At 43.5% G+C, this 72,089-nt stretch overlaps 2 protein-coding genes across 4 annotated transcripts in view; one reads left to right on the forward strand and one right to left on the reverse strand.

The window, feature by feature from the left end:
• Positions 1-15,519: 15,519 nt before the first annotated feature.
• atf6b (activating transcription factor 6 beta) lies at positions 15,520-47,976 on the reverse strand. Of its 2 annotated transcripts, none has more exons than XM_037542535.1 (17): positions 47,155-47,976; positions 40,473-40,552; positions 38,529-38,610; positions 35,670-35,729; positions 35,343-35,425; positions 33,899-34,037; positions 29,950-30,129; positions 29,090-29,256; positions 28,724-28,903; positions 27,655-27,737; positions 25,801-26,016; positions 24,747-24,854; positions 23,949-24,048; positions 21,512-21,579; positions 21,324-21,423; positions 19,994-20,078; positions 15,520-18,318 (listed from the first exon to the last, which is right to left on the reverse strand). In XM_037542535.1, exons 1-17 carry the CDS (start codon positions 47,225-47,227, stop codon positions 18,059-18,061), a joined length of 2,064 nt encoding a protein of 687 aa, XP_037398432.1. In that variant the 5' UTR covers positions 47,228-47,976; the 3' UTR covers positions 15,520-18,058. The 2 variants fall into 2 exon arrangements, with proteins under 2 accessions (XP_037398432.1, XP_037398431.1); XM_037542534.1 differs by having other exon boundaries at positions 21,512-21,582; positions 47,155-47,975.
• A 12,024-nt stretch (positions 47,977-60,000) lies between these two features.
• Positions 60,001-72,089, forward strand: part of LOC108410941 — a 13,645-nt gene continuing 1,556 nt past the window's right edge. The window contains exons 1-8 of one of the 2 annotated variants that reach the window (XM_017682274.2): positions 60,001-60,149; positions 68,055-68,333; positions 68,671-68,730; positions 70,173-70,265; positions 70,367-70,438; positions 70,563-70,634; positions 71,746-71,808; positions 71,918-71,980. In XM_017682274.2, the coding sequence (XP_017537763.1) occupies positions 60,077-60,149; positions 68,055-68,333; positions 68,671-68,730; positions 70,173-70,265; positions 70,367-70,438; positions 70,563-70,634; positions 71,746-71,808; positions 71,918-71,980 (775 nt within the window). In that variant the 5' untranslated portion in view covers positions 60,001-60,076. The remainder of the gene's footprint in view (positions 60,150-68,054; positions 68,334-68,670; positions 68,731-70,172; positions 70,266-70,366; positions 70,439-70,562; positions 70,635-71,745; positions 71,809-71,917; positions 71,981-72,089) is intronic. The other variant, XM_017682275.2, reaches the window with a different exon arrangement.

Here is a 72,089-nt window from a genome sequence, read left to right on the forward strand (position 1 = left end):
AAGGACTACCTACAAACTTATGGACAAGTAGCATACCTTATTCTCTGCTGCTATTGTTAGCTGTCCAGCGTGGACCAGAGGAGGATGGGTTCCTCGTTTCAGTCTTGGTTCCTCCTTTCTTCCTCCTGCTCTTAGGGAGTTTTTCTTGCCACTGTCGCCACTGGTGACGTTCAGCTGAGGGCTCGGATCCAGATTTTCTGTAAAGCTGCTTTGTGACAACGCCTGATGTAAAAAAAAAAAACTCTATAAAAGAATCATCTTTACTTGACTTTACATATGAGCTCAAGTTTGGCCCTGTTATACGCTCTAAAATGAGAGGAGTGATCAGTAAAGCAGAGCGGGAGCTGAGCCTCACAACAGAAAGACATTAAACCCCAAAAAAGTAAATCAGACACTAAATGTTGATGATCAAACTGAAGCAGGAAAAAAAGCAGACTAATTAATACACTGGAGAAGAAGTAAAGATCTCACTAGTAAATTGCCTTGAAACATTCAGAGTGGTACACAGCCGTACCTTTTACAATGGGGCAATATAAAACAGCCTAATAGCATAATGACAGTAATAGACAGTAACTGTGGGTTACAGGCTTCACACAAAACTTTCGCCATTATTGTTATTTTAACAAGAAGAAGTTTATAGGCTGTTAAACTGAGAAATGATGTGACCACAGATCCCATTTAAAAGATTCTGCTGTGTTAGGATAAATGAACACAGGTACTCGGGCAGGAAGCGTATAGTTCTCAGATTAGTAAATGTATCATGTTGTACCACACTGCCCACACTGGGGGGGGGGGGGGGGGGGACGGGTTATATTAAAATGGTCAGTGGGTATAAGTTATGTTAATACTTCTTAATCCCACCTCTGCATTTAACCCATCCATGAAGTGAAACACCACATACACCCTAGTGAACACACACACACACTAAGGGGCAGCAGTGAGCACACTTGGCTGGAGCGGTGGGCAGCCCTATCCACAGCACCCGGGGAGCAGTTGGGGGTTAGGTGTCTTGCTCAATGGACTGTCGGCCCTGGGGATTGAACCGGCAACCTTCCGGTCACAGGGCCAGGTCCCTAACCTCCAGCCCACGAATGCCCCCTAAAATATAACATCAACATGACAACATCTGTATACTACCAGTGGCAAACTACACAGGGACAGGGGCCGGGGTTCACACTGAGGCCCATGGCTGTAATCCTAATTGGGCTCCTCATATAGACACAGCGGAACACCCAGTTGTCTACACAACATACATCACCAGTTATCTTCCCTCAACACTACACGGACAGAACTGACGTCTGCTTATCTCCCTCTTATACATAATGCAGCTCATCCACGATAATGGATGGATAACAGCCTTCAACATCCTATCTTGATTCCATGCAACCTTTAAATCTTTGTTATGTAGTCGAACATTTAGGTTAATATTAGATGTGAGTTATAACAATAATCAAAAGTTTCATTTATATAGCACCAAATATAGAAGGGAAGAATTCCTCAGACCATGGCACAGAGGCCTGGGAAGCTTCACGGGCTGGAAAAGTCCTTAGTTCTCATAGCCTTATTGCCCGAGCAGCCAGTCTGAGAAGACGCCTCTGAGCTACGAGGGGAAGCCACTCTCAGTTTCCATCTCAGCAATACAGATAAGATACAACGTTAGCAAGTAAGAACACAAATTACTGTACATATCCATACATAAACATCACTGCTCTCAGAACAAAACCTCGTAACTCCATTTTTGACAACATATTTTTGACAGAATTTGAAAATGTGTGTTGGCCTTTATATTGTGTGTAAATTTTATTTATATATATATATATATATATATATATATATATATATATATATATATATATATATATACACACACACACACCTATTCATACTTTGTGCATGTGTATTGTGCATCCACAAGATGAAGGTTAATGTTATTAAAAGAAAAAGTGGATTTAGGTTGATATAGCTACTTTTATTCATGTTCAATATTGAATACTTGTATTATTACAACATAATAATATTTAACATACTTTTGGCTTTCATTTTTATTCTGAGCTGCAAATTATTTTTTTTAAAACTACATTTTTACAATGAAAATGAACTATTTCTTGGAATTTTGTGCCAAATTGTCAGATTGAAAAGCAGTTACTACAGTAAAAAAGTGCAATGCACACACAACATTACTGCTCCATAGTGACGCCGTAGTAAATGCGCGACAGTGAAAAACAAACCCTGCATCAGATCAGACTTGAGCCACTTCAGCCTGGCAATGTGAACACAGCCTTAATGGATTCGATGGGTCTTTTCAGCAGGGAATGAATGAGGATTTGCAGTTTAAAGCGAAACGCTGAACTCGTGTTATGATGTCAATCTAAAAAGTAATAAAGTCACGACTATCTTGCTTTTCACCGCGCAGTACGTAAAACAAATCAATGCAACGGCTGTCTTACTGTTCATTTGGGCAGGTTTTCAACTCTTTAAGCAGAGCGTCTCGTTTGGACTGTTTTGGTTGCAAAAACATGTCAAACGACGTGAGAACCTCGTAATAGATGTTTTTGATTTGCACATCTTTGCATTTCAATGTGGAAAAGCTGTTGAAAGTTCTACATGGTGGAAAGCAATATAGCCATTCTTTTATTATATTTTATATAATTATTATTATTAATTGTATTAGTCAGTATTATAATACTATAAAAAAAAACCCCAAAAAAAACCACACAGAACGTGTGTTTTATGATCTCCACATATCACTATATGCTCACAATTCACTGCTGAGAGCCAAAAATCTCCGACGCTCTTTGTGTTATTTTCTAAAAGTGATGTTTCCAGAGCAGATCACTGAAGAGACGCCGTCTGTTTATAGTTTAGAGCCCAGATTTGGGGAAAAACGGGTCGACTTTCAGTAGAAAAACAAAGTTCAGCTTCTTTTATTATAAGGGTTTAAAATGACATCACCGTCTATTAGACTGGAGAGAAGAGCTACAGCCTCACACGACGCCCAGCTTCTGAATGGAGCTTATGGAGTATGAACGTTATGAAGAACATGACCGAGTGCGCTTTGGAGCCACCGATGGTCTCGAGGAGTTGAAGAGGCTACAAAGTCAAATGTGATAACAACGTAATAAAGGGTTAGTTCTTAATTTTAATGGCTTTTATTTTGGCACATAACCTGCATGTCACTAATGAAAAGTAAAGTCGTGTGCATTGCATTTGACATTCTTCCACTGTAGTGACCACTGAGTGCTTTTCAATTGGGCACTCCATATAGAATTGTCCACTATTTAGTGTCAGATGTAAACAGAGTGATTCAGAGTGGTTTGGTGTGAAATGGCTCAGATGTGTTTACAGTGGTGGTGATGGGAACCAGGCGTCGCCATGACTACAACACAGACATAGACACTTTATTTACCATCCAGAACCACCAGAGAACCCACACGTGACTGAGTCTGCGGTGTCTGGTATCAGAGGAACGGTAGTTTGATTAACAGTGTGTGTGTGAGTTTGTGTGAGGTATGCAGCCAGTGATAAACGATTGTGATTACAGTCATTACGAGTGTAATTGTGAACCACTAACTCCAAATTAGAATCTGACTTTAACAGCAGGGCTGCCCAGCGGGGGCACTGCCTCTTACTTATTACTGTGTGTGTCTGTGTGTGTGTGTGGAAGAACTCCACTGTCTTAAGGGCGACATGCGCAATAACGAATAAGAGCTCATTATTTCTAATGTTGACACTGTAATGAGTAAGAGCGCATTATTCATAGTATTTATTCTATAAAATGAGTCACTGTTTCAAAACACTCAACATTTTGACAAAGAAAATAATTGTTTGAGATTGCTGAGTCAACATTTAGAGAGAATAATTCCTTATTTCCAGAGGTTAAGACAATATTTTGACATACACAGCTTGTTTGTATGTATTTATAAGTACAGAAGACCTTATGCATGTAAATGTGAAGTGCATGTATGCAGTTCCTCTCACTGTGCAAACTAACCTTATCCTTATGGGTTTTCTGATGCATATTAATGTGTTTCTCTTTTTTATGTTTCTATTTTCTATTATTTTCTGCATCCCCATTTCCCAAAATGTAAATAAAGACAAACTGCAATGAGGCGCAAATCATTTAAGCCCTAAATTTCATTGAAAAAGACAAACAAATCAAATGTTGAAGCTGAGAAATTCTATTGATTTTTGAAAAATATTTGCCAATTTTGAATTTGAGGCCACAACTTGTGCCAAAAAAGTTGGGGGCCTGTTTACCACCATCACCTCTTCTATAACAGCATTCTGTAAGTGTTTGGGAACTGAGGAGATGCTGCTGTAGCTCTGAAAGTGAAATGTTTTCTTGATCCAGACTTTCAGCAGATCAGGAGTTTCAGGGTCTCCTTTGTTGTGTTTTTCATTTCATAATGTGCCAAATGTTCTCAGTGGTGACTGGTCTGGACTGCAGGCAGGTCAGTTTAGCACCTGGACTCTTTTAATACGGAGCAGTGCTGCTGTAATACAGGCAGAATGTGGTTTGGCATCGTCTTGCTGAAATCATCGAGGCCTTCCCTGAAAAAGACGTCATCTGGATGGCAGCAGATGCTGACAAAATGTATATCATTCAGCTTTAATGGTGTCTTCACAGATGTGCATGTCACCTGCATTTCTGGATCCGGTTTATATTTGGGTTCTTCTTTGTGTTTTATAGTTTAACAGCATTTGTGGAAGCAGTGATGAACTGTGTTCACAGACAGTGGTTTTCAGAAGTGTTTCTGAGCCCAAGCAGTGATTTCCACTACAGAATCATGTCTGTTTTTAATGCAGGGCCCAAAGATCAGACTTCTTCTGAGCTGCTTCTCCTTCTGGGTCACCAGAGCCTATCCCAGCGGTCATCGGGCAGAAGGCAGGATACACCCGGGACAGGTCGCCATCGCAGGGCAGACAGACAGGCAGACACATTCACTCACTCCTAGGGGAATTTACCATGTCTGCAGACTGCGGGAGGAAACTCACGCAGATACGGGGAGAACATGCAAACTCCACACAGAGAGGACCCTGGTTACCCGGCCGGGGAATCGAACCCTGAATGCTGCGAGTCGAGAATGCTACCCACCACGCCACGGTGCCGCCCAGATTCTCTGAATTTAATGAATTTTAATGATATTCTTTACCGTAGACGATGCAGAAGTTCTTTGCTGTTTTATGTTGAGAAACTTTCTTCTTGAATTGTTTCACTATTTGCCGGTGCAGTCTTTCAGAGTGGTGACCCCCTCCTCATCTTCCCCTCTAAAAGAATCTTTTTCTGCCCAGTCATGCTACTGACCTGTTGCCAATTTACCACCAGGTGTTTGTTAGCATTGCAAAACTTTACCAGCCGTTTGTTGCCCCCGCCCAACTTTTTTGGAATGTGTTGTTGGCATCAAATCCAAAATGGGCCATTTTTTTCGATAAACACTAAAATTTCTCAGTTTCCACACTTGATATGTTGCCTTTGAAGCATTTTCAATGAAATATAGGCTTTAAATGATTTGCACATCATTGCATTTTATTTTTATTTACATTTTACACCGCGTTCCAACTTTTTTGGAAATGTTTTATAGCTCTCCGTCACGCTACAGTTCTGTATGGTTTGTTCACTTGCATATCAGTGAAATGTTCCCTTCCTCTCAAAGTAGGCGGTTCTTGGCTACGCTGAGAGATGAAACTCACTGGACTCTCTGATGATAAGCAGATAAGGGTCACATGTACACTCAGATACTTTTCATCCCATATATACTTTCCTTTTTGGCTGTTTTCGATCACATCCGTGCTCAGAAACGCACTCGCAGTCCTCCTCACACATGGGGTCGGTCTGCTTGTACAGGTCTCGCTCCATCTGCTGTCGTAAATCAGAGACAGTTTTATATAATGGAGAATTTCCACAGCAGCCAGACGGAGCAGTCAAATCACACACACACTGAACTGACCCAACAGCAGCAGGACGGCTCCAGCCTGAGGGACTATGGCACGAGGAGCTATGGAGGGTTTTAAAGAGGCAACGATACAGAGAGACAGGCAGCATTTAACACTATAAATTCTACTTCTAGAAGCAGAGCAGACAGAGCGTTACATGGTAAAGCAAAGCCGGCATCACCAGAGCCAGATCAGCCCACTCAGCACAATACATTCAGGAAAACTGGAGAGAACTTCAGAAATCTGTACCCTAAATCACAGTAATGTGGACAGTATGAATGGAATATGATGTCAGTTTATTGGAGACGTTTTCACAACACATGATACGCTCCCAATGTTTCATTTTACAGAGGACAAAATGCAAAACAGCGGAGTCACATCTGTGTAAAGGCTGGGAAACTATGAACAGAATGTTTTGACCAAGTATTTGTGGAAAGTAAACAATGTATGAAAGATCAGAAGGAAAATGTGGTAAAGATTTAGTAAAAATGAACTACTAAAATAAAATAAAGGCACAATGGGCTGCCACCCAATCAGTTACTTGTTACTATTATGTGGTTAGTATACACTGGGTTGTTGTTGTTTACAGACTCTCTATAATTGGTCTAAATGTGAAAGAATTTATGATGACAACATCTTAAGACATTTCCCATCTGAGTGAGATCTGAGTGATCGGTACTGGAGTGAGTCGTTTTAGAACCACAGTGCTGCTCAGATTATCGCAAAGTTACCAAATTTAGGTTTCAGACAAAAAAAAAAAATTAAAATAAAACATGACGGGATACTGGGTCTGTGTACATACGATGATTTACCCATTTTTATTTGGACCTACCATGTCGGTGTACTTTTTAGGTTTACAATTGAGTGTAGCCCACCTTTTCCTGAGCACAATTTAGTGCAACACACCCAACACCTTTCAATAAAGAACATTTATATCATGGGGTTTGACTGACAGTCATCAGTACAGAACCAAAACAACAACCTTCAAATAATGTGACCATAGAAGTAGCATAAGGAGAACTCGATCGGACTTAGGCTGGAGCCCTGAGGGACACCACTCCAACACAGTAACACCGATCCCTATGCCGGGTCTAAGATCTGTGTCTTTCAGTTAAGACACTGGTCAACATTTTCTAAAGTAGCCCATGTCCAATAACAAAGACTGTACTATAACTAGAATCTGCGTTCAATTAATCTAAAATGAGTTTGGAACTAATCTTTCCTAATAGCTCCTGAAAAAGTAGTAGACTGTGCTTAATGGGTGTTTTGACTGGAAACTAAACGAAGTGTAGTCTCTGCCTTTTGCACTGTACTGTATGAATAATGATGACAGCTTGAATTTTCTAAATGACAGGTTTATTGTAGATCAGCTCTGTTTGGCTGCTAGGTTTGATGACTGCAGGCTCAGGCGCTGTTAGCATGCACATGGAAGGAGTGAATGTGTGAATCAGTGAGGGTTTAAATTACCACAGCTGTTAAAAACGCTGAAGTCACTGACGTTTATGTGTTTTTACTCTCGATGTGCTGCAGGTTTCGCCTGCTGATGAATCAGGCTCGTTAACGTTAATGAAACCGTAGCCTCACTGCTTGTGACTGCAGGCGCCAACGGTTTTATTTTTCTATATGGAGAAATGTAGAACATCCAAACACGACTTCATCTCTGCCAAAAGCCCTTCGCTACGCAGGGTGTTAACAAGGTGGAGCTGCTTTGAGTGGATGCACTTCTACAGAATCCTGATGATAAGGCTTATTAATGGTATTTAGTGATAATTTATGGTAGTTAATGGTAAACACAAATAGGCACACTGATTATGCTTCAAATAATGCAAAAATAAGAAATATTTGGACATTTTTTTTACATTTACTAAACCATGTACATCAGAATTTTTTCAGGAAAATGCACGGACAGAGACGTGCTTTACTCCTCACAAATCACACTGGCCACACTGACTCATTTGACCGTCTTTATCAGGATAAACTCCATGCCACCTGCTGTGGATTTGTGGTCTTGGTAATGTAGTACAGGAGCAGAGATGCTAAGAGGTGCTGAGCGGCATCATGACTTTGTTGTTAACTACGTCTTACGAAGTCAAATGTCAAATTTGACTAAAATGCCCATTTGTAGTTAAAAAAAAACTAGTTAATTCAACATGTTCTTTTCTCAGGTGTCGAGGGACAAAAACAATGACATGGCAGATCTGGACAGATATAAAATCACCAAGTACCACCTGTAAAGAGAAATTACCCCAGGACCACAACAATCAAGAGGGAGACAGTAGAGAGAGATTAGAGAGTAGAGGGAGACAGTAGAGAGATTAGATAGACAGCAGAGGGAGACAAAGATAGATTAGAGAGACAGTAGAGAGATAAAATAGACAGTAGAGAGAGACAGTAGAGAGAGATTAGAGAGTAGAGGGAGACAGTAGAGAGATAAAATAGACAGTAGAGAGAGATTAGAGAGTAGAGGGAGACAGTAGAGAGATTAGATAGACAGCAGAGGGAGACAAAGATAGATTAGAGAGACAGTAGAGAGATAAAATAGACAGTAGAGAGAGATTAGAGAGTAGAGGGAGACAGTAGAGAGATAAAATAGACAGTAGAGAGAGACAGTAGAGAGATTAGAGAGTAGAGGGAGACAGTAGAGAGATAAAATAGACAGTAGAGGGAGACAGTAGAGAGAGATTAGAGAGTAGAGGGAGACAGTAGAGAGAGTTTAGGTAAACAGTAGAGGGAGACAGTAGTGAGAGATTAGAGAGTAGAGGGAGACAGTAGAGAGAGTTTAGGTAAACAGTAGAGGGAGACAGTAGTGAGAGATTAGAGAGTAGAGGGAGACAGTAGAGAGAGTCTAGGTAAACAGTAGAGGGAGACAGTAGTGAGAGATTAGAGAGTAGAGGGAGACAGTAGAGGGAGATTAGAGAGTAGAGGGAGACAGTAGAGAGATAAAATAGACAGTAGAGGGAGACAGTAGAGAGAGATTAGAGAGTAGAGGGAGACAGTAGAGAGAGTTTAGGTAAACAGTAGAGAGAGACAGTAGAGAGAGATTAGAGAGTCTAGGTAAACAGTAGAGGGAGATTAGACAAACAGTAGAGAGAGATTAGGTAGACAGTAGAGGGAGACAGCAGAGAGATTAGAGACAGACAGTAGAGAGATTAGAGAGTAGAGGGAGACAGTAGAGAGAGTTTAGGTAAACAGTAGAGGGAGACAGTAGAGGGAGATTAGAGAGTCTAGGTAAACAGTAGAGGGAGACAGTAGAGGGAGATTAGAGAGTCTAGGTAAACAGTAGAGGGAGATTAGACAAACAGTAGAGAGAGATTAGGTAGACAGTAGAGGGAGACAGCAGAGAGATTAGAGACAGACAGCAGAGAGATTAGAGAGACAGACAGTAGAGAGAGATTAGAGAGACAGACAGTAGAGACATTAGAGAGACAGACCGTAGAGAGAGAGATTAGAGAGACAGACAGTAGAGACATTAGAGAGACAGACAGTAGAGAGAGATTAGAGAGACAGACAGTAGAGACATTAGAGAGACAGACTGTAGAGAGAGAGATTAGAGAGACAGACAGTAGAGAGAGATTAGATAGACAGTAGAGGGAGACAGCGGAGAGATTAGAGAGACAGACAGTAGAGAGAGATTAGAGAGACAGACAGTAGAGACATTAGAGAGACAGACAGTAGAGAGAGACAGCAGAGAGATTAGAGAGACAGACAGTAGAGAGAGATTAGAGAGACAGACAGTAGAGACATTAGAGAGACAGACAGTAGAGAGAGATTAGAGTGACAGACAGTAGAGACATTAGAGAGACAGACAGTAGAGAGAGATTAGGTAGACAGTAGAGGGAGACAGCAGAGAGATTAGAGAGACAGACAGTAGAGACATTAGAGAGACAGACAGTAGAGAGAGATTAGGTAGACAGTAGAGGGAGACAGCAGAGAGATTAGAGAGACAGACAGTAGAGAGAGATTAGAGAGAGACAGACAGTAGAGAGAGATTAGAGTGACAGACAGTAGAGAGAGATTAGAGAGACAGACAGTAGAGAGAGATTAGGTAGACAGTAGAGGGAGACAGCAGAGAGATTAGAGAGACAGACAGTAGAGACATTAGAGAGACAGACAGTAGAGACATTCTTTGTCTCTTTTGTCCACACAAACAGAAATCGTGCTCTGTAATAAGAGTTTGATTTAAAAGCTCGTTTCTGTTTGAGTCAGAGAGAAACAGCTGCACATTACTGTAACACACACACACACACACACACACACACACACAGCATTGACATCACCTCTCACTCTCTCTCTCTCACACACATACAGCAGTGACATCATCTCTCTCTCTCTCACACACACACACACACAGACACACACCCACACAGAACAGGAAAAGAGCTGGTGGGTTCCTGAGTCTCGTTAAAGTTACTCCCATCGAGTTTCCATCTGTGAGTGCAGTTAAAGCTCATTACGATTAGAGTTTCTGTCTCTAACTGACTCCACTGTCTGGTCACTCAGTGCTCTGCGTCCTGCACTTCCACAGCGTCCCCTTCGCTGCTCAACAGGCCTGTTTCTGAGCTGTAGGTCCAGTCAGACCTGCGTTACCTGTGAAATTTATACGAGCAAAATCACATTAGTTTGAATGGAACGTACCGTGATGAGTGATTTCACACCGCGGGCGTCCAGTGCGTCACTGCGTGTGGTCAGGAATTCACCCGCTGCTTCATTCACCACTGCCTCTCTGCTCGAGGCACCTGCCAATCGTGAAGTTATGGATTTTAAATACATTTCAAACACATTCTCTGCTCACGTAGGCCACACCTCTAATCCTCATTCTCTCTATTCAGTCTTTTATTGCAAAAACCCGATTTTGTGAAGTGAGATGATCTTCAGTAAATCTAATATTTCTCATGTTGAGGCTGTTTTTAGGTTATTATACGATTATTTCACTTATTTCTAAACTGTTTTTACTTGATTTAAGTTTTTTTAATGTCAAATTATCTCAATGGCCATGCCTCATGATCTTATTCCCACGCCTTGTTAAGTTGAGGCCACATTTTAGGATCTTGTTCCCGTGCCTTAAAAAGTTGAGGCCACGCATTATCATCTTGTTCCCACATCTTACTAAGATGTGGCCTTTGCCTTACTAAGTCGTGGCCATGACTTAATTATTGTGTTCTTATTGTGGTCTAAATCACGACCACACTTTAGGATCTCGTTCCCACACTTAATTAAGTCATGGTCACAACTTAATGTTCCTATGCCTCACTAAATCATGACCAGGCATTACGATCTCGTTCCCTCACCTCACTAAGTTGTGACCATGACTTACTTATCATGTTCCCATGCCTAAATCGTGGCTATACATTAGGATTTTGTTCCCATGCCTTACTTTGTGGTCACAAATTATGATCTCTTGTCCGTGCCTTACTAAGTTGTGGCCATGACTTAATTATCGTGTTCCTGTGCCTTGCTAAATAATGACCACACTTTAGAATCTCATTCCCATACTTTACTAAGTTGTGACCACGACTTAATTATCATTTCCCCATGCCTTACTAAGTTGTGGCCATGACTTAACTATCATGTTTCTATGCCTCAGGAAATCGTGACCACGCATTAGGATCTCGTTCCCACACTTTACTAAGTCGTGACCACGACTTAATTATCGTGTTCCCATGCCTAAATTGTGGCTACAAATCAGGATCTCATTCCCATGACTTACAAAGTTGTGGCCACAAATTACGATCTCTTAACCATGCCTTACTAAGTTGTGGCCATGACTTAATTATCATGATCCTATGCCTTACTAACTCATGTCCATGCATTAGGATCTCGTTCCCACTCCTTACTAAGTCATGGCTACACGTTAGGAACACGTTTCCATGTATTTAAGCCACTTGATGTACAGTGAGTATAAGGATAATATGAATAGTAAAAAAGCTCTGTGTACAAATCTGACCAGCAGGGGGCGCTTGAACCATGGATGAGCCATATAAACCCCTCTTCTGTAGCTCCACTCTGCTGGTCAGAGGCTGCAGCTCATCTTGTTGACGCACAGCTTGCTCCCCACCCTCTAGTCCTTCATCAGCGGTCAGTTTCTGACCACAGAGCCGCTCTTATCTGGATATTTTTGGCCGCGGGTCGCTCTGACCCGAGCACCCGATTCATCATTCAGTCACAAGAACCAGCAAACATACATGCAGTGGCTCAGCTGAAGTCATGAGTGCTTTTTTACATGAGCCACTAAAGAGGGCAGCCAATCAGAGCAGAGCTCATTTACATGTCTTAAAGGCACAGTAACAAAAACAGCCTGTTGAAGGGAGGCTGGAAAAGGTAGGTGGTGGGGGCTGACGGACGTCTCCACACCAGCAGTCTGGAGCTGTAAACAGCTTCAGGCAGGATTCACTCACAGCACGAGTCCTCTGGGCAGGTATCTGACCGGGTCACACCCGTCTCCATCTGCTTTGATCCCCTCCAACCAATCAGCTGCAGCCACAGCACAGCAAGAGCTCAGAGAGTGGCCTAATGCACTTTCCCACCCTGCAGGCCAGAAGTTCAACCCTTTAAAATCGTAAGGCCCACAGCTACACTCTTGAAAAAGATGGTTCTTTAAAGGTTCTTTCGTGTAGAACCATAAAACCTCTCAAAAAACCCTTCGCATGATAAAAGGGTTCTTTCAGACTGATGGGGAATGTGTTGTAATATGGTTCAATATAGCACCAAAAAGGGTTCTTCTATTGTGACTATATCCAGCTTGAAACAATAGAAGAACCCTCTTGGGGGCCACATAGAACCCTTTTCAAAAAAGGTTCTACGTAGAATAATCTACAGCACAATCTATCAGTCTGAAGAACCCGTTCACAATGCAAAGGACCCTTTAATCATGCATAGGGTTCATCGAGAGTTCAACATGCTATTTTTTTTTTACTGAAGAACCCTTAAAGAACCAGCTCTTTCAAAGAGTGTAGCTTTTGATTATAGAGGTGTGCAGTAAATCTCCCTAATTCATCGATTAAGACGTAAACAGGGTCATTCTGAGTGGTTTCTTCACTGTAGAGACTCCTACTTGTCCTACTCCTACTTATACAGCACTTTTTACAAACGGCCTCGTCACAAAGCAGCTTCACAAAAAAAATAATAAATCCGGGTCCGAGCCCCCACGAGCGTCGCCCATGGCAACAGTGGCAAGGAAAAACTCCCTAGAACAAGAAGAAACCTTGAGAGGAACCAAGACTCAACAGGGGAACACCGCCCTCCTCTGGTCGACCCTGGATGGCAAAAAATAATCCAAGCAATGAGGATAAGACTTTACAGTTAATGATGTGCAGTTACATTGAATATAGAACAAAAAGAAGTGTTGGTGATAGGAACCAGGGGTCGCCGTGACTACAAGACAAATCTAGGCATTTCTATGGATGATGTCGATGATGATAAAGTAAAATCTGAAATATTAAGTTCAATGTTTGGGGACGTCGTGTCCTCCGGGCCAAAGAGGAAAAGGACTGTCCGGATTGTTACCAGCGCAAAGTTCAAAAGCCAGCATCTCTGATGGTGTGGGGGTGTGTTAGTGCCCATGGCAGGGGTAACCTGCACATCTGTGAAGGCACCATTAATGCTGAAAGGTCCATACAGGTTTTGGAGCAACATCTGCTGCCATCCAAGCAGCGTCTTTTTCAGGGACGTCCTGCTTATTTCAGCAAGACGATGCCAAGCCACATTCTACACGTGTAACAACAGCATGGCTTCGTAGTAAAAGAGTGCGGGTGCTAGACTGGCCTGCCTGCAGTCCAGACCGTCTCCCATTGAAAATGTGTGGCGCATTATGAAGCGCAAAATACGACAGCGGAGACCCCGGACTGCTGAGCAGCTGAAGCTGGACATCAAGCAAGAATGGGAAAGAATTCCACCTACAAAGCTTCAACAATCAGTGTCCTCAGCTCCCAAACGCTTATTGAGTGTTAAAGGAAAGGTGATGTAACTCAGTGGTAAACACGGCCCTGTCCCAACTTCTTTGGAACATGTTGCAGGCGTCAAATTCAAAATGAGTGAATATTTGCAAAAAACAATAAAGTTTATCTGTTTGAACATTAAATATCTCGTCTTTGTAGTGTATTCAATTGAATATGGGTTGAAAAGGATTTGCAAATCATCGTTTTCTGTTTTTATTTATGTTTTACACAACGTCCCAACTTCACTGGAATTGGGGTTGTACAGGAACTTTGAAATAATTGTGGAATTCCCCTTTAAGTGTGTGTGCAGTTTATAATAGAAGACCTGGTGAATCTTCCCAACAATAAACACATTTTTCTCTTACTTCCATGATGAGTTCTATCATGTAACTGTCCTCCTAACTATGAGGTCTTCGAGTCGGGGTCTTAAGTCCAGTCCTCGCTCCTGGGTTTAGTAACCACTGCTGAGTATGAAGCTACGTGGCCACTCAGTTACATCAACAGCTGCCCATGATTAGAAAATCCAAGCGCTGAAACTGGACTCAAGGCCCAGATTTGGAGACCTGTATTTTGTCACTCTCAAATGGCCAGTGGAGGCGGCTCTGACTCCGATACAGTGGGCTCCAGCGCCCTCTAGCGGCTCCAGCAGGAAGATGCACACTCCTACATTTGATCATTTCCTGCTCCAGCACACCTGAATCAACTGCTACTATCAAACCCCATGTGAGGTGAAGACTCAGGCAGAGAATCACTAAAATCAATGACACAGAAGAGCCCAGGACTAGGACTAGGACTAGCTACACTGCAAAAAATGGTATGTTAAGTAAAATAATCTTAAACATAGTAAATAAATCTAATATTTCTTCTGTTTATATATATATATATATATATATATATATATATATATATATATATATATATATATATATATATATAGGAAAAGCCATCATATTTCACATTTTCAAATATTTATATAGGTTGTAGTTTATTTAAATACTTTATGAATACCAGTGATTTGTTAAGTATTTTTAAACAACTTGTTGAAATGGAAAGTCAGAGGGTTTGGTGTGAAGTGGTTCAGACGCCTTTACAGTGGTGGTGATAGGAACCAGGGGTCACCATGACAACAACACAGATAGACATTTTATTTACCATCCAGAACCACCAGAGAAACTACACGAGTCTTCTGAGCTCATATGGAATGTTGATGATGGAAAATAGTGGAAAATCTGGAATAATGAGTTTTCTTTGGGGACTATTTTGCCTCACAGCGCCCTGCACGTCTCCCTCCACCATGACCGAATATTAAAAAGTGCAGTCCAGACCCAAAGCTTGTTTGTAAACGAGCAGCATCCAGTGAATTCATAACCATTTCTGTAAGGAGCCTTTAGAGGCATTCAACTCTTCAGATGTCTGGTTCCCATCAACACCACTGAATAGGGCATCGAAACGATGTGAATGATTTTGAAAATGTCGTTTCTATTAATCTATTTCCGTTTAATCTGTTACTGTCTATTGTATAAGTGCCTATAGAGAGCTAAGCTCTTTGATTCTGATTCAGGATCAGCGTTTTCTCTGCTGATAAGCCTCTTCGCGATACCCAATCACATCATGTTCACCTTAAAAAGGCCAGTTCACTCCACACAGCAGGCTCATTCCCCCAGATCATTCCTTTATTTAGCAAACTCTCACCTCTCCTCTACAAACGAATGAAAAAACAGTGGTTCAGATTCTCTCACAGCCGTACGGGGACAGGGGGGGGACGGGAAATAACGGGAAATTCACATAAATAAAAAAACTTTTTAAAAAAGGCAACAAGAACTTCAACCTATTTACAGCAAGAATCCCTCAACCATCCATAAAGAACCTGCATGCTTTCAGCATCAATTCATGGTACAAATGTTTGCGTATGTGTCAAACAACAACAACAACAACAACAACAACGCCAAAAGGAATGATGAGTTCTGAAAGAGACTGTTTACAAACAGCAGACCTGGACTTACAGTGGACAGCACTGACCCTCAGAAACCCACCAGAGGCTCCTCTGGTGCAGCACAAAGCTCCAGAAAACATACAAAGGTCCTTTTCCGGGACTCGTCTTCGACTGAAGTACCGACGCCAATGCTGACCCACTACTTGAGATTGGGTCGGTTTACCGAGGGGCGGCTACATAAGCCTGTAACGAGTGACATAAAGCTTTCTAAAGGCTTTTCCCACCGAGCGTCAGTGACCATAAAGACCTCCTTCGCTAATTCATCACAAAGTGTTACAGCACCTGGAATAAGCCATTATAAGTGTTTATAAATGTTCGTTAGTGGTAATGAAATGCTTATACAGGTGTCATGTGGCCTTATAAACACTGCCCTTGCTTGGAGTTTTATGGTTAATCTGGGGCTCCAACGCTGCAGGACAGCAACGCTGAACGGACACGGACGAGGCCTCGGGTATATAAAAATCTCAAATATAAAAAACGGTCCAATTTCTACTTTATAATGGCCGCAATACGGCTATAAACGTCGCCTTGTACAGACATATTTATGTTTATCCAATATATTAACTAGAATAGTAAACAAAAAACATCTAATTCCAATGTAGTCCTGTGGGATTGTGCTACTGTGCAGGGAAAGGAGTCGCAGTACCGCTTACTTGGGATGGACAAACGAGAAAACGACTCATTCTGGTCACATTTCAAACTGAAAATGATATTATTGATAAAATTATTACAAAAACTGAGTCAAAAAAAGCTTTTTGACAAATCACCATTATTTACAAGCGAATCACATCGTAGTCTGCGCTCAGTGCAGCCGTGTTCCAAACCAGCGCACGCACACACACACACACACACACACACACACACACACACGGTGGGGTCCAACAGCCTGAGACCACACTGAAAGCCTCGGTGGCTTTTCATTAGGGAATAAAGAGAAAGTTAACAAAGTCTGAACCAAGATTCTGCTCTACTTCGACATCACTACTTCAACCCCCCCACTCAGGCAAGGACCCTCCACTATACCAAGAGTCCTTGGGCAAGACTCCTAACGCTACCTCGGCCTAGCTGTGTAAAAAATCGTGACCAAATTGTAAGTCGCTCTGGATTAGAGCGTCCACCGTAAACGTAAATTAGATCTAAATTAGAAAGGAATGCAAAACAGGAGCCATTTCACTAGTGGTCTCAGCCTTTCGGACCCCACTATATATGTACACACACTCCCACGAAGAAGAAGATTGATGGCTCTGGCTGGTCAGAGTACAGATTAGAAAATATTTAGTCTCACATCGAACAGGAACTAGCTCAGCAGTGTTTTCAGCGGTTTGAAGCCGTCGATGCTGAGTGGAAGAGTTTTTTACTGTCTGGACATTTATACACGTCAATATTTGGAAAAATGGGAAAAGCTCTTCCACACTAAATTACCGCATCTGTTTGAATAAGGATTAGTCGTTAAGACCAACAAAAGCTTCATATTTGGACTTTTGAATTTTTTTTTAACATGGGATAGGTGTGTGTGTGTATATGTGTGTGTGTGTGTATATGTGTGTGTGTGTGTGTGTGTGTGTGTGTGCGCGCGCGCGCAGGCGTATGTTATATATAAAAACGTATTTTAAATGCAGGAACGATTTAAGTCTTCACACAGTAACTCTAATATATACACCTATCATAAGCATGATTTCTCATTAAATACCCGCAGGAGGATTCTGTGGACATAAAAACAAAAACTAAACATTTTAAAAAGAAACAAACAAAAACATAAAAACGCCAGTTTGATGACTCGCATCAAAGCTGCACCGCCAAGCAGGAACCCAAAACAAAAACAAACAAACAAACAAACAAAAACTATCCATACAAATATACAGAAAGCCCGCCTGTGCGCTCGTCTCCTACAGACGACTACAGCACCGCTCTTTACCAGCAGTGGATTCATTTTAATTTCATTTTTTCAGAAATGGGTTTTCTCATAAATTACCTGGACGCGTGCTGGTTGGACACTTTCATGACACACAAAGAAAACTAAGCGTTTGGCTGATGTTTTTCTGGGTGTGTTTCCCAACATCGCACCGATAACGTTTCTGCAGATTGAGATTTTCTGCATTCTTAGAACCAATTCATCGTCCACTCTCCAAGCTCCGCCCACCGTCTGTCTCCTCCTCCCCTTTTCTCAGTCTTTGTTCCTTCCTCTGCCTTTTTTCTCTCAGACTGATCCTGACTGGCTGATCTGATACTCTGCGCCCCTTCTGTGTATCGGTTGCCGTGACGCCGCCGCCCCATTGCCGTGGTGCTGCCGGGTGTGGTTGCTGTGGTGGTGGTGGTGAGGAGGCGGGGTCGGGGGAGGGTCCCTGAGAGAGGGCGGGACTGCTGAGGATTTAATGGGGATGATCCTGGTGTCCATCACTTCACAGTCGACCTGCATCATCAGCTCATAACCACCCTGAGAGGAGTTATACACTGACTCTATAGACAGAGAGAGCGAGAGAGGAGTACAGCAGTCACGTTATAAAACTAAACCAAACAGTATAAAGAAGTGCACTGGAAATAATAAAATAATAAAATAATAAAATGTACAGTTTGGGCAGGTGGTGTGATTTACTTTTTTCTGAGGTGTGTTTATGTGGACCAGATAAACAAAAATAAAAATCACAAGTGCTGGACCATGAAAACTACAAAGTGCTGAAATGCAAATAAAATCAGAAAGCAAACTTTTATAAACCTGTTTTGACGTATATTTAAACAAAAACAGTACAAACGACAAGGTATGGAACTTAAGTGTTCTCATTCTGAAACTGATACCTGCAACATGTTCCAGAAAAGCTGGCACAGGGGACAGAAACGCCGTGAAACATCACTGCATCCACAAACGCGAGTTAAGCCTATACGATGCACAGTGGGAGTCAAACCAACAACGTGCAGAAACGCTGCCTACTTCTCGGGGCTCAAGCTCAACTAACGTGGACAGCTGTTCAATGGAAAATGTGTCATTTTAATAAGTTCATTATTTTATCTTCTCTTCCTCGTTTTATTTGAACTTGATTTTATTAACCTTTACATCTTATGTATGTTTTAATTTGTTTTATTATTTTTTATTTTTTCCCTTTTTATTATTGCTTCACTTTTTTGCTTACCTGATCCAAGTCTTCATTTATTAAAATTACTTTTATCATCTGATATGTTCTTAAACAGCAGTCCCTTACTTTGTACTAACTCGGCAACATTGTAAATGAGGCGCACCCTTGATGTTCTCCGAGACTAAATGATGGTTGAATGATTGATTGAAAATCAAGGATTTCTCATGCTAAAGGGGCAGGGGGGTATGGGGGGAGGGAACACAGAGGGAACACAGAGGGAACACAGAGGGAACACAGAGGGAACACAGAGGGAACACAGAGGGAACACAGAGGGAACACTCTGTGCTGAACACAGAGCAACATATGCTGCCTTTTCAAGGACTTTTATTGGCTCATGAGCGAAGCTTGAGGTGTGCACTGCTGCCCCTTCTGATCAAACTTTATATTGTTAAAATTATAATGGGAATCTTAGGTTAGACAGTAGAATGATTGATCATGCAGTGTGATTATTTTCCTAAAATAACACTGAAATGTATTACTGGAGTGTACGAGGTGCCTCTGCACAAGCTGCATCGTATTGTTCTCCCTGTTTGAAAGCACAGTGTAACATTTTTAAATGGAGCACAGAATAGTTGCAGTGTTTGTTTATAAATATGCATGTAAAAGAAGTACATCCACTTTTGTGCCGCACCGTTATCAGTAGAACTTATTTTCTATTTTTGTTCGTATTATCGGTATTATAGATACCAGTTATTTCGATAATATTAAACTCTACTTCAACAGCAAAATGGACAGAAAAGGTATTAATAAGGCTATTAATCACAGAAATGAAACAAAAAGTACTCAGCTATTTACAGTGTACAATAAACAGTCAGTAACGTGACCGACTGGAACAGCAGGCTTTGGGTGGATGGACTACCAAAACAATCAAAACCACAGAGCTACACTGCAGAGTCCAGAGCACTGCCTTCCCTTCCTACTACATACACACCTGGACACAAGAGCCAATACAGAACGTCAATATTATTATGCTTAAAAATGCTTTTTCGTTTTGATTATCTCACCATTGACGGTCATCGCTGGCATGACGAGAGACATCTTGGGTCGTGTGGTTTTATTGTGGCTTATAGCAGGAAGAAGCAGGTGATCCTGAAAGATCGGAGAGAGGAAATTAAACCGTTCATCAGACGTAATTTCCACGGTCCCTGTTAAGCCCTTTTCTATCAGTATTAGTATCAGGGGATGTTCTGTAATGTAACTGGTCCGGATTTGACTGGCTGATTTGTATAGGATACGGACTCTGTGGAATTTCCCAAAGTTACCCCATATGGTCGGGATCGCAACATTCACATCAGCGATACGATTAAAACTAGAGATAAGAGGAGCAGCGACAGAACGGCGGCATCATGGTTTCTGCACACAGTACTACACTGTATATTCACAATGCAATGTCATTACTGCCACCTACATCACTCTTACTGCCAGTCATCTGTGCTGTTGGTGGCCCTTCTTTTTCTATTGTTACTAGTGCACTTGTCAATTATAGTGTGTCAATTATCCTTCTTATATGTGCAGTACTTCTTTCCCCTGTTACCCCCTGTGCATGTCTATTTATACTTATACTTACAGATATACTACTTGCATCTAAAAATGAAAGAGTTGAGTCTTGGACTAGATTCAAGAAAATATAGTGCTTGAAAATATCAGCAAACATGTTGTAGATGACAGTAGTCCTGAAACGAAGCAAGTCAGGCTCTGTTTTAGCCTCGTCTTCTGTTCACCATAAAAAGACAGGAGGTGCTGAAGTCCATTAGCCGGCTCAAAAGGTCAAATAGAGCAAGACTACTGTTACAGAAGGACACCCAGGTTCTGCAAATTATAGAAGGTAATTCACTCTGCAATTATTATACACTTCAGATTCAAACTGGATTAAAAATCACTGATCTTACCAGTTATCACTCAAATTACAGCACCTCCCCACATAAACCTAATCCAGCCCCAGTGGGGCTTTAGAAAAATCCCCACTGCTCCACTCAGTTGTTCATAATTTTGGACATCTCTGAACGTGTTGGTGTGATACTGAAATTCAGGAGTAGCTGGAAACCGAAACAGAGAACCCACCACCAGATGTGCCATTTCTTTATTTATTTTTGGTGTATAATGTGATGCTTGAACGCATCAACAAACACTGGTTTGTTAAACTCTGAAATTACCACCGAAATCATCCGCACGGTGCTATATAGTGGTTTTATAGGCCTAATGACTTTAAAATGGAAATCATTTTTGCTGACCCAGAATCCAAGAAAGTCGTTTTCTGTTTGACCCTAACATTCCCACTTCCGCAGTGAAATGCTGTGCTGTCAGCGTTTCTGCGGCTGGTGCAGTGTCTCTTACCCGTCTGAAGGACACGACGTAAAACGTGTCCTCTCTCCGGTCAATCGCGTCCAGGAAATCGCTGTAGCTCACCTCCGGACCGGGCAGCAGCTGCAGCTGACTGATCACCAGAAAGAAAAAAAGATCAGAGCATGTACTCGTTCAATCTGCATTGAAGCAGTGCATGCTGGGAAATGTAATGTTCCTACCTCTCAATGGAGCGATGAGCCTCGATGGGGAGATACCTGGAGAAGTTAGTCTTTCTGTGCTGGGCTTTCTGCTACAGGAGAGAAACATCAGAATGAGAAACAACATTACTTGTTTGTCCACAATATGGAGCTTTTTAAACAGACCAAAACCAAATCAGGTACACCAGAAAATGTTATCTTAGTCCTACGTCGCCTACACAGTAGCCACCTTTACATGCAGCCTGATAATCCGTTAATAATCCGACTACAAGATCACCCAGAATAGAGTACGTCCATCGGAATGGTCTAATCCGATTGTGGCCATTTGGGATACAGTTTCTATCTGACTGAACGAGGTGGGTAAACCTCTAAATAATCTGTTAAATAGGAGAATAATATCCGTGTGAACGCCTGAATCCGATTACATTCCCTATCGGAAAGTTAAAGTCCGTTCTACATGTGCGCTGCGTCACAGAGAGAGTTTATACCGTTCAGCACGGCGGAGCAGAAACTGGTCTGCAGAGGGGAGGAAGTTCATGCTCTGATCTTTAAAAGACGGCGGTGGGACAGACGTCCAGCTTATGTGTCTCAGAAACCGACGTCGTCCTATTGCCGCTTCCTTTATAAGTACATGTGAAGGATGTTTTTCTGAGTCTGACGTCAGTTTAAAGCAGTTAAATACACAAGCACTGCTCACTGCTGCTCATCTCACTCTGACTGGACTCATGTGATGCTCGCTGTCATGGTAACGTTCACTCTAAGCGCTGCTCCACGGATGCGCGTCATTTTGAATCGGATTACTGAGTGAGCACGTAAACGATGATTTTCGTCAGACTGTTGAATAGAGTGAGAATAAACACCTCAGTCTGAAACTGTAATCTGACTGTATTCAATCGGATTGCCAAAAATCTTTGCATGTAAACAGCCAGTGTCACGCACCACTAGAAACAATCTAGTACGCTGCATCATTTAGAACTACTAGTAACTGATATTTAGGGTGAATGTGGAACGGCTCCTCACTGTACAGTGCAGTGCCATACACAGAACATATAAACAATCACGTAATACCTTTTACACTTTACTGTACAGGGAGCCGGCAAACACCTCAAATTCAACTATAAATCAGGGCACCTACTTTCACTGACCCATGAATATCACTGAAGATTCATGGGGCAGGGTAGCCATTTCCTGATTCAAGGCCGAGTCTTTGCAGTAGCAGAGTCCGAGTCAAGGCCGAGCCTTTGTAGTAGCAGAGTCTGAGTCAAGACCAAGACTTGTCAGTAGCTAGTAGAAGAGACCCAGTCAAGACCAAGCCTTTGTAGTAGAAGTGTGCTAGTCAAGACTGAGTCTTTGGTGCAGCCGAGTCTGAATTGAGACCGAGCCTTTGTATAAGATGTGTGCTAGACAAGACCGAGTCTTTGGTGTAACCGATTCCGAGTCAAGAACGAGTCTTTGTAGCAGCGGAGTCTGGGTCTAGGCCGAGCCTTAGCGGTGTCTAGTAGAAGAGTCGGAGTCAAGGCCAAAGCTTTGGTAGTAGCTGAGTCCTGAGACCAAAACTGAACCTTTGTAGCAGCCAAACCTAAATGCAGACCAAAACCTGGACACATCCCGTCTGAATCAAGACTAAGACTTTCTGTTAGCCAGTTCCAAATCAAGATCTGACATTCGTTGGCAGTTCATTTAATATTCATTATAGAAGACAGACATCATAATAATAAATTAGTGGGCAGTCGTGGGCTGGAGGTTAGGGAACTGGCCCTGTGACCGGAAGGTTGCCGGTTCGATCCCCAGCGTTGACAGTCCATGACTGATGTGTCCTTGAGTAAGACACCTAACCCTCAACTGCTCCCCGGGTGCCGTGGATAGGGCTGCCCACCGCTCCGGGCAAGTGTGCTCATCCACTAGCGTGCATGTAGTGTTTCACTTCACGGATGGGTTAAACGCAGAGGTGGAATTAAAAAAGCATCACTCAAATTAAATTATATGGAGCAGTCTCAACTGTGTATTCTAATAAAAGAAAAGTCTGGATAGGAGCTCTTCCTGGACTTTCTCGACGTGTATATCGTAAGGCTAAAAGGTATGAGAGTCCTCCTCATGTTAGGCTCTTAGAAATAAGCCTGGATGCCGAATGAAGAACAGCAGCCTGTTTTTAAAATCTGAGCGTAGCTCCTAGAGCACAGAAAGGACTTTTATTCTGTTTCAATATGAGGAAATAGGTCAAGGTCAGAACAGTTCATAAGACCTTCTTACCTTAACACAGAGATGGGTCTGAGCAGACCTACAGCTAACGTAGCTAGGAAGTGAACCGAAGTTTGCCAGTTCAGGGCCCGAGGGCCGCTGAAGGAAATTCAACAGCAGTGTGACTGCAGAGAAAAAACGCTGAGCCGAGTTTCACACTGTTGCTAATGTTTCAGTCTGCGGTTGCGTTTCTGACTGTGGCAGAGCTTTGGTTTCTCACCTGAGCTATTTTTGCCTTCTGCGCGATTTTCGCTTTCCCACCAGACTTCTTCCTGTCGATCTGATGCCGATGAACCCAGCCACGCAGCTCATCAGCCAGCCTGAGAGAGAGAGAGAGAGAGAGAGAGAGAGAGAGAGAGAGAGAGAGAGAGAGAGAGACAGACAGAGAGAGAGACAGAGAGACAGAGAGAGAGAGAATTGTTCACAATTTCTGTAAATAACTCTAGGAAAGTCATTCAGAGCAGTTAGATATAATATTCTCCACCCTAGAGAAACTTGTCGACTCAGATTTCTTTACGGTGGAGGTGACGGGAACCATTTCATGTTTCTAAAAACTACGGAAGCTTTTTACATGAGATGGGCTTGAATTTGGTGCCTTGTGCATCGTTTACAATAGTTTCGATACGATTTTGGCCTAAAACGTACTTTTAACATCCATCCGTGACGTGCGATACACACAGGGCGTTGTTGGCCCAAGAGTTCCCAAAGAAGAGGAACAATGCACAGACACTTAAGTACATTTACCCTGGACAAACACTCATTTAAGGTATGCAGTTTGCCCTTAAAACCACTGCTGCGCATTTCAGGGGACATTTACACCGTTTGCAACTTGTAGAATGAAAACTAGCTGCACAGCACGTTTATCTGACAGGACAGTCGAGCCACAAGCTAAAGAGTTCAGTATGAAGGACGGAGGACAAAGTCATGATTGTCTCGGGCCGAGTTGAAATTGCAGTTCCGTCACACTATGAATGAACCACAAACAGTCCAGGGATGTGACCCCAGTCGCCATGCCAACCTGAGAGACTCGGAGCGGTTGAACTGTCTGCAGTCTGAGGAGGAGAAGAGCCGGTCGATGTCCTGCAGGACCAGATCCTTCACATCACTGAACACACTGCTCACATTCCTACAGTCAGATAGAGAGAGAGAGAGAGAGAGAGAGAGAGAGAGAGAGAGAGAGAGAGAGAGAGAGGGAGGGAGGGAGGGAGGGAGGGAGAGAGAGAGAGGGAGAGAGAGGGAGAGAGAGGGAGAGAGAGAGAGAGAGAGAGAGAGAGAGAGAGAGAGAGAGAGAGAGAGAGAGAGAGAGAGGGAGGGAGGGAGAGAGGGAGAGAGAGAGAGAGAGAGAGAGAGAGAGAGAGAGAGAGAGAGAGAGAGAGAGAGGGAGAGGGAGAGGGAGAGGGAGAGAGAAGGAGAGAGAGAGAGAGAGAGAAGGAGAGAGAGAGAGAGAGAGAGAGAGAGAGAGAGAGAGAGAGAGAGAGAGAGAGAGGGAGAGGGAGAGGGAGAGGGAGAGAGGGAGAGAGGGAGAGAGGGAGAGAGGGAGGGAGGGGGAGAGAGAGAGAGAGAGAGAGAGAGAGAGAGAGAGAGAGAGAGAGAGAGAGAAGGAGAGAGAGAGAGAGAGAGGGAGAGAGGGAGAGGGAGAGAGAGAGAGAGAGAGAGAGAGAGAGAGAGAGAGAGAGAGAGAGAGAGAGAGAGAGAGGGAGAGAGAGGTGGTTATGGCACGTTATATTGTGTTTGGTGAACGTGTAAAGGGAAAAGTGTAAAGCGGATACTACTTTCTTATATTTTAATGAAGTGTACTTCAGTGTGGGAGTTGGCAACTATTCTACTATTCTGAAAATAATATATCATGATGCCAAAAAATGAGTAAAAATAAAAACAACAACAACAACAACAACAACAACAACACTGGAATAGTAATCGTTATTATTACATAATATATATCAGAGAAAAAAATTTCTATTATTCCCCAATATGCTAAATTCAGCAAATAAACAGTAATTATGTATTAAAATACGCAGAGGTGTGTCTCTGTAGAGCCTCCTCAACCGATGCCGAGTGATGAGCGAACCCACCTGAAGTGAAACGAGTCCGCGCTGTCTCTCTCCATTTCTCCTCTCCTCCACCTTTCCTCCCCGCCGTCCTCCTCGCTCTCTATCCTCTCCTCCACCACTCCGTCGCCCGCCGCCGCCTTGCCCAGCTCCTGATCCTTCTCGTACACCATCAGGTGTCTCCCTGTGTGATGCTCCGCCCCCTCCTCCAGCACGGACACCAGCTTCTTGTCTGTGATGCTGAGGGGTGGGAGCGAGTGAGCGGACGGTCAGATAATCGTGTAAGAGTTACTGCAGCTGAAACTAAAGCAGCTCCTAGAGCAACACATCTGGAAACCAGCTGTAAAGTGACAGTCCAGGGAAAAATCGAATAAAACGTCGCCCAAAATCCACTCAAATAGACGTTGCTCAGCAGACGTGCAGCACAGCAGACAACACTACACACACTGAGTCACAGGGAGAGCTTCATTTCACTCTCCCCATGTAGATTTAAAGACTTAAAGGGCCAATACGCTACACTTTTCTTGCTTTTTATTTTTATCTGCTGAGGTCTACATGTAGTGGTTGGTGTAGTGTAGCGGTTAACACCTCTGCCTGTAGACTGGGGTTCAGTGCCCCGCCTGGGTAACCACCCTACACTATACCAATAAGAGTCCTTGGGCAAGACTCCAAACACCACCTTCGCCTACTACACTGCAGACTGGGGTTCAGTGCCCTGCCTGGGTAACCACCCTACACTATACCAATAAGAGTCCTTGGGCAAGACTCCTAACACCACCTTGGCCTACCTGTGTAAAAAAAATGATCAAATTGTAAGTCGTTCTGGATAAGAGCGTCAGCCAAATGCCGTAAATGTTAAATCTGTGCGGTTTTATGCACCACTGCCTTTAAGACTGATATACTGTACAAACTTCGTTCTGATCAGCTGCCCTGTAAGTTAGAATGTGCCATAACTTTTGCACCGGTGACATTTTTTCAATGGAATAAATTCCGCAAATAAATGCTGAAAAATGCTGACCATGTTCCACCTAGAGCCCCTGTGTCAAACCGTGGACCAACCCTCTTCGGCCACCAAGATTATTTTAATTTCCTATTAATATTACCCCTTTTCACTGTAAGCTGCACAACAATTCCCAGCATGCACTTCAACATAATGTGCGCTCTGTCCCCCTTCTTAGGGTCAGCGGTTAGACAAAAATAATAGATGCCCAGTGTATCTGTATTTAATGTAGACGACTGTTTTATACAAAACTGTCTTTATTTACGTTTTTTGAATAGGTCAAGTGTTTAAAGGTTTTTGTATACTTTTCATTGTCCAGTTGGGGTCACAGCAAAATGTAAAAATGAAACAAACACAGCTGGCCCACAGACCCTTTTAGTGGTCGAGTTGGACATCCCTTCCCTAAAGGACGTGCAAACTTTCACGTGGAAAAATCAGCAAAACATCTGATTTGAGACGTTTTGAACAAAGTGTATGTATTACTGTGTGGACAGAAGAACGTCACTGACCTCCGTTTCAACTTTCTTCCTAGTGGTTTGTGGCCCTGATGAAATCAGTGAAACCTGGCCACCCCGTTATAAATGCTCCGATTACGTTCCTGCCCCGATGCCCAGTGTTTTCAGACAGGGCAGGGGTTTCCAGTCTCAGTCCTGGAGACCCCATGCTGCGCGCAGGTTCATGCCTTCTCTCATCCAGCACACCTGATGGAGCTCATTAGCTAATTAACGAGGGGCGCGTTGGCGGGGTCGGGGGCGCAGAGTACAGAGTCACCAGGACTGAGACTGGGGGCCCCTGGCTTGCAGTGTTATTTCTATTCCGAGCAGCTCAGTGTTCTGTATGTCTGTAGAGACCAGTGGGTGGCAGTGCAGTGCGGGTACCTGACTGGAGCGAAGCTGAAGGTGATGAAGAGCAGGACCACCATCACACACACCGCTCTCTTGTTGTTACCGGACTCACCGGCCTGGAACAGAGCCAGGGAGAACATGTATACACAGGATTATATGAGTGTCTGACAGTAAGTTAACACAACAGTTAACAGACCAATTTCAGCGCGGTGTCTTTTTATTGAACATACCGAAAATAAAGAAAATAAAATAGAAAATGTGCTCTAACTTTTATTTTATTGTTTCCTCCAATATGTTAAGTTCAGGAACTACACAGAACTTTTGCATTACAATGGCTGCACCACTGTTTTACCCACCAATGGCTGGGTTTCTGTTTCAGTTCTGGGTTCGGGGTCATTTGTGGACGACATGTTCATAACTGAACTTAGCTTTACCTTTTCATTAAACCCCAGTGCAGAGGTGCTCAGCGCTTGTAAACTGGGGGTCCCATTGGCTGCAAATATCAAAAATTATTACTCAATTATTCTAAACGTATGTGACGACCATTAACAGGGTCAGATTTGTGTTTTCTGGCAGTAACTGGACCGTCAGATTCTGAGCGAAATATGGAATGATGTCCTGCAAATCAACGGCGGCTGTATTTTCAACACGGAGTTTTGCACAGTGGACTCAGCGTTCTTCTCGAGGTGTAAAACATCAAATTTCATAGGGTTTTATTATTATTGCGCTCATTTTTGCTTTTTTTTTTAAATATTGTTGGTGTGAACAAATACTTTTATTTTTAAATGGAGGGAAAGACATTTTTTTAAATATCCGGATGTCCGTGTACGAAGCCCACGATCAGATTAGTTAAAGCTTCTTGTGGGTGGCAGAAGCTGTTTTGGTTGGTGGACCATAAACTCCAACAGGTTGGGAACTCTTGATGTAGAATGTAACCTCACATGTTCAAAATTTGGTTTGCATAAAATCTGCATAACATAAATCAACAAACGAGAAATTTCTTCTGTCACTCGGGGTTTGTTACCACAGTAACTTGGTCACCCATCACTGGCACAGGCCTAACCACACACTACTCTCCTCCCTCTTTCTCTCTCTCTCTCACCTCTTTCCCAGCCAGTCTCAGCCGGAGCTGCTGGTTCTCCCTGCGCAGCCGCTCGTTCTCCTGCTGGGCCTCGCGGAGCTGAGCCTCCAGGTTCTGCAGATATTCTTTCTTCTTCTTCCGGCTCTGACAGGCTGACTCTCTGTTCTTTATCATCCGCTGCTGCCGCTTCAGCACCTTCATCTGCGGAGGAGGAGGAGCGAGAACATTCGGCAAACGGGCATCTCCACTTCCTCCGTTTTGGTAGTTAAACACGTGTTAAATGAACAAAGATCAAAGATCTTTCATCAACGATTCAAAGCCTGCAACCATTTGGAGGCAATAATCTGTTTCCTGCCCACAGAGTTTTACTTTCCCCACAGCACTCACGTCAATGTCGCTGCAGTTGCTGCCAGGCAGAGAGGACGCTGGGATGATGGGCTTGGTGGTGGTGGGTGGGGCCGTGGGGCTGCTGCAATGGGGCATGCTGGGGGATACAGGTTCCATCTTAACGATGGCAGGAGCAGAACCCAAACACACCGACTGAGACAGGACCACTGGAGGAAACGCAGAGATTATCAGAAATCAGTCAATAAAGAATCAAATAACCTACACTTTCTATTAAAGTGGCGGTGAATAGAAGTACAAGGTAGGTGTTTCTAATAAAGTGGCCAGTGAGTGGAAGACAAAGCAGGTGTTTCTGATAAAGTGGCCAGTGAAAAGAAGTACATGGTAGGTGTTTCTAATAAAGTGGCCAATGAGTGGAAGCACAAGGTGGGTGTTTCTAATAAAGCCGTGTTTTCATGCTTCCTTCAGTCCAGTCTAATTTTCTGAAGTAATCAAACCCATTCAGTGCTGCGGTCTGGACTCTGGGCTGGTCAGTCCATTGCTCAGAAAACACCAGCAGCTTCTTGATTGATCTGAAAATGTTCTTCTTTTTTGTCTATTCCCTTCTAAGACTAAACTCTGGAGAAACTGAAGAATGGAAGCGATGATCAACGTAAACAGTGGACACGCCATTAATAAACTGATGTCATATTGAGATGTTGAGGCTTTGGTGTCACTGTTAAAAACGTTTTCAGCTTTTTCCCTCTAAAGCTAAAATGAACTTGTACTTAATGGATATTAAATAAGTGAAGGAGGTCATTAACCTTTACATGCAAATGAGCTCTGTTCTGAGTGGCCACACCACATTCTAAAACACTCCTTATAACTTCAGTGTGATTGTGCGGAACCAAACAGCTGCTCACCGGGGGTTCTGCTCTGGTCGATGGTGGGGACGGACACCGGAAGGCTCTGCAGGATCAGAGTTTTAGCTGGACTGGACGACTGAGGAACTGGAACAGCAGCCACACAGACCGGCCTGGGCTGCAGCAGAGGCTTACTGCTCAGAATAGAGCTCGCCTTCAGAGTGGCAGCAGAGGAGATCACTACAGCAGAGAGAGAGAGAGAGAGAGAGAGAGAGAGAGAGAGAGAGAGAACAGAGAGAACAGAGAGAGAGAGAGAACAGAGAGAGAGAACAGAGAGAACAGAGAGAGAGAGAGAACAGAGAGAGAGAACAGAGAGAGAGAGAACAGAGAGAGAGAACAGAGAGAGCGAGAACAGAGAGAGAGAACAGAGAGAGCGAGAACAGAGAGAGAGAGAACAGAGAGAGAGAGAGAACAGAGAGAGAGAGAGAACAGAGAGAACAGAGAGAGAGAGAGAACAGAGAGAGAGAGAGAACAGAGAGAGAGAGAGAACAGAGAGAACAGAGAGAGAGAGAGAACAGAGAGAACAGAGAGAGAGAGAGAACAGAGAGAGAGAACAGAGAGAGAGAGAGAACAGAGAGAGAGAACAGAGAGAGAGAACAGAGAGAGCGAGAACAGAGAGAGAGAGAGAACAGAGAGAGAGAGAACAGAGAGAGAGAGAACAGAGAGAACAGAGAGAGAGAAGAGAGAGAAGAGAGAGAACAGAGAGAGAGAACAGAGAGAAGAGAGAGAACAGAGAGAGAGAGAGAACAGAGAGAACAGAGAGAGAGAGAGAGAGAGAGGGAGAGAGAGAAGAGAGAGAACAGAGAGAGAGAACAGAGAGAAGAGAGAGAACAGAGAGAGAGAGAGAACAGAGAGAACAGAGAGAGAGAGAGAGAGAGAGAGAGAGGGAGAGAGAGAGGTGGTTATGGCACGTTATATTGTGTTTGGTGAACGTGTAAAGGGAAAAGTGTAAAGCGGAGGTGCTCCAACTTTTTTCCGTACGACTGTGCGCTGATGAGGAATTTTGACTGTTGTACAGGACAAACCGGTATAACGCGCCGCACTAACCGCTGCACGTCCCCAACGCATGCTGTGTGTTCCTGCAGCGTCTGAAGCTCGAGAATCACCAACACGACCGAAAACCGAACACACACACGTTTCCTCATTTACTGAACCGGTTCACTCACATCTGACCCAGCTGTACCGGATAAACACACCTGTACCTGCGCTCTGCGTGGGCGTGTGTGAGGAGGAACAGTTCCCATAATGCCGCATTAAAAACTACCAGACTGACCCGGTCATTTTTCGTTAGATGTTCTATAAAACGGACAGGTCCGGTCCTGAGCTCTGATTGGCTGAGCTGCGTTCAAAGCCTCGGTAAAATCCACAATACACCCGCACCTCTGACCGCCTCACAGTGCCTGAGCTCCACCACTGCACCACGGCGCGGAAAACCCTTCAGCCGTTAACGGAGCGATCTCCGACTCTAATGCTGCTCACGCGGACCGCTGAGCGCACTGACGAAGCAAGAACCGGTGTTCTGTTTAAAATGAGGCGCTGGTGACTTATGTTCTTATCTAGAACCAGGCTGGTCAGCCAGCTAACAGGCCAAGTATGATTCACTGTAAAACTGCAGTACAAAAGTCTAAAAATGTCACTAGAACATCTCACAGCTTCAGACGTTCGCGTCTCAGTCAGAAGTCGCGGCGTCCCAAACGGCTCCGTACTCCCTAAACAGTGTGCTAGCTAAGAAGGTTTAGAAATTCTACCCTCTACAGCCAAACAGTGCCTCGTGTATGGAGTGTGGACGCGTCTGAATCCCAAATTTCTCAGCTGTATTTTGCTCTGTTGGGCTGCAGGGTCCAGTATTTAAACTCCTGCGTAGTGCACTGTGTAGGGAGCAGGGAGCCGTTTGGGATCCAGTCCCAGCGTGAGAAGAGGAGCAGCTGGATTGGTGCTGAATAAGACTTGCGGCGGCGATTCAGTGACTGGAAAGTACTTTGAGAGTTTTCCATCATACCACGATACACAACGATGGGCGACTGAACCTTCTCCTGAACCTTGAGGCTGGGCATTACTAGGATTTTATCACAGGGAAGGGAGTTTTCTAAGAATACCCTTCCCATTTATCGCTAACGGCTTTAATACATCACAGACCAAAATCCTTCTGCTTCGCGTGACTTCTTAATGACCTTAATTAGGTTTATTTTATTAAAACTAATGACTTAACACCCCATTTCCATTTTATCTCTGCAGATGTTTCAGCAGTGACCGTGTTGGTGATGATTTTAGCTCATTTCAAGCAGAGCTCAAAAACACTAGCCAGTACGTGCCCAGCGTGCACAGCTTCGAACAGCTGGTTTTATGTGTGAACATCATATTTTCACTAAAACACAATTTCTAATAAACTGAAAAAACCTGTTTTGATAGTGACGAGTTTTACTATTCCACACTCAACAGTCAACAACTGAACATCAAATCAAATAAAGTAGAATTCAGTAACATTTCAACAACATTTGTTGTGAAACGACGCAGCATCTAGGTCTGTATATCTATGGTCCCTCCCCGGGGTGTGCGCCACTCAGAGCCTCAGTGCTCAGCGTAATGCACAGACCTGATTGGCTGAGCAGCGTCACGTGATATTTACAACGCACAGGATTGGTCTGCGAGTCTCCCGGTTGCTATAGCTACCATACAGGTTAGAAATACTACACTGATTAAAACAGGACCACCCCGCTGACATTAAATAACACTCATTAGTTTATCAGATCATTAGCTTATTAAAGGACTCTGACCGCAGTCAGCCTATTAGTGGCACTGCATTAAAAACCGGCATCATTCTGTAACGGATATTCCCACATGGGCTCAGGAACACTTCAGAAAACCATGGACTGACGCAAAGTGGAAAAGTGTCCTGTGGTCTGACGCGTCCACATTTCAGATTGTTTTTGGAAGTCATGGATGTCGTGTCCTCCAGGCCAAAGAGGAAAAGGATTGTCTGGATTGTTACCAGCGCAAAGTTCAAAAGCCAGCATCTCTGATGGTGTGGGGGGCTGTTAGTGCCCATGGCAGGGGTAACCTGCACATCTGTGAAGGCCCCATTAAGGCTGAAAGGTACATACAGGTTTTGGAGCAACATCTGCTGCCATCCAAGCAACGTCTTTTTAAGGGACGTCCAGCTTATTTCAGCAAGACAACGCCATTCTTATTGAGTGCTTACTGAGTGTTGTTAAAAGGAAAGGTGATGTAACACAGCGGTAAACACGCCCCTGTCCCAACTTCTTTGGAACATGTTGCAGGCATCAAATTCAAAATGAGTGAATATTTGCAAAAGAACAATAAAGTTTATCCGTTTGAACATTAAATATCTTGTCTTTGTAGTGTATTCAGTTGAATATTGGTTGAAAAGGATTTGCAAATCACTGTATTCTGTTTTTATTTATGTTTTACACAACGTCCCAACTTCACTGGAATTGGGGTTGTATGTAATGTCTGAATGTCTGGGACTGCAGTCTGAACAGACGTTGTGCAGTGAAAGTAGGGCTCCATAATCAATAAAGACGAAGGATGTGCACAGGCTTGAGGGCAAGCAGAGAAAACATTCAAATCTCTGTGTTTGTCAGGGTGTTATTCTATACTTTGGTACTTTGAAACGCGAGTGCTAAACATGAGCTCAAGGCCAAGGACACATCACTAGGTTCTTCTGAAATGATTACTTTTCTTCCCACTTGCTGGCCAATACAGAGGAACTCACCACCAAGACGCCAGAACTCACACCTGTATTTATTAACCTCTACATCGGGTCATTTCTTTATCACAGTGGTGGAGATTTACGACGACTATACAACCCATCTGTGGAACGCACTGGAGAACTGGGCTACATAATAAACCTAACACAGCAAATAATATATTACACCTTTAAAAACGGACAATATCAACAAAATGCTCAGAAATGGGGGGGTGTGTGTACCTGTGGGGGCAGGAAGTGGCGTCTGAGGGTGAGGCGAGGCTGTGGTTGCCACGGTAACCTCCATAGTGGCCACAGGGGGGGACAGAACATCTCCATACATATAAGGAGGAGTAGGGGGATTCTCCCCTTTAACTAATACCTAGAGAGAGAGAGAGAGAGAGAGAGAGAGAGAGAGAGAGAGAGAGAGAGAGAGAGGTTTAGTCAGCTGTACGCTCAGTAGTGAGAGGATCAGTAAATAGAGACCGCCTGAATCTGATAGAGTGAATAAGTGTGAACTGTGAACAGGAACTGATGGGGGAGGGGCAGCGGGGGTCTGTACTGAGCAGTGCCAAACACATGTCTGATCTGTGGGTGTGTATCTGAACTGGGACACAGTGAACTACACAAGAGTGAAATTTACGGTTTAAAAACGTTTAGGTTTCCAATGTTCACTATACTGCCAAAAGTATTCGGTCGTCTGGCTTCACACGCATATGAACTTGAGTGACATCCCATTCTTAATATGATGTCGGCCCAAACTGGCTCATCCACGCCTTTATGGACCTGCTTTGTGCACTGGTGTGCAGTCATGTTGGATCAGTAGGGGCCGTCCCCAAACTGTTCCCACAAAGTTGGAAGCATGAAATTGTCCAAAATCTCTTGGAGCTGAAGCTTTAAGAGTTCCTTTCACTGGAACTAAGGGTCCGAGCCCAACTCCTGAAAAACAACCCCACACCATGATCCCCCCTCCACCAAACTTTACACTCAGCACAATGCAGTCAGACAAGTCCCGTCTCCTGGCAACCGCCAAACCCAGACTTGTTCATCAGATGTCCAGACGGAGAAGCGTGATTGGTCACTCCAGAGAACACGTCTCCACTGCTCTAGAGTCCAGTGACGGCACTTTACTCCACTGCATTCCACACTTTGCATTGCGCTTGGTGATGTAAGGTTTGGATGCAGCTGCTCAGCCATGGAAACCCATTCCATGAAGCTCTCTACGCTGTTTGTGAGCTGTTCTGAAGGCCACATGAAGTTTGGAGGTCTGTAGTGATTGACTCTGCAGAAAGTTGGTGACCTCTGCGCTCTATGCCCCTCAGCATCCTCTGACCCCGCTCTGTCATTTTACGTGGCCGACCACTTCGTGGCTGAGTTGCTGTCGTTCCCAATCTCTTCCACTTTGTTATAATCCCACTGACAGTGGACTGTGGAATATTTAGTAGTGAGGAAATTTCACGACTGGACTTGCTGCACAGGTGGCGTCCGATCACGGTACCACGCTGGAACTCACTGAGCTCCTGAGAGCGACCCATTCTTTCACTAATGTCTGTAGAAGCAGTCTGCAGGCCTAGGGGCTCGGCTTTATACACCTGTGGCCATGGAAGTGACTGGAAGTTGTAAATATAAAGCAGGCTGTGTGTGTGTGTGTGTGTGTGTGTGTGTGTGTGTGTGTGTGTGTGTGTACCTGAGGCTCAGGTAAGGACGGTATAGAGCAGTCTGACACCGGTGAGGAAGACGGAGATGGAGGTTCAGCCTTCACCTGGAACACTGAACACACACATCAATAAACTCAGTCAGCATGTTAAACACAACACACACACACAGGGTTGGGGATGCTAGAGCCTATTCCAGCAGTCATACAGTCTATCTACCTGTTTATCTATGTCTGTCTGTCTGTCTGTCTGTCGGTCTTTCTTTCTTTCTTTCTTTCTATCTATCTAAACACGTATGTGTTTATGTACATGTGTGCTCACGCACTCAGACTCAAGGGAATGAATAAACAGCCACTCACACATGTCCACAGGGAGCGGCTGAGTTATCGTCATCTCATCTTTTATTACCGGCAGGTCACCTGCACACAGAGGAAGCACAGAGTCCGTTAGTTTATTACACCGTTAATCAATATAATAAATCAATCCTGAACCAGGATAGGAGGTTAATCAGTACTGCATTATGGCTCTCAGACAGCCTGACCCAATTCTCCATCACAAGCTTTATTCACTTAGAGCCGTAGCTCGGTGAGCAATCTAATTCCACGGAGTTCCCCCTCGAACCCCGAACACGGCCCATCAGCCAACACACGCTGCACTTCTAAAGTCTAAAACGAACTAAAGCAACTCCCAACGGCAGGTCCTGCCCATTTAGGGGATTAAGAACGTGAATATTCAGAACCATATTTTTATTCTCAAATATTCTATTGAACATCAACCGTTCACATTTAAGAGAAACTCAAACACACATTGCACTATTATTACTTATTATTTATTACTACACCATGAAAAAACATCTTAAGCCACGCCCCCTATCAGCATATGCAAGAACAGTCTGGATCCATATGAAACATCAGGACCTCATTAAATCATCCTGAATCGGCAGAATTTCAGTCCAAACCACAATCTCTTCAGGAGCGCGCTGTGCAGAGCTGGCTGATGTGGGATACTCATGACAAGCTAAGCTAATATTTGGCTTACTCAATAAATGTTTGCTTTCCCTTCAAACCTGCACGAGTTTATAAAAGTGGTAAATGTGTCATTCAATCAAATGACCAAGTTGACTGAACATCAGCGAATATTTGTTGCAGCCCCACTAACCAGAACATTGGTCAGTACAGTTTAATTGAAACTACAGAGCATAAAATTATCATTTAAAACATAAATATAAAGTTACACTGACTGATATTATATTAAATAAACTGTTATCTCCCCAACCCCTTAAACTGCAGGGGTCATATTCAGGTAGTCTACAGTCTTGCCTGTGGCTCCATCCATCAATCCCTCCCCATCATCACTGTCAGAACAAAACCTCCCAAATTTTCAGAGAAAGGAAAACCATTTTTGACATATAATGGAAGATTTTATCCAAGTAATTTTGAACCATTTCTATTGGTCTGTTTTTTTCTTTATTTAATTTTAACATGCAACCAATGTAAAGGGTAACAGGGGTGTCCAAATTATGCAAAAAAAAGTCAATTACGTGATAGACAAAAACCAAAAAAGTTGGGACGCTGTGCAGACAGCAAATGAAAACAGAATGCAATGACATGCAAATCATGTACATCATATATTTAAAAAGAAAATACAACAAATACAACACATCAAATGATGAAACTAAAATTTTATTGGTTTTGAAAAACATATGCCCATTTTGAATTTGATGCCAACAACACTTTCCAAAAAAGTTGGGACGGGGGCCTGTTTACCGCTGTGTTTCATCACCTCTTCTTTAACAGCACTCTGTAAGTGTTTTGGAACGGAGGAGATACAGAATTTCAGCTGCACATCAGTTCAGGGTGTCATATGTCATGTTTTTCATTTCATAATGTGCCAAATGTTTTCAGTGGTGACCGGTCTGGACTGCAGGCAGGTCAGTTTAGCACCTGGACTCTTAATACGGAGCAATGCTGCTGGAATACATACAGAATGTGGTTTGACGTCGTCTTGCTGAAATAATCAAGGCCTTCCCTGAAAAAGACGTCGTCTAGATGGCAGCAGATGTTGATAAAACATGTTTGTCATTCAGTTTTTATGGTGCCTTCAAAGATGAGCACGTCACCCATGCCATGTGCACTAATGCCCCCCTAAACCATCATGAATACTGGCTTTAGAACTGTGCACTGATAAGCTGAGTGGTCTTCAGCCCGGAGGACACAGTGTCCATGATTTCCAAAAAAGACTATGTTAAAATGTTGATTCATCAGACCACAGGACACTTTTCCACTTCCCCTCAGTCCATTTTAAATTAGCTCGGGCCCAGAGAAGGTGGCAGCGTTTCTGGATCCTGTTTATTTATGTTTTTTCTTTGTGTTTGAGTTTTAACAGCATTTGTGGATGCAGTGATGAACTGTTTTCACAGACAGTGGTTTTCAGAAGCAAATACTGATTTTTGGCCTTGCATACAGAAATTTCCCCAGTCTTTTAATGATATTATGCATCACTGATGATGAAAAGTAAAAGATCTTTGCTATATTATGTTGAGAAACGTTCTTCTTGAATTGTTGCTCTATTTGATGGTGCAGTCTTTCAGAGTGGTGAACCCCACATCATCCTTACTTCTGAAAGACTCCACCTCTCCGAGATGCTCTTTACACCCAATCATGCCGCTGACCCGTTGCCAGATAACCACCAGGTGTTTTCTTAAGCATGACACAAGTTTAACAGCCTTTTGTCGCCCCTGTCAGAACTTTGTTCATCTACAGCATTTAATATATTATCTTTGTACTGTTTATAATTAGATGTATTGGTTATTTGCACTTCATTGCATTTTGTTTTTATTTACATTTTGCACAGTGTACCACCTTTTTTTGGAAATGAGGTTGTAGAACGAAAAAAAGGCCAATAACCGAACAACAAGCCTGTTTAAGACATGCAGACACACTGGAGAACTTCCAGAACTCCAGCCTCTGGATGCAGTTCATGATGCTCTTGTTAATGAGCGGATGAGCTGAACCAGGGGTGTTTAATAAGACAGTGTGCTGAAGTCTGCAGACACATGTGGTTTAAGGGGTTTAAAGCCGTACGAACTGTTCATATGGGTGGTCCTAGCTGTCATGAGTTCAGTCTGTTCGGTCACCCTGTTTAAAAGAGCCCACTGAGGATCCAGGCTGTTTAATATTAACACACGTTCTGCTCTCGGGAGGAACTCTGGAGGTTACCTGAGAGCAGGTTGTCTTCCAGGTGTTTCCATGGCGACGTGGGGTTGTCAGGATCTAGGGTCAGCACGAGGTCATTGTCAAGCTGTTTGGAGAGCGTGAGAAAGAATAAGCAAGAGAGTGAGAGAGACAGAAAGAGAGGGGGGGGGGGGGGCAAGAGAGCCAGAATGGAGAGAGAAAGAAGAAAGAAAGAAGAGAGTGAGAGAGGAAAAAATAACAACAAGTGAATAGATATAGAAAAAGAAAGCAATAGAGGGAAAAACAGAACAGAGAAAGAAAAAACAAAAAAGAAACAGCATAAAGAAAGAGAAAGAGTTAAGAGAGAGGAGAGAGGAAAGAGTAAAAAAAAGGAGAGAAGAGAGAAACAGTAAAGAAGAGAGAGAGAGAGACAGAGAGAGAGCGAGAGAGCGAGAGACAGAGAGAGAGAGAGAGAGAGACAGAGAGAGAGAGAGAGACAGAGAGAGAGAGAGAGACAGAGAGAGAGAGAGAGAGAGACAGAGAGAGAGAGAGAGAGAGAGACAGAGAGAGAGAGAGAGAGAGAGAGACAGAGAGAGAGAGAGACAGAGAGAGACAAAGAGAGAGAGAGACAGACAGAGAGACAGAGAGAGAGACAGAGAGAGAGAGAGAGAGAGAGAGAGAGAGAGAGAGAGAGACAGAGAGAGAGAGAGAGAGGGGTCATTATTCAGATTATTCAGTGAACAGGTCAATAAGACTGTTATTTCTGCTCGTATCAGACCGAGTTTCCTTCCTGAGCCGCGCCTCACAAACAAACTCGTTATCAGACCTTATTTAGACTGGCCAGCAGAGTCTGAGTGACTCGCGCCTGACGACTTCGCCCTACAGGCCGCAGCTCTAACGCTCACAGTCTGAGAGTCTGACCAGTGCAGAACATCTGGTCCAATTAGTTTACAGTGACAGGGACAATTCACACTAACACACGTCCTGCAAAGAGCCAGCGCAAGCCCTAAAACTGCTCTAGAGCCGGCGCAAGCCCTAAAACTGCTCTAGAGCCGGCGCATGCCCTAAAACTGCTCTAGAGCCGGCGCATGCCCTAAAACTGCTCTAGAGCCGGCGCAAGCCCTAAAACTGCTCTAGAGCCGGCGCATGCCCTAAAACTGCTCTAGAGCCGGCGCATGCCCTAAAACTGCTCTAGAGCCGGCGCATGCCCTAAAACTGCTCTAGAGCCGGCGCATGCCCTAAAACTGCTCTAGAGCCGGCGCAAGCCCTAAAACTGCTCTAGAGCCGGCGCAAGCCCTAAAACTGCTCTAGAGCCGGCGCAAGCCCTAAAACTGCTCTAGAGCCGGCGCAAGCCCTAAAACTGCTCTAGAGCCGGCGCATGCCCTAAAACTGCTCTAGAGCCGGCGCAAGCCCTAAAACTGCTCTAGAGCCGGCGCAAGCCCTAAAACTGCTCTAGAGCCGGCGCAAGCCCTAAAACTGCTCTAGAGCCGGCGCATGCCCTAAAACTGCTCTAGAGCCGGCGCAAGCCCTAAAACTGCTCTAGAGCCGGCGCAAGCCCTAAAACTGCTCTAGAGCTGGCGCAAGCCCTAAAACTGCTCTAGAGCCGGCGCAAGCCCTAAAACTGCTCTAGAGCCGGCGCAAGCACTAAAACTGCTCTAGTGATAAACAATTAACTACTTCAACTACTCTAATCTCTGCACTGTAACGTCTCTAGAGCTTACCGAACCACTGGAACTGCAGTAATCCTGGCGGTACGTGCTTTCAGGTGTGACTATTCTCTGCAGTATGAACACAGGTCAGCATTATGTAATACGTTTACTGCAGGTAAGCTTGGCCCCCCCTCCCCAACTCGACCCCAACAGCGGATAAAGAACCTTCGTAACACGACCTGCTCTACGATGCACAAGCTCTCAGATATGATCAGTGAATCCACGGCCTGAGGCGCTGGTGCGATGTACGTGATGTGGTTGTGTGTGTGTGTCTACACACCGATGTGTCATATTTCAGCCCTCTGCTGAAATCCCCCTCTTCACCATCCTCCATACTCTCACACTGATACAGACAGGCATCTGAGAGAGAGAGAGAGAGAGAGAGAGAGAGAGAGAGAGAGAGAGAGAGAGAGAGAGGTTATTACATCATTGTCTTTACTAGGGAAAGTTAACATGGGCTGAAAGTTAAACGTTGCCCCATTAAGCACCTGCCCTCAAACCAAACACACACACAGCACATCACAGGGGCAGCATGGACTCTGAGCTGTGACCAGGGGGTCACTCTTCACCAGTTTCCCCATCAACAAACACAGACACTCACCTCGGAGAACCTTTAGAGGAACCATATCTCGGAAAACTGAATTTTCCTTTGCTGTAGTGTGTAAACACTGTAAAAACAGCTTGTTTGAATTCACTGGTTCGGTGACGTCACTGAAATCAACACATGCACATTTATCGGCCCACTCACTGGGAGTGTGTTCATGGGCGTTTTCACACTCGGACCGCTGAGTCGTGGTTCTCCGTCCGTGTGTGAACACGACAAACGAGCCCAGACCCTCTAAACGGCCTCAAAGAGAGCCGAACTGAGAGCTCTTCTCGAGGTGGTCTCAGTCCGGTTTGTTTGTGGTTTGAATGATTTGTGCACTGTGAAAACAGCCCCAGTTCGCGGTTCACGGTTCGCTCGATGGTGAAGACCTCGTGGCTCACTGTACACACAGTCAAAGTCTCCAGCACATCAGCAGGTAAAACAGAATGAGTGGTATGAAAGGGGTCTGAGCTCTAATAGACTGTGGTCTGAACAAGAAGTGGTCAGTCCTGAAAAGGACCAGAGAGAAAACTCCTCTTTACACTTCACTTACATTGTGAACACAGACAGACAGACACACACACAGACAGAGCTTTACCGACCAAAAGGGAAATCATGCAAAATAAACGGGGTGTAAAATATCTCAGCTACATACAAACCGGACAAAATAAATGCACAAAAGAAATAACGAAGGACTCTAATCTCAAATCAGCAAGAGGTGCGAGAGCAATGGGTCAGCAAATTCAAAGGTTCTTTTCATGCTGTTGTTATTATTATGGTGGGCGTAATTCACGGTACTAATCAAGCAGGACTTGCTGTTTTTGTAGTGAACCCGGCAGATGCAGTTGGTTCGTCCTGCCAGCTACGCGCCAGTCTAATCCTTTTCCCCTCAATATTTAGACACGCTGCTGCGGAAAACTAAAGCTCAGCTAAATGAGGCAAAGCTACGCTCAGGGTCGTGTACTCGGCCTTCCTGTCAGAGAAACATGAGAGCAGAAGACGCCAGCAAGACGGAAACAGAGAATTCAGAGTGCGCAGATTTCAGTCCTCCAGATAACGGGAGGATGTCTGGTGCTGCGATTCTGCAGCCACTGAGCTGAAAGTGATCATTTGGTAAAGATAAATAAGTTTGGCGACTCAGGTTGGCTTGTTTTAGGCGACGCATACACAGCAGGGAAAAGTGGCCCAGGTCTGATTTTCTCACCAAATCCCATTTATTTTGTTTGCCTGTTCACACTTTCACATCTTTTAAATGTGACCTGTACGCCACATCAGTCTGAACAGATCAGCTCCTAAACCGACCCGCATGAAATCACAGCATTAAAACTAGAGACGCTGAACGACTCCAAACACATTAAAGCAAGAGTGATGATTCAGGCCTGCAGGTAGCACCATGCTAATTGGTGGGTATAAGCTTTCAGTACCTGTTCGCTACATTAGCCCTACAAATGCAAACGAGCAAACTTTAGACACCAAACCTTGTCTTGGCTGACCAGACTGTATTTTGACGTAACACCGGATTCATTTGCTGAACAATCTCTTTAAGCAGCTTTGGGGAAACAGATCTCTCAGAATGATGCCCCAGAATCACATCAGGAGCTTCAAGACGAATGAAATAGGGGTCTGATTAAAATCTGAAGACTAGCAGCAACCACAATTTGTCGCTGTTTTTCATCCCAAGATGCAGGTAACCTTCATCCTCAGACACAAGGCATCTTTAGTTGCTGGATGTCATCATCCCTAGATGGTGGTCATCTTCTTTGCCAGACAGCTACCATCAACATCATCATCAAAGGAGTTCTTCACCAGCAGACAGCAGGTATCTTCACCACCAGACAGACAGGTGCCCTCGACCACCGGACGGACAGGTGCCCTCGACCACCGGACGGACAGGTGCCCTCGACCACCGGACGGACAGGTGCCCTCACCACCAGATGGCAAGTACCTTCACCACTAGGCGGCAGGTACCTTCATTATTGAGAAACTGTTTATGACTAGATACCAGGTAATTTTATCTTCAGACATTGGTTGTCACCTTCAGAAGGTGGATATCTTCATCACCAGATCCTGAGCCAAGCCCGAGGTCGGCAACGCAAATATTAAGAAGAGACATTTTATCCTTTCAATAAAAAAAAAAAAATACATGAATAAAAAAATAATAATAATAAAAAAATCAAGGCACTTTGGGAGCCACAGCATTTTATGCCGATCTTGGGTGTAAATACGTATGTGCTGATGTACTAACACAGGCTAAAAAGTATAACATAAACAAAAGCGCAGACTTGTTTTGATCTACTTTAAGCTTCAGCCCAGCTAAACCGCTTTTCTCCACCAGGACAAGTAAAATCGTTTCCTGTATAATGTCTCTCGTTGTTCGACTTGTTACGAGGCATAAGCCAGCTTCTTGTTCGAGTTTTCCCGTCCCACCATAAACGGTGCCTCCAGGCACCAGAAGGTAACTGCTACACCATTTAACTGAATCAGGCAGCTGGCGAATGAGGAGCTGACTTTCATCTTCACAACGTTTTAGTGTTTGTCAGCTTCTCACTGCAGATTAAACGTATCAGGAAACCAGCTGGAGCGAAGAGAAATGCAAATAAGTCCATTCGTCTCCAAACCACTGATGCTCATCTTAAAGCTTTCTCGTTGGCTCCTAGCTGGGCGAGACAGTTTTCCGTGTTGCTATGGTGACCAGCAGTCTACACACCAGTCTTGAGGGTTAAAAGTTGAATTAAGAGACATATGCTTCATTCACCACAGACCATTTACTGTTAAACTGTGCTGAGGGATCAGCAGGGCTTCACTTTACTGTAGAGGAGGATTATTTTGGGTTTTACCTGCTGATCTAATTCAGCGAAATGGGGCAGTAAAAGAGCCGCATGTGGCCGAGGCCTGAGCTCGGCCATTTTCACTTCCTGCTTGTTTCAGAGCGCATTGCCTTCAGTCTTATCAGTCGGTGAAACGCTGCTCAGAGGGTTCAGGTTGGCTGGGCAGTGAAGACCCCTCCACTTCTGGCCCTGAGAAACTCCACAGTTGCATTAGCAGTATGTTTGGGGTCACCGTCCTGCTGCAGGGTGAATCACCGTCCACCGAGCTTTCCAGCACTGAAAACTAGTTGAAAAGCTTTCGTTCTGTTTCAAATTCAAGACAACTGAGCCAGCTCCACCGGTATCTGTGCATGCACCACCACTGGGTTTATTTATTGTTTTTATTTTACCTCCATCACTTCATTAAATCTCTCTTTTGTCCACAGCGCTGTGTCCATAAATACACAAGCACATCAGTGCGTTTTGTAGTGAGCCGCGAACTGCCACTTCCGTTGCTGAGGCTTACCAAACAACTGCGCATTCGGCCAAACCCGCATGCTGGTGTTACTTCTTGTCAAGTTTCTCTATGGCAGCTCTTTCACATGAAGTAGTGTTGCAACAACAAGGCCCAAAACACGACTCGGCAGCAACGGACCAACAGGCCTGCGTGTGGGACCCCGGACGTTTTAAAACTGTTATGCGACTCACTCGGTGCCGATACTACGCAGATTCCAAGATTTGATTTAAAAGAAGCAAAAATAAGTGAACACATCCTCCAAACTTCCACACATTTCACTGCACAACCACCGACAGAACATCTGGCCTGTTTTATGCAGCATCTCCTTCATAAAATATTCACAGCGCAAAAGACAAAACTTCCTGGAGAGTAAATGAGTTTACCGTGAAATACAAACGTTAAACACTGCAGGGCTGCTTCCCTACATTCAGTGCCGTTTCCGCCCAACCCACCACGTTATGTTCTCCCGTGTGTGTACACGGTTATTCCGAAACAGTCGGGCTACACGAGAGCACAGAGAACAGAGCCAAGCAATACGACCATATTCATCATGACCGTGATGAGGGATGTGACGACACGCCACAGTATGCTTTCCTGAGTACACTGCGGATACGGTCAGTACTCACAAACGCTGAACAGCTGCACGTTTCCCGACAAGGAGCATCGCTAGTCCTGTTTAGCTGGACCCAGCTCAGTACACTACGTGAAGCGCTGAACACATCACTGCACTCACAGTTTTTGACTGTTTTTTAAACATGGCACTTATTTGTCAGAAGAAAAAAAAAAGTATGGCGGCAGATCATGAATCAGGAACGCGTTTTAAAGCATCGTGGCCGTATCGCCAACGCCTGTTGAGTCTAAGCAGCACTTGTTATCAAAGAAGCTGAAAATAAACTTACTCTACCGCTGAAGAGCTGATTCTTTAATCTGGGTCTTCGTTAATCAGGTTCTGACTGGCACAGTAAACCGAGTCATTTCGATAGATTATTCAAGTGCCTGTTCATTACAACATATGAGAGTGCTTGACCCCTGAGCCCTTTGTCCCACCACTCGGCCCCCAAGGGATCACGGGTGTGTCCTGGGGGGCCGACGGGTGGGAAATGGGTCAAAATAGACAATACAGACAGATGCAGGCTGCAGCGACCACTGAAGATCTGTTACTCTCGGGGCTTTAAAGGCTGGAGTGTAGGAGCGAAATGTGGTCCCGGACCACCAGGTGTTTATCAATCAAAGACGGGTCGTTCGCGTCCGGACAAACACTCAAGCCAGGCATCCATAGAGTGCCTGCAGCGACTGATCATCCTGCGGTTTATTATTAGGGACGCACTCTTTTTCATGCACCTACTCGCTCATGACGGGTATAGAATACAGTACCCGGGGCAGATCTACCTGTTCATATTTATGAGGTTATGGCTGCAACGAAATGAATAAAACGATTCATAAACCTTGTAGAGTAAAATTCATCATCAAACATTAATCAGATCTACACGTCGGCCTGATTTCCAACTTTCCTTCAAGTATCGGCCAATATGGATATGCTAATATCGTGATCCCAATGGATTAATCGTCCTACCGTTCATCATCTTATCGTCTTATCTATCATCCTACGATTAACCGCCCTGCGGTTTGCTATCCTACAGGTTACGATCAACCAACAATTTGTCGTCCTCCTACAGTTCACCGTCCTACAATCCACCATCTGGCAGTTTATCTTTCTACAGTTTATCCTACAATAATTAATTGTCCATTCCGCGATTAATCGTCCTCCTGTTTACCGATCTACAGTTTATCATCTCATAGTTTTACATCCTGCTGTTTATCTGAAGTTTATTGTCCTACAGTTTCCCATCGTGCCGTTCATCATCCGGCGGTTTTATTGTTCTACAATTAATCGTTTTGCAAATTATCGTCCTACAAGTTATCAACACGCTGTTCACTACAACAGGCTGCTGCCTGTCCTCTTACAATTAATCACCAGTATGTTTTACAGCCCCATCATTTCTCATCTCGCAGTTCATCGTCCTTTTCTACGATTAATCGTCCTCTGATTTATCACGCTTCAGTTTACTGTGCGACAATCACCGATCGTCCTGCAGTTTATCCACCTACAGATCAAATCTATGATCTGTCTATGGTCACCTTACTATTCACCACCTTGCCTTCTTACAGTAATACTGGCTGTCGTCTCAATTAATCGTCACTGTAGGTCTTATAATTCCTCATCTGGCAGTTTATCTTCCTACGGTTTCTCCTTCGATTAATCGACCGCGCTGCGATTAGTCGCCCCACACCACGATTAATCGTCCCGCAGCTTGTCTGATCTGTTATTCATCACCGCGCTGTTTATAATAACGCTGCCTACGGTCTGATAATTAATCACCACTCTGGTTTATCATCGTCCTATAACTGATCATCATCCAGCTCATCGTCCCACAGTTTAAACTCCTAAAATGAACCATCCACTTCGCGATTAATCGCTCTACACGCTTAAAAAGACGGCTCTTCAGGGGTTCTTCAGTAAAGGGGACGGTTCTATTTAGAAGGCTGGTAGGTTCTTTGCGTGGTATCCTGCAGGTTTTACAATGGGGCCACATGCTCTCCTATACTTCTACAAGGGTGAAAGAAAAGGGTTCTTTATAGAACAACGAACTCAAAGAACCCTTTGTATGATTGAAGGGTTCCTTGCAAGGTTCCATATAGCACCAAAAGGCTCTTCTACTGCGAAGACGTAAAGCTTGCGACCACAGAAGAACCCCTTTCTATATGGAACCATCTACAGCACGTTCTGCATCCATCTGAGGAACCATAACATGGTGCACAGAACCACTTAATCGCGCAGGGAGCTCCCTGGGCGTCCGTGGTTCCAAACAGAACCATGGGCTTTAGTGGAGAACCGTGTTATTTCAGAGTGCCCGGTTCTAAGTGCGGCTCTCGGCTGGTGTTTAAACGAGAAGCAGGTCAACTTTCCCTGGATCCCCTGAAGCTACGCAGCTGACCGAGGCGGAGCGCCGAGCCCCGCGGGCTGCGGCGGCACTGCGCGGCGGCTACTCACCCCAGTCCTCGCTCGTCAGGAGGTTATCGGCGAAGAACCGACTGTCCAGGTCGGACAGCAGGTCGGCGGTCATCTCCGCGGAGAGCCGGTGTAGCTGTTCCGCCACAGAGCCTCAGGAAACGGGTTCACTCGCTGAGCTGCTCCGCCGGCCGGGTCAGTAAACACACATCAGCCGGAGACCTGCTGAAGAGCTCGGAGCCCCCCGGAGCCTAAACAACGCGTAAATCCATACGACCGAGGGCGGAAAACGGTCGAATCGCGCCGCTGACCTGCTTTATCTACCCCGGCTCATCATCCCCCCCTTCGCCGCAGTCACACACAAGGAAACCGCTTCCCTAAAACGCTGAAAAACAGAAAGGAAAACAAGGGCCCGCCCTTCCTCCAAGACAGCATCCAATCAGAGCCGAAGATATTTGATTGACAGCTGCCACGACAAATCAAATGGCTAGTCGGGGGCAGTATTGGACCCAGAGCAGGACAACGGCTATGTGTAACGGCGAGTGGGCGGGACTTGAGGGCGTTACGGGCTCTATTGTTAAATGAGAACGCAGTATTGTGAGCTACAGCGATATAAACCAATCATCGGCAAGCATTTTGCGACTGACATTAACATGGGCCAATCAGAACACCGTTCAGCCTAAGGCTAAAATACCGACAAACACGGCCGTGGAGCGCGTTTTTGGTGTAAATGGCGTGTGTCCGGGCCTCTTTAAGGCGTATCGGCTCCCTGTGAGTCGCTCTGTTTGGGCCACCGGGCTCTGAAAGTCGAATTTGGGCCAGAGGGGTTCTGGAAACACGGCAATTACATAACAACGGTCGCTCCGCGGCGCTTCCGGTGCTGCGCGATTCTGAACCCCCCCCGCACAACCCGTACCCCAAGGACCCCTTGGGGACGTGTCGCGTCCGCCTGATTTAAAATCGCGCGATAAAGCGGCGCCTGTTGCGTCGATTCTCATCTAAAAACGCTTTAGTTACACTATATGAGTCCCAAATTCACTTCCAACTCCATCAAATTAGCTTCGACTTTTCAGAACTGCTCTAATATAGGATAACTTCACCAAAGTGGCAAATAAATCTACAAGTTTGTGCATAAAAAACGTCACCTGCGCTTTTTTGAGGGGTGGTTTTGATGCGTTCCGTCATAGTCCGCTGCTGTGTGTGTGTGTTGTATTGAAATGCTGATTCTAGGCTGTAAAACTACGACACGAGGGAAATAACAGAAATGATGACGCCATGAAGCTGAGGGGTGCAAGAATTGGACGGAGACAAATGCGGACGGTGCACCAGCTGGCCTGCACGTTTTAGCACATGTGCGCCCACGTGACCCGTAGGTGTGTCTCCGTACAGCGTGCAGCGCACGTTAATGTCCGTTATAACGGCTTTTCTCTGCGAAAACACCTTCATACCGCGCTTATAACACGGCTATTACAACATCGAGCAGCGTTTAAACGAACTTAACGAATAAACGAATGAATAAATATAACTATAATATAACACGTGCGCCTACTGTATGCGTGGTGCTGAGGCGCCACCTAGTGGCCGCTCCGCAGAAGTGCCGTTTCTTTCCACCTGCTTTATGTCTGTAGGTGCAGTTATTGTGTAAAAGCCCCGGAGACGTTTTTCAGACGTTTCTAAGCTTTAAAAGGTGGAGGGCTGGTGCAGGTTTGCTGTGTAACAGCAGCACAATGGAGCAAAACCCTCGCTCACCCGTCTGGGCCCCGTTCCGTAACAGCCCCTTAGTGTTAAGATCATATTGAAGGGGAATTTTTCCAAATTTTCCTCCGTTAAGTGAGTGTGTTGAGGTGTAAATGGAGAGATTCAGAGCGGGTCGGTGTGAAATGGTTCAGATGTCTTTACAGTGATGGTGAGTGGGGCAGTCGTGGGAACCTGCCCCGTGACCGGAAGGTCGCCGGTTCGACTGAGGTGTCCTTGAGCAAGACACCCAACTCCCCAACTGCTCCCCAGGTTAGGGCTGCCCACCGCTCACTGCCCTAGTGTGTATGTGGTGGTTCACTTCACGGATGGGTTAAATGTGGAGGTGAAATTTACCCGTTTGTGGGACTAACAAGGGTCACTTAAACTTAGGAACCAGGCGTCGCCATGACTACAACACAGATATAGACATTTTATTCACCACCCAGAACCACCAGAGAACCTACACGAGTCTCCTGAGACTCTTCTGGACTGTTGATGATGGAAAATCTGAAATAATAGTATAATAATCAGTTTTCTTTGGGGACTATTTTGCCTCACAGCGCCCTGCATGTACCCCTCCATTAAAAAACATAGGGTTTAGACCACCTGCTGTAAAACAATGTGCCAGGCAGTGAATTCATAACATTTCATGTAGTGACGTTCTGTGAAGGAGCTTTCAGAGGTGGACGTCTGGTTCCTATCACCACCACAGTGAATTACTCTGTTTACATCTTAAGTAATTTATTGTGGAAAAGTTCTGGATATTAGGTGGAGCTCCCCTGTGACTTGTAGAGAGAGCGGTCGTCGTGATGCTCGCTCTGCTATTTAAGAAGCGTCTCTGCGCTGAGGTGCTTTCAGGAAATCCTGGCTGGTCTGTACAGAGTCTTTAAGGTGTGGTCGATATCAGCTTCTCCGCGAAGCCACAGACGATATGAGGCCGTGTGGCGCTGTGGACGCTGTAACTCGCTGACCTCGGCAGAGCCGCTGTAAACAGAGCTCCACCGGTCATCACTGCTGCCCATGCCTGGAGACTATGAAGATCCTCCTCCTCCTCCTCCTCCTCCTCCTCGTACCTGACACTAATAGTCGTGAGTACTTCTCTGTTCCCTCAAAGCTTTCACTGACCTGTATGCACCGTCCTGTGCAAAAATCTGTGCACCCCAGTCGAGTGTGAATAAGTGAACGCGTCCTCTACAGAGACACACTACTGCACATTTTAACACAGTCACTGATTATTCACTGGGTTTGACGGTATTGGGGGAAGAAAACAAGCATAAAATGCAGCCTGTGCAGAAGTTATGGCACCTTTGTTCCAGTGCATTAAACTCAGCAAATAAACAGAAGTTGCGTGGTGACCAGCAGACGCAGACGATCAGACTAGGAAATGTCATATTTCAGTCTGTTCACTGCAGAGGACGAGTCACCTTCATTTTTACTTATGTTAAACACTATACGGTGGTGGTGGTGGTGGTGGCGGAGGTGTGTGTGGGGGGTGGGGTTCTGCACTAAGGGCTGTTGTGTATCTGTTATTTATTTATTTTTATTGGACAGAAATGAAATATGAAAGCGTCAAAAACGGCAGCATAGTGACTCTGAAGTGTGGTGAGATGAGCAAAGGCCCAGTGATCTGGAGCAGAGACAGAGCCGGAAGAAGAGAGGATATTCTCACAATAGAGGATGGAGGGAGGACAATCAAGCACATCAATGATACCCTTAAATTTTACCACACAAGCATCAGCCGCTCTCTGATGATCACACGTGTCTCATCCTCCGACGCTGGGTTGTACTACTGTAACAGCACTGCAGTGGTGTGTCTCACAGTGACATCAGGTGAGGAACAAACCCTACCTGTTCTCCTCACTTCTACAGGCCCTGTTTTAAAGCCCAGTGTTATCAGTTATTATACTGTAGTTTTTTTTAACTCCACTGAACATGGAGATGAAATATTTTGTGTGTAAACATGTGCTACGGCTCTGAACGCTCAACAATCCTGATTACAATCGGGATTACGATCGGGATCGTTCAGCATCCAGAGCCGTACCCTACGTTCACGCACGACGCCCCCGATCGGGATCGTTCAGCATCCAGAGCCGTACCCTACGTTCACGCACGACGCCCCCGATCGGGATCGTTCAGCATCCAGAGCCGTACCCTACGTTCACGCACGTCGTTCCCGATCGGGATCGTTCAGCATCCAGAGCCGTACCCTACGTTCACGCACGTCGCCCCCGATCAGGATTATTTAGCGTTCAGGTAAATAGCGACAGCGATACTGAACGCTAAATAATCCTGATCAGGTGTGATGTGTACCTCAGGTGTACCTTTACTGTGTGATACTGTGAGGAAAAGTTTAGGAAACATGTTTGTGTTTTTGTGTTTTGTATTTTTTTAACTGATGGCAGTAAATGTTGTGTCATGGCCGCTGCCTCTTTACCTGCAGGTCCAGCCATGAGAAATCAGGATAAATGTGATACCAGGTTAGAAGACAACACAACAGAACTGAAAACAAGTGGTGAGAACAAGGAAATACTTTCAGTCCATTCAGAATATGTTTTCACACAGCCTCCGTCATCCTCCGGACTTCACTGAATCTGAGGCTGTCGGATCATTTATGCTTGATATAATTGAAAGTTGCATACAAACTACTTTAACATGCACACAAGAATCTGAGTGCAGTCTTAGTTAGGCTAAGTTAATCTAAAATATGGAAACAAAAATGAAACAGATATGAACACAACTATTAAACTAATATTATTATTATTATTATTATTATTAATATGGCAATTAATTGTCGGGTAAAACATCATGACTAACATTTGAACTAGCAGTCATAGTTAGACCAATGTCCAGTTCAACTACTGGTGAGGATTATTTGTAATATTTGATGTAATTTACATTTACATTTACATTTACGGCATTTGGCTGACGCTCTTATCCAGAACGACTTACAATTTGATTGTTTTACACAGGTGGGCGAAGGCGGTGTTAGGAGTCTTGCCCAAGGACTCTTATTGGTATAGTGTAGGGTGTTTACTCTCTGCTAGAGAAGTCTAGAGAGGCCCTGAGTTGCTATAAGTTTATCTTGAGATAATGAGTTAACTTGTCTGTTAAAACATTCATGAAGAAGCAGTGTTTGTTATCTCAACATAAGATAAGTAACTTGTAGTCTCAAGATAACAATCCAGAAAATTATAACTACCTTTCAGCCTCTCTGGACTTTTGCACTCCGTCAGGCCTGCACATGATTAGAATTGCTGTTGTTTATAGGAATTACAAGATTTATTGAATTTATTAAATGATTTTAAATGTCAGGTTAGGTTCTGCTGAACTCTAATGTTCACTGTGAAAGTCAGTACTCACTGTTTCAGGGCTCTGGACAGCGCTCCTAGTCGTGGGAGGTGTGGTTCTGCTGCTGGCACTGGCTTCTCTTTCTACAAGAAAGGGGTTCTCAAAGAGGAAAGGTGAGGAGTGTCTGTGCTTTAGCTTCAGATTACTGACCACTGCTGCCTGTATGAAGTGCCGTATTACCTCTGCCTCTTTCCATGTTCTAACAGAGGACTGTGAGATGCCGTATGACGACGTCTACACTACCATTGAATACGCCACCTTTAATAAAGCGTAAAAAGGTAGATACGTCGCAAAACTCAGTTCATTTATACAATTATTTATGCAGTTCTATAGCCCATCATTTAAGGACGATGTGGCTGAACATTTAAAACAGGATTTGAAGTTATAATTCATTTGGCATATAATCCACACCCAGTACCCAAAGAAATGACCCCTTTTCTTTAATTTTCATTTTTTAAGAGCATGGCTATTGAAGCACTTCAGTAATATGAATGTTGTTGTGTTTCTAGGTTTCAACAGGACATGACTGAAGTGCCCTTGAGCAGGGCACCTAACCCCCAACTGCTTCCGTGGATAGGGCTACCCACCGTTCCGGACAACTTGAGTGTACACTAGTGTAGATTTATGTGGGTGTGTCACTGCACAGCTGTGTTAAATGCGGAGCTCCAATTCCTCTGGTCAATTCCAGTTGGTCAGTGGCTCTAAATTCTAAAGAAGGGTTCTGAGAGCATTTTCATACTTGTTACTAGAGGCCTGTGTTGTCAGCCGTTCTCCAGCAGAATATCAGAATCGTTTGCCGCGTTTCCGCCTGCAACCAGAATATTTAATCCTGCTCCCGCCCGCAGTTCCGTGAAGGCGAACGGCCTTCCAATATCTGACAGTCTATTCACAAACACAGTATACTCTGCTGAAATAACACTGCAGTCATGGTCATCAGGCTCACTGTGAGTAACTTCACCAAACGCCATTCATTCCCATTAAACACAGAGCAGGAATTAAACCACAGAGCAGTTATTTTTGGCATTTTGCTGGGCAGCTGTGACCGTCGGACTGAAGCTACCCTGTAAGCTATGAGACTGAGTGTTGTTCACAGGATCAGCTGCTTCGTACGTTTTTAGAATGATATTCATTTAAACTGCTTTACAGTTATCACTGTGTGTATATTTACAGTGGAGCAAAAAAGTATTTAGTCAGCCACTGATTGTGCAAGTTCTCCTACTTAGAAAGATGAGAGGTCTGTAATTACACTTCAACTATGAGAGACAATGAGAAAAAAAAATCCAGGAAATCACATTGTAGTTTGTAATTTGTAAATTATGGTGGAAAATAAGTATTTGGTCAATAACAAAAGTTCAACTCAGTACTTTGTAACATAACCTTTATTGGCAATGACAGAGGTCAGACGTTTCCTGCAAGTCTTCACCAGGTTTGCACTGTAGCTGGTATTTTGGCCCATTCCTCCTGCACATCTCCTCTAGAGCAGTGATGTTTTGGGGCTGTCGCTGGGCAACACAGACCTTCAAATCCCTCCACAAATTTTCTATGGGGTTGAGGTCTGGAGACCAGCTAGGCCACTCCAGGACCTTGAAATGCTTGTTACGGAGCCACTCCTTCGTTGCCCGAGCGGTGTGTTTGGGATCATTGTCATGCTGGAAGACCCAGCCACGTTCCATCTTCTATGCTCTCACTGATGGAAGGAGGTTTTGGCTTAAAATCTCATGATACACGGCCCCGGTCATTCTTCCCTTAACACGGATCAGTCGTCCTGTCCCCTTTGCAGAAAAACAGCTCCAAAGCCTGATGTTTCCACCCCCATGCTTCACAGTAGGTATGGCGTTCTTGAGATGCAACTCAGCATTCTTCTTCCTCCAAACACGACGAGTTGAGTTTTTACCAAAAAGTTCTATTTTGATTTAATCTGACCACATGATATTCTCCCAGTCCTCTTCTGGATCATCCATATACTCTCTGGTAAACTCCAGACGGGCCTGGACGTGTCCTGGCTTAAGCAGGGGGACACGCCTGGCACTGCAGGATCTGAGTCCCTCTCGGCGTCATGTGTTACTGAGGGTAGCCTTTGTTACTTTGGTCCCAGCTCTCTGCAGGTCATTTATCAGGTCCCTCTCTTTTTTCTCATATTGTCTCTCATAGTTGAAGTGTAGCTATGAAAATTGCAGACCTCTCTCATTGTTCTAAGTAGGAGAACTTGCACAATCAGTGGCTAAATACTTTTTTGCCCCACTGTGTATATATATATGTGTGTGTGAGATTTAGTGATCGTTCTACTTTATTTAGGCTACTCATTCATTTGAAGGTTCTCTCTTCATGTGTTCTTCGTCCTGTCCTGCTGATTACCCACCTGCAACACTGAAAATCAGTGATCAGGAATTAGTGCCTGTTGGTCCAGTGAGAATCCGCTACAGTGCAGACTTCTACTAGTTACCATTACAATGTCCTTTTAATACAGTATCATCTTTTGTGGTTGTTATAGCCTCCACAGCAATTTGGTTTCTGTCGCCTGCCCTAATAAACTAACCGGCTAGGTACATCTTATTATTACCTTTAATAGGAATAACAGCTTCAGCTGTAACTTTAACAAAGGCTAATACTGGGTGAAGTTGGTTTCTTCCTTCTTTATTATCGAACATAACCAGTAATTCCCTCTGGACCTTGTCAGACTTTTGATGTCTACTGCTGCTTGTCTTTGCAAATGTTTGTACACATCATTTACATTTAAACACATCTGTTTTCTTCAATCCAGCATCCATCTCTGGAACACTTATTAATAAAAAACGAATGGGCTTCAGTCATAAGTGTCATTATCCGTTTGTGATGGTCTGTATTTAGTTATATTAACTCCTTAAACTGCAGGTTTAGTATTCAGTTACTTGTCCTGTCGCACCAGAGACATCAGGCAGAGCCACATATTACAGCTTAAACATACAGAAACCTTTGTATGTTGTAGTTTACAGTGATTGTTTCATTAAAAGATGTGAAATTAAAACTTACCTCTGTATATCACTTCTAAAGTTTGCTTGTTCATTACTGTTCATGCTGTATATACAACAAAGTGAAACGCTGTTATGAAATATAGCCCGATCATTCTATTAGCTAATCAGCCAGTCAATTATTGGTAGGTATGCTAAGTTTTTCACCTACCTGGTCAGCGTATACATTCATGTGTTGTCAATTTGATCACTTGTAACTTGAAATCTGAACATCGGTCTAAAAAGTCAGATATAAGGAACAAATCTCTCACTTCCTGCATTGTTCACAAAAGTACATGGTGACAGAACCAATATAACAAATAACAGAAGTTAACAAACCAGAAACCAAGAACTGAATAATCACAAACCACACAAGAAGAACTAAAGGCGTTGAAATGAGAAACACTAGAAAACTAAAGAAGGAATCCACAACCCCGCTTCTAGAAATGTTGGGGTGCTCTGCAAAATGCAAATAAAAACAGAACACAGCAACGTGCAAATCATTTAAACCCTGTATTTAATTGGAAATGGTACAAAGACAACATATCAAATGTCAAAATTGAGAAATACTATTATTTTTTGAAAAATATTTGCCCATTTTTAATTTGATGCCAACACGTTTCAAAAAAGTTGGGACGGGGGCAAAAAAAGACTGATAAATTTGTCTAAAGCTAAAAAAACACCTGGTGATTAAATGGCAACACATGCCATTCAGAAGTAAAGATGTCTTTCATGCTGTGAAAGACTGCACCATCAAATAGTGCAACAATTCAAGAAGAAAGGATTTCATCATCTACGGTACATAATATCATTAAAAGATTCAGAGAATCTGGAGAGAAAGTGGCTGAAAAACAAAATTGGCTGTGATTTTCAGGCAGACATGATTCTGTAGTGAAAATCACTTCATGGGCTCAGAAACACTTCCAAAAACACTCTCTGTGAAAACAGGTCATCACTGCATCCACAAATGCAATTTAAAACTCTACTGTGCAAAGATACTCTCTATTAACAGGACCCAGAAACACTGCCACCTTCTCTGGGCCCAAGCTCTTTTAAAATGGACTGAGGGGAAGTGGAAAAGTGTGCGGTGGTCTGATTAATCAAAATTTGAGATTCTTTTTTAGAGAATCACTGTGTCCTCTGGGCTAAATATCATCCAACTTATCAGCACACAGTTCAAAAGCCAGCATCTGTAAAGGTATGGTAGCGCTTAAGTGCACATGGTGTGGGTGACGTCTACATCTGTGAAGGCACCATTAACGCTGAATGATATATACATGTTTCGTCAACATGTGCTGCCATCTAGATGACGTCTTTTTCAGGGAAGGCCTTGATTAGTTCAGAAAGACAATGTCACACCACATTCTGCATGTAGTACAACAGCATTGCTCTGCATTAAAAGAGTCCAGGCGCTAAACTGACCTGCCTGCTGTCCAGACTGGTCACCACTGAAAACATTTGGTGCATTATGAAATAAACAAATATGACAAAGGAGACCCTGAAATATCTGCTTAAAATACAAGAACAGGAAACCATTTCCCTTTCAACACTACAGCAGTGTCTCTTCAGTTCCCAAACACTTACAGGGTGTTGTTAAAAGATGAGGTGATGCAGCACAGAGGTAAACAACTTTTTTCTGTCAACAAAGGGATGGAGCAAGAAAAACAACAAACAAAAGAACATGACTAGAAGACAGGACTAAAATGAGGGATACATAACAGGTCCTGAGACTCACTATTCACTCTTCAAAATAAAGTTTTATAAATGATGCTCCTCCTTTCAATTAAATAAAGAATTTTTTGACGTACCCCCCAAAATAATTCGACGTACCACCCATGGGGGCATGCTCACCAGTTTGGGAACCACTGTATGACACCGTTACTCAATAACTACTATGAAACTACTATGTGGGCCACGAAGCCACACGTTAGTCGCTTTTTTACGGTTATCCTTTACATTGTGTGGAGATTTCATGATGAACGGACCAACAGAAACGATCCAAAATTACTTGTGCAAAAATGTTTGTTAAGTTTGTTAAGTTTTTTTTCTTTCTCCTGTAAAAATAACATTTTGGACATTTTGGGATGTTTTGTTTTGGCTGTGATGATGTCTGTATATGTTTCTGACTTCATCTCTGCATGGTCAGTTTCCCCTTTTTAGCTAAACAGAAGCAAAAATGATGAGTTTGTTTCTGCTTGAAAGCACCTCACAGGGTAATAGAGGGGTAAAGACATCTATCCATTTCCTGTTTTCTCTTCTAGGGGGTCATAAATAGCTTTCACAGGTCATTACATGCACACAGATACACTTGTAGGCAAAATTTCAGATGCCCCTGGCCAAGTGACATGTTTTTTTCAGCACACTGAAATTTGGCATGTTTACACTAATTATAGTGCTATATACATTACATTCTGTTCCGTATACACTACGTCTTTGCTGAGTTTAACATATTGAGAACACCAGTAATTAAACACTAATTCTGTACTGAAATGTGCAGAAGTGAGCAACTTATTTTCAGTTAGAAATCAACAAAACACTCCAGGGGGGCCCAGACTTCTGCATACCCCTGTACACAGCACACTGAGCAAACATCAAAAGACAGTGGCTGTGCCCTTCGTTCGACTAAAACACAAACATCGGTGTCTTTCTGTGAACCACATTCAGGCCAAAGAACCCGACAGTCCCATGAAAGGATATGACGTGTGAAAATGAGGCTAGGTGTGAAAGCGAGGGTGTGGTGGAGTGTGATGAGGTGCACACATGTCTTAATGAAGGTGAGGAGGACTTAAGTAAAATTTTTAAGTATCTGAGTTTTACTCGAGTGGTTCTGTCACTTAATACATTTTACTTTCACTCACATTTACATTTCTAATCACTACGTTTTCTAACCAGGTGGGCTACTCGTGGTTGTTGGTGCCAGACGGGCTGGTCTGAGTATTTCAGAAACTGCTGATCTGCTGGGATTTTCACACACAACCATCTCTAGGGTTCACAGAGAACGGTCCGAAAAAGAGGAAATATCCAGTGAGCGGTCAGTTGTGTGGCCGAAAATGCCTTGTTGATGTGAGAGGTCAGAGGAGAATGGGCAGACTGGTTCCAGATGATAGAAAGGCAGCAGGAACTCAAATAACCAACCAGAATCTCTGAGGAACGTTTCCAACACCTTGTTGAAAGTGTGGCACAAAGAATTAAGACAGTTCTGAAGGTAAAAGGGGGTCCAACCTTTTACTAGCAAGGTGTACCTAATAAAGTGGCTGGTTAGTGTGTGTGTATACACACACACACACATATTGCTGGTCTTCTGTATATAGCACTCATGACCAGCACTCTGTTTCCTGTGTCTTCTCCTTCTATGCTAACACCACTATATATAGTAAATATCTCATCTCTATGACAATGCTAACTTCTGCTAGCTGCCCCAAGGTTTATTAATAGTTTTAATAGTTAAGCATGAAGCTACAGTAATTTGAATATGATCTTTTTGTTTTAGACTCAATTTACCTGAAGCTTGTGACAGACATATTAGCATATAATTAACCTAGTAGCAGCTTTGCAGTGACTGGCTACATTTTTAGGAGAACTGATTCGAAGGACCCCAGAAACAGCAAGTCTTGTGGGAAGCTATCGGTCACTAGTGGTGAGCAGCTGCTGACAGTGGACAAACCACAAACCAGGGTATTGGGCACCTAAGGCTCATTGATGCACAAGGGCAATGACGGCTGTCACGCCTGGTCCAAACCAACAGAAGAACCACGGTGGCACAAATTTTGAATGATTCAGGGTTCAGGATCATTCAGGGTTCTGCGTAGCTGCAGACCGGACAAATTGCCCATGCTGACTCCTGTCCACTGCATGTGAGTAGGCGAACTGGAAGTTAACGCATTTACAAAAGAAAATCAACAAAGACTTTTGCATGTGCCTGTACAAAGAATTCATGTACTGACCTAAACGTTGTGAACCAGGAACGCCCCTTAATGGTAATGCTATTCCCTGATGGCAGTGACCTCCCTCAGCAGAAAGTGCCTGGCTTTTAAATTCAGATTAAGTGACCCTTATTAGTCCCACAAACGGGGAAATTCCACCTCCACATTTCACCCATCAGTGAAGTGAAGCACCACATACACACTAGTGAATACACACACACTAAGGGCAGTGAGCCCACTTGCCTGGAGCGGTGGGCAGCCCTATCCACAGTGCCTGGAGAGCAGTTGGGGGTTAGGTGTCTTGCTCAAGGACACCTCAGTCATGTACTCTTGGCTCTGGGGATCAAACCGGCGACCGTCCAGTCACAGGGCCAGTTCCCTAATTTCCAGCCCACGACTGCCCCTTAAAATTTCCCCATATCTCAACCCAATGGAGCATCTGTTGGATGTGCTGGACCCGGTGTGATCCAGCAAGTGGTCATCATGTTTTGGTGTACATGCTAAGGTACTGCATAGAAGTCTTAGGCACCTCAGAAGATCTTTCCTTGATGAATGCCAGCATTAACTGTAGTTGCCATCCAGGAACCGATTTATCTAAATGCTCATTTTATTATATTAAATCAGATTAAACTGGATGTGCTGTGAATCGAATAAAATAATCTGTATCCAAACCCGTGTTCTTCTAACGCCAATGTGAAATAAATGTATTCCCTCTGCTACATACTGTTTATAGTGCTGACATGCAGTCCGTCTTCTATGACACACACTCAACTGCTCCGCGAAAAGCAGAAGCAGTTCCTTCTTTAAACCACAGAAGAAAAAAATTCACACTTTAAACAGGCAGCAGTGGCGCTGAATAGACTTAATGTTAACAGCGGAAGTGCCACAAAAACAGCTTAGCTCATCAGATTCATGATATTGCAGGTAGAACCAGGAGAAAGCTGTCGCCTGTGGTGAGCCAGTCTGAAGATGAAAATGATGAAGATCCTCCTGTTCTCACTTTCTCTCCTCTTCTATGGGGACAGACCTGCTGCCGAAGGCCGTAAGTAAATCTCTCTTCTCTGACAGTTTCCACTGTGACTGTATTCCTCATCTGCAGCCAGAGAGATTAAGGTTTTAGGATTTAACCTTTAAACACACGGTAGAAGAGTAACTTGATGATCTTAATCTGTTGGTCTTCATTAGTAGTGGGACTTCAACGGCATTGCCACATTTATTCTGCTACAGAGAGAATGCCAACTAAGGAGGCCAAAAACTCAGTTATTGTGTTGTTTTAAACAAAGCTGCATCAATTGGAAAAGACTTTACTAAATAATTAAGATGCGTTTCCATGGTGATGTGAACTGCCACGTTATTGACCACACTTCCATGGTGCTAGTTACATGCACAATCATCTCTTACACTTGTGCATGCAAATTACGAACAAGTACAGACACAGGTAATATGTATACAATGTAATTATAATATGTATAATATATACTGTGTCCCAATATTTTGTCCATAATTATTGAATTCAGGTGTTCTATGCAGACTCATTGCCACAGGTGTATAAACTCACGCACCCAGCCTGGCTTTACAGACATTAGTGAACGGGTCGCTCTGAAGAGCTCACTGAATTCAAGTGTGGTGCTGTAAGAGGAGGCCACCACTGCAACAAGTCCCTCCTATATATTAGTGAGTGGCGTTATTTAAATGGAAGTGTTTAGAAACCACAGGAATTCAGCCACAAAGCGTCAGACCCTGCTAAGTTACAGAGAGGGTCACCAAGTTCTGAGGAGCGTAGAGCGTAAAAGTCACCAACGCTCTGCTGATCAATAACTGCAGAGATCAATCGTCCTATGAGGTAACTTCGGTACTAGCCCAGTAATGATATACACTCACTGGCCACTTTATTAGGTGCTAGTAAAAGGTTGGACCACCTTTTACCTTCAGAACTGCCTCAATTCTTCATGGCAGACTTTCAACAAGGTGTTGGAAATGTTCCTCAGAGATTCTGGTTGGTTATTTGAGTTCCTGTTGCCTTTCTATCATCTGGAACCAGTCTGCCCATTCTCCTCTGACCTCTCACATCAACAAGGCATTTTCATCCACACAACTGACCGCTCACTGGATATTTCCTTTTTTCGGACCGTTCTCTGTGAACCCTAGAGATGGTTGAGCGTGAAAATCCCAGCAGATCAGCAGTTTCTGAAATACTCAGACCAGCCCGTCTGGCACCAACAACCACGCCACGTTCAAAGTCCCTTAAATCCCCTTTCTTCCCCGTTCTGATGCTCGGTCTGCACTTCAGCAAGTTGCCTTGACCACCTCTACATGCCTAAATGCAGTGAGTTGTGGCCGTGTGATTGGCTGGTTAGCTATTTGTGTTAACAAGCAACTGAACTGAACCTAATATACACTACATATACCAAAAGAAATGGCTCACAATTACTTGGGAAACCGTCTGGTTCCACTGACTTACCCTAAAAGTAAAGCAGGCTTTTTGCTTCTTCCTGTAAAGGTACCATTTACGAAATACAGGGTTTCTTCTGATAACGTGTGTGTGTGTGTGTGTGTGTGTGTGTGTGTGTGTGTGTACTGTGTTTTTGTTTTATTAATCATCTCTCAAACAGCTGTTCTGACAGTAACAATCGGATTTGCTAACCATTTAATGAGATGCGTAAAAGCATGATTCAGAGTAGCCCGCCTGGTTAGAAAACGTAGTGATAAGAAATGTAATTGTGAGTGAAATGTGTTAAGTGACAGACCCACTCTAAAAAAGCACAGATACTTAAACACTTGTGCACCTCATCACACCTCATCACACTCCACCACACCCTTGCTTGCACTCCTAGCCTCATTTTCAGATGTCAGATTTTCATATCCTTTTATGGGCCTGTTGAGTTCTTTGACCTGAAAGTGGTTCACCTAAAAAAGTGGCCGCTCAGTGTATAACTGTACAATACAGATTGAGAAGTACATGCTGAGTTAATACATATACTTAATTTGTCTGATGATGCCAATGTTTTTAACAGTACTGTAAAGTTTTTTTTCCAGCTGAGTTTATATATATAATATTATTATATTATATAAATATGCAGATGGCTGAAAATCATTTGAAAAGGTCCAAATATTGACCCTTGGGGAACTCCATATTAAATAGTCTTCAGATTGAAGATGGAGATTGACCAAGAGACACACTGTTTTCTATCTGATAAGTTACTTCTGAACCAGTCTAATTGTGTCTTGTTTCTGTAATAGTAGTGTAATGGCTAACTGCATCAAATGCTTTGGATTAATCTATGAAGATTCTTATATTTATTTAATTATGTTTAAATGCCTTTGATTGTTTTTTTTTTCTTTAAAAAGCTGCATTAAAGTCATAGATGTGGAGTGCTTTTCTCTGAATCCATACTGATGTTGGTTGGTACAGCAGTTAGTATTTTTTAAGCAAGCCATTAGTTGGTTGGACAATTTTTAAAAAAAAACTTTAGAATGACCAGAAGAGGTAGAGATTTGCCTGTAATTGGAGAACATGCATGGATAATCTGATTTGTAAACTGGGATTACTTTAGCCCATTTCAGTTGGTCAGGAAATATACCTGAGGTTTAAGACTAGTTGATAATGTGAAATAAAGGCTCAGAGATGTATTGGAAGCATTTCTGTAGAAGCCCTGGTCTTAGCTCATTAAAATCTGCCAAACTGGGCTTGAGATTATTAACTATGTCACTCACTTCCTCTAATGTTGTGTGCACAGCGTGAGCCTCACCGTCTCTCTGGATTTCACTTTTTAGTAGTTTTTAGTCTTTAGATTTCCACTCTTTTCATCCCAAACTACAAAGCAAGCATCTTATATATCCAGCAGTTCTTGCTGAACCTTGTTATTCCCTGCCTAAACAAGTTTTTAGCAATCTGGAATTCCCTTGGGAAATATCAAGGGTGCTGTGGACTGTGTAGCCGGCTCCCCAAGCTGAGTGAACCTGAGATCAGGCACCGAGATCACAAACAAAGGCGGGGAAGGCTTAACCTGCACTGGACATTGATTCCAGGCATTTTCCTCGCTGATGTTCGGTCTTTGGCAAAAAAATAATGGATGAACTGCAACTCTGGACTAGAACACAGATGAATCAGAGAGTAACATCATTGTCACTGGGATTTCCCGAACAGAGCGCTGGAGCTGGCAGGATGCAGTGCGTTCAGAGCAGACAGAGTCTGTGCCTTTATGTAAACAAATCATGGTGTATGGACTCCACTGTAACTGAAGTCAGTGCTCTGCTAACTTAGAGTGTCTGATGATCAAGTCTCATACTTTCTATTTTCGGAGAGAGCACACAGCGGTTATTGTTACCGCAGACTGCATCCCTCCTGATGCTAATGCTAAGCTACCTATGGAAGAACCAAGTGCAGCAAACAACAAACTACACACCCAGATGGACTTTTTATTGCTGCAGGGGACTTCATTCACTCTAATTTGCAATCTGTGCTGCCAAAATACCATCAGAATATCTCTTGTCCTACCAGAGGAGACAAAACTTTAGATCACATCTACGCAAACATGGCAGACACATATAAGCTATACCCCCTCCCCCACCTGGGTCATTAAGATCTGCCTGATCAGGTCTCATCGATCTGGTGATGCTGAGGCTTACAGCTCAGCCAGGGCAGATTTGAAGAGGCGCATTAGGATAACCAAACATGCCTACAGACTATCTGTTGAAGAGCACTTCAACAACTCCGACACGTGCTGCATGTGGAAGGGCATCCAGTCTTTAATAGACTACATACTCTGGTTCTCTTATCTGAAAGCAACACTCCCACCATCACTGGATCCCCTCCAGTTTGCATACCGCTCAAACAGATCAACAGAGGATGCCATGTCCACAGGTCATTCCCACCAGGCTGGTCACAAGCTCAGTGATTGGGGATTAGCAACCCCCTATAATTGGGTCTTGGACTGCAGCACCACTGTGTCTGATCCACTCAGACCAGCACAACACACACTAACACAACACCACCACGTCAATGTTACTGCAGTGCTGAGAATGATCCACCACCCAAACAGTACCTGCTCTGTGAGGGTCCATGGGGGTCCTGACCACTGAAGAACAGGGTAACAGAGTATCAGAGAAACAGATGGACTACAGTCTGTAACTGTAGAACTACAGAGTGCAGCTATACAGTAAGTGGAGCTGATAAAATGGACAATGAGCATAGAAACAGGGAGGTGGTCAGAATGTTATCGGCGTATGGTTGAGGAACCTAGTAATATTTCTGTCGCTGACATTCCTGACAGTAATCATTGCACATAGTTTATGAATGAACTTTAGGATGATACCAAACACTGACAGGTGCTAATACTTCTCTTTAAATGCATGGATTCAGAGTAATCCTCCTTCATGTAGTAACTGGTCCCCCCCTGAGTGAATCTTTTCAATATTTATTCTTGGTCTTCGTAGTGCGGAAGTTTCAGTACAACAGATCTCAGACGTCACATATCATACCATCCAAAATGGTGTGTTCTTTCAAGCTATTTTACTTTGGATACAGAATCCTGCCAGCTCTCTAACTTCTCATCCGGCATGCCAGTAATCAGAATATGATTTCGCCGGGATTTTGAAGGCACGTTTGTTTGTGCTCAGTCTGACACTTTCAATATTACTGACAAACGATTTTAATGCAGTCAAACACGTCACCGAATGGTAGATAAGACTGTTTTTCACTTCCGGAGTGTCCTTAAATAAACGATCTATTCTCATATTAGTGAAACCACAGCTCACCACATGAGTTCTTGTGCTGCTCTAGCAGTTCCTATAAAAGTTTTCTCTTTTTTTTGTTGATCAAGAAGCTCATTTAACAGTGACATAGATACAAAGCCATCATTGTTGTTAGTTGCTGCTTTCCTTGGACCCAATGTCAAGACTTTTGGCAAAGATGAGTAAGAGTAAGCTTGGCACCTTAGCCCCAAGCAGTGCAGTGTTCTCAGCATGGCAGCCGAGCAGCATAGCTTCCAAAAAGCCTGTGTCCCCCAGTGGCACGGCATAGCAGCCCAGCATAACAGCAAAGCATCCCAGTGGTGTAGTGCAGCAGTCCAGCAGCACAGTGTAGCAGCGAAGAAGCCCAGCAGTGTAACATAGCAGCGAAGCAGCATAGCATATTCATGTAATAGTGCATGGAGCCTCTTTTATACAGTGATAGGAAACATGGTTACTCACCAAAAGCTCACATTCCATGTGCATGTTCACCAAATATTCTACAGATATTAATCAATGGACAAAGACAAAGAATCGGAATGGACCACCAGTGAGATTGAATGCACACGGTGTGGCTGATAAAGTTCCACAGAAGAGGAAAAAGTGTATTAATGTGAAAAGTGAATATTTTTATACTTACACTTTGACATACTTTAAAACATATTGAAAGTATTATTTTGGGACAACGCAGGACAATGTACCTGCATTTACATTGGAGTCAAACTGATTACATATCTATCAAATGCTTTGTGCTTTTTTTCTTGGCAGATTTAAGAGTGGAATTTGCCGATAACTGTTGTTAGGCCTATAACTATATGACTAGAGACACTGATACACTTCAGCGCTACTTATTGAATGCATTCATTATTTATTATTACCAAACAAACCTAAATATATTCAACAAATAACACATAATTTAACCATAACCATATTTGATTGGCGGCATCAACTAAAAGGCATTTAAAATGTATTACAGCACACTTTAAAAGTCACGTTGGGATGGACTACATGCCATGTAAGTCATGTTGGCTAAACCATTAGTTCTGGACAGGAGAATATGCGGTCAATCATTTTAAAGCAATGTGCTCATTTTGTCATTTTATCTGATCTTCTGTATTTGGACTTGCTTGTTTTTGCCCTTTACGTTTGTCTGTCTTTACTTGCTGCCTTTACTGGATCTGACCTGTGCCTGCTTCCCGACAATGACATTACACAGGACTGGTGACCACTGCATTCGAAAATATGAAAATTCAGTTTTCAGGCTGTGAATAAGACAGTATTGCTTGCTTTGCAATTAAGCATATTTTTTACATTGGGAAGTATTCAGATTCTTTTTTGATATTAAATATTCATCCAGTGCATATATTCTCTTCAATCCTCAGACACAATTAAAATACACACACACTCACCGGCCACTTTATTGTTCAGTTGCTTGTTAACACAAATAGCTAATCAGCCAATCACACGGCTGCAACTCCCTGCATTTAGGCGTGTAGAGGTGGTCAAGACGACTTGCTGAAGTGCAGACCGAGCATCAGAACGGGGAAGAAAGGGGATTTAAGGGACTTTGAACGTGGCGTGGTTGTTGGTGCCAGACGGGCTGGTCTGAGTATTTCAGAAACTGCTGATCTGCTGGGATTTTCACACACAACCATCTCTAGGGTTTACAGAGAACGGTCAGAGAAAGAGGAAATATCCAGTGAGCGGTCAGTTGTGTGGACGAAAATGCCTTGTTGATGTGAGAGGTCAGAGGAGAATGGGCAGACTGGTTCCATATGATAGAAAGGCAACAGGAACTCAAATAACCAACCAGAATCTCTGAGGAACTTTTCCAACACCTTGTTGAAAGTGTGGCACGAAGAATTAAAGCAGTTCTGAAGGCAAAAGGGGGTCCGACCTTTTACTAGCAAGGTGTACCTAATAAAGTGACCAGAGAGTGTATATGCAAATGTTATGTAAAAATAAAGTAAGTTCTAGATATTAATGCTGTTAAATTGGGTGCATTGCCCTTGGTGTGATAAAGACATGGCATGTTTGGGATAACTTGATCAAACACATGATCATGGTGAAGGAGCTTCCAGGGAGACCATTATTAATAAAACAGGAAGGTTAAAAGCTGCAGAGCCAAAGGCTTTAAAACTGATTTAATTGAATGCTCATGGAACCACAACCAATCGTCTCTGGGCTAGATGGTCAGGAAAGTAAGAGATACGATGGTCATATCATGATATGGAGCAAATGGTACAGAGGCATTACACATCAGAGAACGAAGGAAACCTGAAAGAAGGGATGTGAAAGAGGATATCAGAAGAGAATTTAATTCTCTTCCACCAAGAAACCGAATCTGGGGAGAAGATGGACCTTTTAACAAGACAATGACCCCAAACACACAACTTAAATAAACTTAACTTGACTGGTTCTAAAGAAGGTGGAGCTGCTTGAATGCTCTAGCTTGGTTTTACAGAGCATTAATGGGCCAAAACTGAACCACAGCACTGCAACAAGCATGTTACTTCTTATCTTAGACATCTTGAAACTGCAATTGTCAACACCAGCTTTGCAACAAGGTACCAATTGAATGTTGTGAACGTGGTGTTGGAATATTCGTTCACTGTTCCTGCGATGGTGGCAGACGGAAACGGCCGCAGATGAGATCTTTAACAAGAAGAGGATGATCCAAAAACATGATCGAAAAACTAGAGCAAAGAAATAAAAAAACACAACAAGGCAAAGAAAATCAAGGTCAGGCTAGAAAAACAGGGCAGGGTGGGGCAGGGTGGGGCAGGGCGGGGCAGGGTGGGACAAGGCAAGGCAAGGCAAGGCAAGGCAAGGCAAGGCAAGGCAACTCAGTATGCTTATAATGAGACAATACTTCACAACAACCCAAAACAAAAGCCTGGGCTTATATAATAAACTAACAGGCAAGTAATGAGGAACAGGTGTCTGGTGAGGATGAGCGCTGATAGGTTGGTCTATTGGAGTCCTGAGTCACATGAGGCAGTGGGGGGTTCTGGAAGTTGGAGTCTGAGGCAGCAGTGTTGGCTGTAGTTCCAGCTGTCCTGGAGGGAGAGATGCCAGTTCTTTACGACTTTAGTCTTTAAACCTATGTTCATCCTTATGACTGTGTCCTCTTTTGTTCATTTGTGTGTAAATTTGAAGTGGGGTAAAAAGTAAGGGACAATTGTTTAAACCACCCCTGTTTATTCTCATTGCACAGAAATTAAATATAAAAGCGTCAAAAACGGCAGCACAGTGACTCTGAAGTGTGATGAGATGAGTAAAGGCCCAGTGATCTGGAGCAGAGACAGAGCTGGAAGAAGAGAGGATATTCTCACAATAGAGGATGGAGGGAGGACAACCAAGCACATCAATGATACCCATAAATTTTACCACACAAGCATCAACCGGTCTCTGATGATCACACGTGTCTCATCCTTCCACGCTGGGTTGTACTACTGTAACAGCACTGCAGTGGTGTGTCTCACAGTGACATCAGGTGAGGAACAAACCCTACCTGTTCTCCTCACTTCTACAGGCCCTGTGTTGATGTTTTTAAAGCTACACGACATGTAAATTGATTCATGTCAACGGACTCCATGTCTACATAGCGATCACTGAAAATAGTGAAAAAAACAAAAGAAAATAAAACAATTCTCAAATGATCCTGAATCAGGAGGATCTGTGTGGTGTTTGGGAAAAAAGACGTTTGTAATTGAATTTGTACTGTACACTTGTTTTTATAATACATTGTGGTTGATAAAATGCGGGTGTGTCTTTTTACACTTATTCCAACACCGTCTTGAGTCTAATAGCCGCTGCTTCTGCCCCTGCAGGTCCAGCCATGACAAATCAGGATAAATGTGACGCTAGATCAGCAGAAAACAAAATAAGTGGTGAGGATGAAGAAACATTAGTACCTTTAATTTTTATTATTTAATGAATTATTACTTTTTGAATATAGACGGATTCATGTTGTCTGTAGTCTGGTGCCATATGTTGTAACTCATCACAAACTTGCCATTTGGCTCAATTTGCTGTATTTATCTCAAGATGGGCCTACGATTAAAATGTTTTTAAAAAGGAGTTTACATGAGTAACAAGCTGCCCTGCTTTTCTGAACTTGTTCGTTCCTTGGATAGTCTTTATTTTGAGAAGTTATTTGATAACACTTGCACACAGGGCATGTTTTCTTTCAGCCTCCTTCAATCCTCCCTAATTCATCTCAAAATTACTCTAGATCAGGTGTCAAACTCATTTTCACAGAGGGCCACATCAGCATAATGGTTGCCCTCAAAGGGCCAGATGTAACTGTAAGACAGTATAAATGTAACTAAATGTAACCAAATGTAATGTAGAATAAATGTAAGTGGTCCTTAATGTTAAATAACTCTGAATTTATTACTTATTCAACTTAGAAATATTTGCATAAATGTAAAAATATGTTTGCTTGTTGCTCTGTTAACATAAATCCTGTTAATTTGTCAGATTAAGAAACTCCTATTACTCCATCAATCAACGATCAAACTATCCAAGTGAATAAAGAAAAATATCATCAAACACAAGTTACGACATTAATTAACTCAAAAGCTGAAAGGGCTAGTGGCTTAATGCCGTCGCTTCACGGGTAACATAATCGGCATGAATTGTGGGAAATGTAGTTTAAGGTCAATGCACGCTTTAGAATTAGTGGCGGAATAATTAATAATTAAGTCTAAAAGTGTGCATTGACCATAAACTCCATTTCCCACAATTCATGCCGATTATGTTACCCATGAAGCGACGGCATTAAGCCACTAGATTGCAGTCAATCAGATCTTTTAAGCTCTTGCGGGCCACATCAAATGACACAGCAGGCCACATTTGGCCCGCGGGCCTTGAGTTTGACACATGTGCTCTAGATTTAAGGATTCATTCAAGAGTTCCACAGCAAAGACCTGCTCCACTACAGTATCACTTCAGAGTCCAATAAAGCTAATCCTGGTAGATCTTACTCTCAGTTGGATTTCTTTACTGTATTTATAGAAATTGGCTTGAAGTTAAGGTAAATGTGAACTCCAACTCCATCCATCAAATATCCCATGCAAAATTCAAAACTGCACTCAAAGTCTGTGAAATATTTGAAATGAAGTAGTCACACCTACGTACCTGTATGGGTGGCGTTCTGATCATTGGCAGGTCTTCATATGATGTAAATTGCTATTATTTTACAGGGTGTCAGGGCAAATGTGAAATGAAATGCAGCTGAAAAATGTAATTATCCAAAGCCTGGACTTGAAAGCTAGGCTTGCGTTTCTTTTGGAAAGAGAAAATAAAAAATCCGTACTTACCTTTCCAGGGTACTGGATCATACTCATAGTTGTGGGAAGTGTGGTTCTTCTGCTAGTGCTGACTTTAGTTTCCACAAGAAAGTGGTTTTTAAAGAAGGACGGTGAGGATCCTGTGTCTTTCATATCCTATTCATATTAATTAGCTACCACTGTAACCTGTGAACAGCGCTGTAGGATAACTTTCCCTCTTTCCATGTTTCAGCAGAGGGCACTGAAACGGCAGATCACGTCTACGCTTCCATTGATCATGACGCTTCTCGTAAGGCACAAACAGGTAGATACACAAAGATGTTCAAAGCACAGTTCATTTATAGGCCAATGATAAAAAAATAACATAAAAACTGCTTTTACTTGACATAACGTCTGAATGAAATATTGACTATATACAACTTTTTTAGGTATACTGATAAAAGAGAGGAATAAAGAAAGTATATACTACCTTGCAAATCATCCAGACCCAGTACCCACAGGTAGGAGAACGATGCTAGTAGTTATTTTGGTTGCTTATATGCTATATGGTCAAAAGTATGTGGAGATCTAACCATCATGTCTATATGAGCTTGTTGGACATCCCATTCCAAGATCATTGACATTAACATGGAGTTACCCTCATTTGTGTCTCCACTCCTTTGGAAAGGCTTTTCAGAAGATTGTGGAGAGCGTCTGTAGGAATTTGTGTCCATTCAGTCAGAAGAACATTTGTGAGGTCAGACATTGATGTTGGAAGAGACAATTGGCTTACAGTCAATGTTCCAATTCATCCCAAACGTGTTCGGTAGGGTTGAGGTCAAGGCTCTGTGCAGGCCACTGGAGTTCCTCCACACCAACCTAATCAAACCATGTCTTTATGGAGCTGCTTTGTACACAGGGACTCAGTCATGCTGGAACAGGAAAGGCTCTTCCCCAACCTGCTGACACAAAGCTGGAAGTAAATCATTGTCCATAATGTATTTGTTTCTGTAACATTAACATCAACCTTCAATGGAATTAAAGAGCCCAAACCCTGAAAAACAGCCCCAGCCCATTATCCCTCCTCCACCAAACTTTAGTGTTGGCTCTGCGCATTCTGGTAGGTAATGTTCTCCTGGCATCCACCAAACCTTGATTAGTCCATCAGACTGACAGACAGAGAGCACAATTCCTGTATACCAGAATCTAGTGGCAGTGCTTCTCACCACTCCAGCCGACACTTGGCATTGCACATAGTGATCTTGTGCTTGTGTGTAGCTGCTTGGACATGAAACCCATCCATGAAACTCCCAGCACACAGTTTGTGTGTTTATGTTGCTCTCAGAGACTGGCTGGAGCTTGCGCAATCTACCACTTCATATCTGTGCTGTTGTTGTTCCTGGAAAATTCCATTTCACAGAAACCGAACTTAGTATGACCCAATTTACTGTGGATGTTTGTCTAAGGAGATCACAATGCTATGTGCTTGATTATATACAAGTTAGGAATGAGTGTGGCTGAAACCCCTGAGCTGAATAATTAGGAGGGGTGTCCACACACCTTTGGCCATATAGTGAATCTCTTTCTTAGGAGTATTTTACTTGAGTAACTTGAACCTTGTTGTGTTTACAGGTCTTCAAAATGAGCTCACATATTCAGAAATCCAGGATCCAGCCAACAGACTGCAAAATAATAGTAAGAGTTCTAAACTAGTCTGTAAAGAATATGCATGGTTTTGGTTGCTTATGTCTTTCACAATTTGTAAAATAGTTTGAAGCATTTTTAAATATTGTTTTGTTCATAGGTCTTCAAAATGAGTTCACATATTCATTACTCCAAAATCCAGCCAACAAGAGGCAAAATAATGGTAAGAGTTTCCCAAAAGCCTGTTCAGAATGTGCAGTGTTTTTGCTACTTCCCTACCTTGCCCAAGAAGGGAGGCACTTGGTGTCTAAAAAAGGAAGAAAACTATTATG

Source organism: Pygocentrus nattereri, chromosome 11 (assembly GCF_015220715.1).
Source record: "Pygocentrus nattereri isolate fPygNat1 chromosome 11, fPygNat1.pri, whole genome shotgun sequence".
In the NCBI taxonomy this organism is placed as follows: domain Eukaryota; kingdom Metazoa; phylum Chordata; class Actinopteri; order Characiformes; family Serrasalmidae; genus Pygocentrus; species Pygocentrus nattereri.

Excerpts from the sequence above, each read along its gene's own strand:
- atf6b (XM_037542534.1), bottom strand. The coding sequence starts at position 47,227 with ATGACCGCCGACCTGCTGTCCGACCTGGACAGTCGGTTCTTCGCCGAT. Across the intron at positions 29,257-29,949 it reads CGACCAGAGCAGAACCCCCG|TGGTCCTGTCTCAGTCGGTG; the intron begins GTGAGCAGCTGT and ends CGTTTCCTCCAG. Across the intron at positions 21,583-23,948 it reads AGAAGGCAAAAATAGCTCAG|CAGAAAGCCCAGCACAGAAA; the intron begins GTGAGAAACCAA and ends TCTCTCCTGTAG.